Genomic DNA, 70,679 nt, shown 5'->3' on the forward strand with positions numbered 1-70,679 from the left:
ACGAAGACCCGGGTTCGATTCCTTGGTACCACATACATAGAAAAAAAAAAAGCTGGAAATGGTGCTGAGGCTCAAGTAGTAGAGCCCTAGCCTTGAGAAAGTCCAAGGACAGTGCTCAGGCCCTGAGCTCAAGCCCAGGACTGGCAAAAAAAAAAAAAAAAAGAAAGCTTCAGTCATTGATGGTATTTCTAGATTTGCCAAAACAAAATATGCAAAAAATGAGGAAAAAGTTAAACCCATAGACTAATGATCTGTTCTTTCCACTTCAGCAAGTATGAGTCTGATAGAGATACATTCAGCCCAAAATATAGCTTTGTGTGGTATTTGGGCTTAGAGAATCATTTTTCACCAAATCAGCAGAAACACAGGATTAGCATACTTCAAGTTCCTTCATAGCACATGCACTTTGCAAACTTGCCCAAAACATACTGGGACATGGCTGAATGGGGAGAAGACAAATACAGAGATAAATCAAATTCTTTTTTTTTTACAATGAAGAAATATTTAATATAAACAGAGGATAAATCAAATTCTTGCCTGTAATCCAAAACCCAACTTTTACTTTCTAATAGGGTCTTGCATTTCTTCCTAGCTGGCCTGGACCACAATCCTCCTATTTATGCTTTCTGAATACCATCGTACCCAGCTTTTATGAACTCTCCTCAACTTTTGGCCAGGGTTGGCCTTGAATTGCCATCCTCTTAACTTCTGCGTCCTGAATGGCTATGATTACAGATGTGAGCCACTGCCCAACTTCAATAGGAATGAACTGAGCTCCTCAGATCTCAGCCTCCTGAGCAGCTAGGATTACAGATGTGAGCCACACGGCCAGGCTAGGAATTTTTTTTTTTTTTTTTTTTTTTGCCAGTCCTGGGCTGGAGCTCAGGGCCTGAGCACTGTCCTTGGACTTTCTCAAGGTTAGAGCTCTACCACTTGAGCCTCAGCACAATTTCTGGCTTTTTTCTATGTATGTGGTACCGAGGAAATCGAACCTGGGCCTTCGTGCATGCTAGGCAAGCACTCAACCACTAGGCCAAACTCCCGGCCAGGCTAGGAATTTTTTTTTTCCCCTAAGCATGTGTGTTGATTTTTCCTTTCTGTGATAAAATGCCTGATTGGGCCGGGAGTGCTTGTCTAGCATGCACGAAGACCCAGGTTTGATTCTTGGTACCACATACACAAAAAACAAAACAAAACGAAACATTGCTTTGGGCATTAAAACAAGATGGTCTTTAGATTTAACGGGGCATCAGAAAAGAGCTGTCTGGGCAGGTGGCATTTAAGTTGCTCCATGAGAAGCTAATTCAAAAAGGTCTAGGAGACTATCTAAGCTCCATCTCTCCAACATGAAAGTCCACACCCTGTGGCTCCAGGTTTCCTTCTAATCGTGTTTAACATTTTGAACATTTCAAACCACACCCCAAACCACAATTCAGTGTCTTACTCACTTGGCTTTTTTGACCTAGTTGGTTTGTGTAGCTTTGGGCATAGCTTCCCAAATACCCAAGGAATAAGATGGGCTCCATGGCATGCCAGTAATGGTATGCACCAGGTGTATTTATTTTGTTAATTGACATTATACCTTTCTTTACTCAATTACAAAGAATATTTGAAATTGGGAGAAGGGGAAGGTGTGACAATGTCCAAAAATAAAGGTACTCTTGGCTAGGAATGTGGCCTATGAGCTGATTGCTTAAGAGTTGATTCTATAATTTTCTTTGGGATATAAGGAAGAGTCTAGAATGTCAGAAAACTTTTCCTGATACTTAGGTCAGGTTTCCTTTTTAACTTCTCTTTACATCTCTCTATTGTCTACTAAATACTTTTTATTTACAGTGCATAGAAAAATTATTCTAAGGTTTGTCTCCTTAAATTTTTTTTGCCAGTCCTGGGCTTGAGCTCAGAGCCTCAGCACTGTCTTTGGACTTTCTCAAGGCTAGAGCTCTACTACTTGAGCCTCAGCACCATTTGACTCCTTAATTTTTTTAATTTATTAACATTGATTTTTACATCATATTTCAAATGTCATGTTTAAAAAACAAGTATTCAAGAATGGAATCTCTATATACAATCACTGGCACTTAGGTTTTTGTCTTCTTAATTTTTAATTTGTGAGTCATGTGACTTGAACTCTGGGCCTGGCTGTTGTTCCTGAGGTCTTTAACTCAAGAATATCACCCCACCCTACCCCTTGAGCCATAGAGTCACTTGTGAAAATAATTTTTTTCTTTTGCCACTCCTGGGGCTTGAACTCAGGGCTTGGGCACTGCCCTTGAGCTTTCTCAAAGCTAGAGCTCTACAACTTGAGCCACAGCACCAGCTTTTTCTTTTTTTTTTTAATTAAAACATTTTATTAACATTGTTTTTCTTACATCATATTTCAAATGTCAAGTTTAACAAACAAGTATTCAAGAATGGAAATTCTATATGCAATCACTGGCACATAAGTTTTAAGAACAAAATTAATATTAAGATACATATCAATCTATAAAATATATCAGTATCTATAGAATATATATCCCGTCATAGACTTAGCTTTTTCTACGTATGTGGCACCAAGGAATCGAATCCAGGGCTTCGTGTATGCTAGGCAAGTACTCTACTACTAGGCCAATCCTGACCCTGGCTCCTTAGTTCTGACTTAATTATAATATACAGATAAGTCCCTTGATCCTGATCATAAAACAGTTGCTAAAGCTTAGTACTTGCTGTTGCTTTTTTTTTTTGTACTGCCATAAACTTAAGGACTTCCATTCACTAGCAATATTCCTAGGCTCTTTTTTTTTTTAATCTTTATTTCTTAAGATTTTTTATTAACATTGATTTTTACATCATATTTCAAATCTAATGTTTAACAAACAAGTATTCGGGCCGGGAGTTTGGCCTAGTGGTTAAAGTGCTTGCCTAGCATGCATGAAGACCCGGGTTCGATTCCTTGGTACCACATACACAGAAAAAAGCCGGAAGTGGTGCTGAGGCTCAAGTGGTAGAGCTCTAGCCTTGAGAAAGTCCAAGGACAGTGCTCAGGCCCTGAGCTCGAGCCCAGGACTGGCAAAAAAAACCAAAAAAAAAAAAAAACAAAACAAAAAAAACAAACAAGTATTCAAGAAGGGAGTCTCTATATACAATCACTGGCACATAGATTTTAGAACACAATTAAAATTAAGGTACTTATCAATCTATGGGCTCTTTTTGTTTCAGAGATTGTTTCCAGCAATGCTGGGATGCACTATCTCACTCAGGTTATTTTGTTGTGATGAGGTGTCACTTAAAACACCTCTCCTTCCCACATTCTTCCTGTGCTGAGATCTGGACTAATTGGGAATACAGCTGAGGCACCAAGTTTACTTGCCACTATGAGATGATTTTTTTTTTTTCTTTTTATGGTTGGTCTTGGGGGGGCTTGAATTCAGGGACTGGTGCTGTCGCTGAGCTCATTTGCTCAAAGCTGGGTCTCTACTATTTCAAGTCACAGCGTCATCGCCGAGTTTTTGGTAGTTAATTGGAGGTAAGTGTCTCATGAACTTTCCTTCCCAAGTTGGCTTTGAATGGCTTTAGTTAGGATTACAGGCATGAGCACCCAGCACAAGCACCTGGTTACTTTTTAACTTTCTTTTTTTTTTTGCGGGGGTGGGGAGGGGGCTGGGGCACTGTCCCTGAGCTCTTCAGCTCAAGGCTAAGGCCCCGCCCTTTGAGCCTGCACCACACTTCCTGTTTTCTAGAGGTTAACTGAAGATGAATCTCTCAGTCCTTAGTGTCATGGCTGGCTTTGAACTGCGACCTTCAGATTTCAGCCTCCAGAGTAGCTAGGATTACAGGCATGAGTCACAAAACCGGCTCTACTTTTTACTTTCTTAAAAAAAAAAAATCAGCTGGGCTCGGTGGCTCACGCCTGTAATCCTATCAACTCAGGAGGCTGAGATCTGAGGATCAAGGTTCAAAGTTAGCTGGGATATAAAAGAACCTGAGTCTCTTATCTCCAGTTAACCTCCAGAAAATGGGAAGTGGGGCTTGGCTCAAGAGCAGGGTGGTAGCCTTGAGCTGAAGGGCTAAGGGACAGCGCCCAAACCCAGGGGTAAGGAGGTAGTCTTGAGCTGAAGAGCTCAGGGACAGCGCCCAGGTGGAGCTCAAGCCACATGACCCACAACACAAAAACAAAAACAATCTTGTCTACTTTTTGGGAATAAGTTTATGCATCTAGAATGGTCCATGTAGGGGCTGGGAATGTGGCCTAGTGGTAGAGTGCCTAGCATGCACAAAGTCCTGGGTTTGATTCCTTGGTACCATATACACAGAAAAAGCCAAAAGTGATACTGTGGCTCAAGAGTAGAGTGCTAGCCTTGAGAAAAGCTCAAGGGCAGTGTCCAGGCCTAGAGTTCAAGTTTAGGATTAAAAAGTCCAAGTATTTTGATAAAGAGTTTTTATATTTTAAGGTTTGTATTTTTTTCTTAAAGAATTGGTCATCTTTTGGTTATACCTGCTTTTCAATTTTTGCCTCCTGTAAAGTGATATTGTTAAAAAAGGGAAAGTGGCCAAGCGCTGGTGACTCCCCCCTGTAAGCTATTCAGGAAGCTAAGATCTAAAGATCCAGGTTCAAAGCCAGCCAGTCCCATGAGAGTCTTGGCCTCAATCAGCAAAGAGCCACAAGTGGAGCTGTGGCTCAAGTGGTAGACCCAGCTCTGAGTGGAACAGCTAAAGGACAGCGCCCAGGCCTTGAGTTCAAGGCTCAGTACTGACCACTCCCCAATCTTCTTGACGTTCTTAATTTTATCAAAGGGTTTAAGAATTAATTCGTTCGAAACGGCCAGCTATAGTAATTAATCCAGAATCAATGTAATCAGCAATAAAACAGAGCCTGTTATGAATCCTCCCCCCACCAACGAAACGATCTCTTACATTGGTTTGTGACGTGTGCTGCAGGTAAGAGCAACAAGTGCAGTTTGAAACCAGCAGCCCCAACCCCACCCCGCGCGGGCTCCGCCCCCTCCGCGCGGGCTCCGCCCCCGTCACCCGCGCCCGCGTCTCCGCGTTCTCAGACAATCCTACGACATCGGCTTTATTTTACCCAAATACGAAATGACCCTTGTGTGCAGTCGCTCCTGGCGGCCCCCGCCGCGCATCTCCCGGGGCGGGTCACCGCGGGCCCCGGCGGGCAGCACGCGCCGGCCGTACCTGCTCTCCCGCTCGGCCCGGTCGGCGGACCGACGCAGGCCCAAGGCCTGACTGCGCACGAACCATGCTGACACGAGTGTGGTAGCCTACTGCCCTTTCCACTGCCGGAGGCTGACCACAAGCCCACTGTCCCCCACCCCGATCCTCGCTCCAGGAGTGCAGGCCTCAGATCAGCTCCCCTAACGTCCCCCGGCGCGCCCCAGAAAGACAAGAAGGCCCCACGCGCCACCCGCCCTCAGGGCGCACCGAGGACGACGCCGGCGCCGCCACGTCAGCCGACGCACGCGAAGCCAGCGCGCCTGCGCGCAGCGAGGGGCTGGGGCTTGGGTGGAGGTCCGCCCCTTTACATCCGGGGCTCGGGCGGCGGCCGCGCCGCCGCGCGGGGGATCACGTGGTCTCTTCCTTTCCGTCTCTGGCCGGCTGGGCGCGGGCGACTGCTGGCGAGGCGCGTGGAGCCTCGCGCTGGTTCCCTTTGGTCTCTTCTCCCCGCCCGGGCCACTAGGGAGTCGGCTGACGCCGGGTGAGCTGAGCCTACCGCCAAGATGCCGGCCTACTTCCAGAGGCCGGAAAATGCCCTCAAACGCGCCAACGGTAAGTAAGGGGAGCGGGGCGCGCCAGGCCGGGTCGGCCCGAGGCCTGGAGATCGAGGGCCAGGCCCTGCTGGCCGCCGCCCGGGCTGCGGTCCGTGTGAAACCTTTGGGTCTTCTGCCGCTTTCCCGGGGCCGGCCACTGCTTCCCGTCCCCCTCCCGCGCTGGGGTGGGAGGCGCGGGGTGGAAACCGTCTTCGGAGCCTGGTTTCCTTCGCTGCCTCCTGGTGGTTCTGTGGCACTGAGGCCTGGCAGACAGGCCCTCCCGGCCCCGAGTCCCTTCCCTTCCACCTCCAGCTGGCTCTCCAGGCCACTGGGCTTTGGTCTGCTTAGGCCTTGTGCCCCTGGCCGCCATCTGGGAGTGTCGAGGAGGAGGAAACATGGCTCCCTCCCGGGGACAATGCACGCGAGAACCTCCGCTCCACCTCCCGCCGGGATCCGGAGCTCGACAGGCCCACCCCTAGGCCTCCCGCCTGCAGGAACCTCTGCCCGCGGGGTTCCCTCCGTGCTTTGATCGGTCCGTGTTCACTTAACCCCTCCCCAGTTACTTCTCTGCACTCTGGAGCCCCCTTGACCCACTTAACCTGTTTTCTGGATTTTTGTCTCCTTTTGGTATCTGGGGTTAAAGGCCAGTTAGAAAGCTTGACTCCGAATGACAAGAAGTTGGAACAGAGCGAATTTTTAGTCTTTAGGAGTCCTTCCCAAACTAGGCCCAGAGAGATAATGATTTTCCCAAGGTCACTCGGGAAGTTTGTGGAGCCACGAGACTAAAACCAAGGTCTCTTGACGTACAGAGCAGTCTTTTTCACCACAACGCCGCTGCCTGCACCGGGCACTGGAGGAAAACTTGTGTGATCTCCCCAAGAGGCATTTGTAATATTAAGACATTTTAGGGGTGCAAAAAATGTCTGATGCAAGCCCATCTTCAGTTTTTTTAAAATTGCATTTGTTTTTAACCTAGATGTTCCATGAGTGTGTTTTATCCTTCATCCGAACGTAAGACTCATAATGTGAATGGATAAGCTACGTGAGGCACAGGTTTATTTTGGAGAGTTTATTTTATTCACTTGTTTGAAATGTCACTTTGAGAAAAGTCCATGAGTCCATACATAAAAATGAGCGCTCCTGATAATCAGTCAGATGTATTGGTCACATTAATAAAATGTGAGAGCAGTCTATAGTAATTGAAAAAGATTAGAACATGACTTGAGGTAAGAAAATAGATTGAGATGAAAGTTTATTACTATAAGTAGTCAAGATGTTTATTTTGATGTTTGAAACTTACAATTGCATTGTGGTGTAAGAGGTCACTTGTCCGATTACATAGCTGGAGATGCCTTTTAGTCATTTGTATGCCTCAACAGGTCTTTTTGTGTTGTTTAATCAGGCTAGTCTGAAGTATTGCAATCTGTATGGGTTAAACAGTATTTCTTTCTCAATTCGAATGCTTATGTGAGCTTTAGTGCTTCAGTTAGCTTTTTAGAAACAGGAAGGTAATGGATTGTGCTTCAAAAAAGTTTTTCAGTTTCTGAGTTAAAATGATTTGATTGATGAAGGAAAAGTTGGTAAAAGTAGCTTGAGGGTAAAATAGTCAAGACCAGAAAGAGATATTATAGGAAGAAAGTTAGATCTTGTTTACCCAGGTCTGTACTGGCTCCTGTTGCAGCCATGCAAACTGTTGTGGGGCTTTCCTATGGTAGAGATGCCTTATTTTCCAAGTATTAACTTGTATAACTGATCTTTTGAGTGAAGGATTTCTTCTCCGAGCAGATTGTGGATGGCACAGGGCACTATTTTCAAAGCATTAACTAGAGAATTAATAAAAGTACTTTTTATACTCTGTAGAAATCTCATTTTAGTTTTCTGTAACTTTTGTAATTTCAGATATTTTTATAGCTAATCCAGTGCTTTGTCTTAATAAAAATAAAAGGTAAATTTAAACAGTAAGACAGTCATTCTAAGAATCATACAAGGTTTTTTTTTTTTTTTTGCCAGTCCTGGGGCTTGAACTCAAGGCCTGAACCACAGAACCACTTCCTGGGTCTTTATGCAGGCTTGGCAAACACTACCACTAGGCCAAATTCCTGGCCCTAAGAAGTCTTTTTTTTTTTTTTTTAAATTATAATAACCATTTAGGGAGATAAACTTGGCCCAGCAGTCATTAGCAAGAAATTCTTATCACAGTCGTTTAGAGAAGGTCACTTTTTCTAGATTATGTTGTTACTGGTGTCAAAGTAGCTTTTAGTTTTACACTCTATAACTAATGTAAAAAAAATGGTTATGAAACCTGTAAGTTGAGTAATGCAGCTTATCTGTTTGGTCTGTTGTGCAAACTAGTAAAAATGAATGGCTGATGGAAACCTTTATTGATCGATACATAGTTTCCTATGTCCAAAAAGGTAAACTTAAAATGCCCACCTTCCTAGTGAATCATCAAAGTTCTGTTAATTTCTAGGATATTTCTAAGTTTTAATTTCTGGAAATTAGGAAATTACTGGACCAGAGTTTTCAGTGTATGATAGTTCTTTCCTTATTCTATTAGAATAGACACAAATACATCCTTTTGCTGTGACTTCATATCTCTTAATTTAATGTGACATATTAGAGGCTTTCATTTCGAAGTTAGTGTGATTTGAAAAATGCTTTTAGTTTCAATTCCTAAGTAAACACTTTTGGAACGGGGTTTGGCTAGTTATTTAGGCTAGTCTTCAAAGTTTGGCTTGGCAAGTGCTGAAATTATAGTTGTATGCCAAATCTTAACTCTAAAACAATACTTGAAAAATGACAGTAAGGAATCATATTCCTGCTTAAAAATTAGAGATTGGGAAAGAGTATTATTTCTAAACAGTTTGGTATTTTGTCATTCTCACATTGGGCTCAGCTCTAAACTTTTAACACTCCATTTGTCTCTATACCATGTTAAAAACTGATGGATCATACTTCATATGTAGTAGTTTAAGATTTTAAGTAGATTAAGATTAAGTAGTTTAAGATTTTAGTAGTTTAAGATTGAGAGCTGACCATAATAGATCATTTTAGAGTTACTTCTGTGCTTCTCTTATTGTAAAGGATAATTAAAGTCATTTACTTCTACAGTGCTCATTGGTGAGTGACTTAGTTAAATAGCTTGGAGAAACATCAGAAAAGTACACATGGCTCAAGACAGCTAACTTTATGTTCCTAGATGAGTAAAGATTTGATATTGCAAAAATATGAACTCAGAGCTTGGAGCTCTCGCTTGGCTTTTTCTGCTTAAGGCTGGTATTCTACCATTTGAGCCACACACTGTTACTCCCCCCCCCCCCTTTTTTTTTCTGGTTAGTTGGATACTCTTCTGCCTGGGCTGGTTTTGAACTGCAGTCCTTAGATCTCAACCTCTTGAGTAGCTAGGATTATAGATGAGAGCCACAGCTCCTCAGCATGATATTTTTTGTTACTCAGTTGAAGGACTAGGTGAAATGGTGAGGGTTTTTGTATTTATCCTGTGTCGTGACTGATTTGATATTAGAAGAAGTGAGGCTGGGAGTGGTAGAGATCTTGCCGAGAATGATTCAGGCACTGAGTTTATTTCCAGCACTGTTTTATTGGCAATAAGGGTAACAGGTATGTAAAGGTATTTAGTTTTTGGTATACTGTGTAATTTGTCTATTTGCAAGCTTTGGTGTTTTTTGAAGATTGTGGGACTCCAGCTGGAGGCCTGGGCAATATCCTTGAGCCTCTTTATATGTGTTCTACTACTTGAGCCACAGCTCTACTTTTGGTTTTTGAGTGGTTAGTTGGAGATAAGAATCTCACAGGGACTTTTCTGCCCTGGCTGGCTGGGAGCCATGATGCTCAGGTCTCAGCTTCTTGAGTAGGTAGGAATATAGGTATGAGCCACTGGCACATGGCTGTAAACTTTTTTTTTCTTTTTTTAAATTGGTCTGAACTCAGGGCTTGGATACTATCCCTGAACATTTTCACTCAAGGCTAGCACTCTACCGCTTTGAGCCACGGCTCCACTTCTGGTTTTCTGGTGGTTAATTGGAAATAAAGAGTTTCATGGACTTTTCTGCCTAGGCTGGCTTCAAACTGTAATCCTCATGCCTGTTGCTAGGATTACAGGCATGAACCATGAGTTGTTGGGCCAGACTTTAAAAATATATTGGAGAATTGGAGAGCCAGGTGCCAGTGGGTCACACCTGCAGTTTTACTGTTCAGGAGGATTCTGAGATCTGAGGATTGTGGTTCAAAGCCAGCCCAGGCAAGAAAGCCCTCAGTTTGATTCTTACCTCCAATTGACCACTCAAAACTTGGAAGTTGAGCTGTCACTAAAAGTGCTAGAGCAGCTAGCCTTGAGCAGAAGGGCTCAGGGACAGTCTAAGCTGAGTTAAATTTTTAGCCTCACAACACACACACACACACACACACAGAAGTGGTGGTCTTCATTGGAAGGACTTTTGGAACGCACCATTGCTAGAAGGAATAATTGAAAAAGGAAATAATAGAAATAATTACCAAACCTGTAGATACAGTAAAAGTCAAAAAAGGGATTTTTTTTATTGGACTTTTGTTTACCCACCACAGTTACTTGGTATATAAAATAATGTTATTATTATTTTTTTTAATGCTGGGCATTGGTGTCAGATTCTCCAGCTTGGTACCTTAGACCGTCACTCCTTCCCCCAGCCAGATTAACTGTCACAGAGCGAAAGGTTTTGTTGTTGGTTTATTAAGTTGGTCGTGGGACTTGAACTCTGGGCCTGGATTTTTTTCCCCAAGTCCTTCAACTCAAGGCTAGTGCTCTACTCTTTGAGCCACACTGCCACTTGCAGTTTTCTGGTGGTTAATTGGAGACAAGTTCCCAAGATTTTTCATGCTTCATCTGGCTTTGAACTGTGATCCTCAGACCTCAGCATACTGAGTAGCTAGGATTACAGATGTGAGCCACCAGCACCTGGCAGAACAAAAGTTTTTAGTGCAAGAAAACACATCAAAACAAAAACAAGTAAAACTTTAGTTGTTTTATGAGTTTCAGATTCACAGTGGGTTTTTTTTTGTTGTTGTTTTTTGTTTTTTTGTTAGTCCAGGGGGTGCACTCAGGTCTGTCCCTCTACCACTTGAGCCACAGTACCACTGCTGGCTTTTTTTTTTTTTTTTAATGTGGTACTGAGAAATCTAACTCAAGGGCTTTGTTCATGCTAGGCAAGCAACTCTAGCACCAAACCACATTCCCAGCCCAGTGAAAATTTTTGTGAGTTACTGAATTAACTACTTAGATTAAATAGCCTTCTTCCCAGTCTGTTAGGTGTTAGTGCAAAGGAAAAATAAAGGATGAAGTAAGGTAAGATAACTTTTAACTTGGAGCCATTTCCTTCTTTTCTTTCTTTCTTTCTTTTTTTTTTTTTTTTTATCGGTCGGTCATAGGAGTTTAACGCTGGGCCTGGGTATTGTCCCTGAGAGAGCCATTTCTTTTGACTGAATTTCAAAAGAAGCAGTATAAGATTGGAATTGGATTAGTTTGAAATTTACAGAATTATTTCAAAGGTGGTACAGTGTTCATACATTTATCACAGTTCTGAGAGATGCTATTATAACAAGATACTTCTACTTGTTACGTATCTTAACTTTTTTTTTTTTTTTTTTTTGCCAGTCCTGGGCTTGAGCTCAGGGCCTGAGCACTGCCCTTGGACTTTCTCAAGGCTAGAGCTCTACCACTTGAGCCTCAGCACCACTTCCGGCTTCTTTCTATGTATGTGGTACCAAGGAATCGAACCCTGGTCTTCATGCATGCTAGACAAGCACTTTAACCACTAGGCCAAACTCCCGGCCCCGTATCTTAACTTTTTTACTGACAGTTCCCAATTTTTACTTTTCACGACTGTGATCATTTTGGGAAGTATAGGTTTCAGTGCATTTGTGCTGCTCTATCAAATATCCTATCTTAGGTACTTTACCAACAACAGGAATTTATTTCTTACTCAGAAGCTGAGAAATCCAGACTCAAGACTTCAAAAGATTCAGGGTCTAGTGAGGTCTGGCTGGCTCTACTTTTGTACCTTAGAAATGGGAACTACTTCTGGATGGTGACTAATGTGTCTCTTGCTTGGTGGAAAGGATGGGAATGCAAAAAGGAGGTTAGCTAGTTTCCTTCTATAAAAGCCACTGAGACATTTATGAGAGTAGAGCCCTCATTCTAAGCTTCTCTTAAGGGCCTCACCCATTAATGCCATTGCATTAGGAACTAAGTGTCAACATGAATTTGGATATGTACTTCAACCATAGTATCTCCAGTTGGGACTTGCCTTGGTATTTTTCTCATGTTTGAACTGGAACAAATGTGTGGAGAGAGTCTGTTCATGAATTTTAAGACTCAGCATTGCTGTCAACTCCAACTGTAGATTCAGTGCAGTCTCAATCAAAATTGTAGACGCGTATAAACTGGTTATACATTTGTGTAGAAAGGCAAAAACCAGAACTGCCAATCCTGGGGCTTGAGCAATATCCTTAGGCTTTCTCAAGGCTAATGCTCTACCACTTGAGCCACAGCATCATTTCTGACTTTTTCTGTATATATGGGATGGAGGAATCCAACCCAGTTCTTCAGGCATGCTAAACAGGCACTCTACCACTAGGCCACTCTCCTGGCCCCCCAAGACTCAATTTAAAGTATAGTGAAGACTAATTAGTGTTTCTGTCTCATTGGAGCATAAAACAGCAGATGTTTCCTCAGCCAGATAAATGTGATAATGAGGTTATAGTTGAACTTTAGGCTTCAGCACTGACCAGAGCTGCTGCTGCTGCTGCTGCTGCTGCTGCTGCTTGTCTCCGCCCCCCCTCCAGCACTTTACCGCTTGAGCCCCAGCACCACTTCTGGCCTTTTCTGTTTATGTTGTACTGAAGAATTGAACTCAGGGCTTTGTGCGTGCTAGGCAAGCACTCTACCACTAAGGCACTGTTCCCAGCCCACTGTATGTTTGGCTTGCCTTTAGAAGTTCGAAATAAGCGGGACCTAAGAAATTGGTAGTGAGTTAAGTTAAAGCAACTAGTTCAATGGGTAAAGGTTGGTTTAATTACAGGTGTGTTTTTCTGTTATGGCCAGTCCCAGGGCTTGACAAATTCGGGGACCGAGCACTGTCTTTCGGCTTTCTCAAGGTTAGAGCCCTACCAGTTGAGCTGCAGCACCACTTCCAGCTTTTTCTATATATGTGATACAGAGGAATTGAATCTGAGTCTTCTTGCATGCTAAGCAAGCGCTCTACCACTAGGCCAAACTACTGGCCCCAAAACTTTTTTTTTTTTTTTTTTTTTTTTTTGCGCCAGTCCCAGGGCTTGAATTCAGGGCCGGAATACTGTCCTTGGGCTTTCTGAAGGCTAGCACTCTACCACTGAGCTATAGCACCACTTCCTAATTACACTGTTACATACTGATTTAATGCTGCTGAATTTTTTCTTTTTCCAGAATTTCTTGAGGTTGGCAAAAAGCAACCTGCCCTGGATGTTCTTTATGATGTTATGAAAAGTAAGAAACATAGAACATGGCAAAAGATACACGAGCCAATTATGTTGAAATACTTGGAACTCTGTGTGGATCTTCGTAAGAGCCACTTGGCTAAGGAAGGATTATATCAGTATAAAAACATTTGTCAACAGGTAATAAATAGAACTCAGTTTATCACAAATTCCTTTTTATGCATATTATATGGTTCTTTATTAAAAATGAGTTCCCTTTTTCCTGCCTGCTTAGGTGAACATTAAATCTTTAGAGGATGTTGTTAGGGCATATTTGAAACTAGCAGAGGAAAAAACTGAAGCTGCTAAAGAAGAATCCCAACAGATGGTGCTAGATATTGAAGATCTGGATAATATTCAAACTCCTGAGAGGTATGTGAATTACATTTTTACAAAATACTTGGACTGGTGTTTCTTACAAAGGCCTTCATTGTTCCCATTTGAAGTAATATTTATCAGAATACATATCTTTGTAGTTTTAAGTGTGTAGTACTGCAACAAGTAATTAAAATTTATAAAAGTAGACCATACGGGTTTAGACTAAAAAAGCATTAACTTAAAATAGTTGTAACAGATTGAGAGTTCAGTATGTATAGATAGATTTGAAGACATAGGAAAGTTTGTACCATTTCATGATAATCACTGTTGGTTTTGATTTTTGAGTCACATTAGAAAATAGAAAGTTGTCTTCAACATTTTTCTTTCCTTTGCAGTGTTCTCCTAAGTGCTGTGAGTGGGGAAGACACTCAGGATCGTACAGACAGATTACTTTTAACTCCCTGGGTTAAGTTCCTGTGGGAATCATATAGACAGTGTCTGGACCTCCTTCGAAACAACTCTAGAGTAGAGCGTCTTTACCATGACATTGCCCAGCAAGGTAAATTTCACTGAAAGCTCAATTAACTGATTTAGAAAGTTAATTTAAAATAGTTTTTTTTGCAAATTAATACTTTTCTAATACTTGAACTAATATAAGCCTTAACTGAAATATAATTGATGTTTGAATATTAAATAACCAAATAGGAGCCGGGAGTTTGGCCTAGTGGTTAAAGTGCTTGCCTAGCATGCATGAAGACCTGGGTTTGCTTCCTCGGTACCACATACATAGTAAAAAGCCAGAAGTGGTGCTGAGGCTCAAGTGGTAGAACTCTAGCCTTGAGAAAGCCCAAGGACAGTGCTCAGGCCCTGAGCCCAAGCCCAGGACTGGCAAAAAAAAAAAAAAAATAATAACCAAATAAAAAATTTGTATGTACTTGCATATAAAAGGTATTAGAGCCAGGTGCGGTGGCTCAGGCCTGTAATCCCAGCTTCTCAGGAAGCTGAGATCTGAGGATCACAGTTCAAAGCCAGCCCGGGCACTAAAGTCCGTGAGACTTATCCAGTTGACTACTAGAAAACCAGAAGTTGCACTATGGTGTGGTAGCCTTGAGCTGAAGAGCTCAGGGACAGTGCCCAGGCCCAGAATTCAAGCCCCATGACCAACCAAAATAAGTAAGAAAGAAAGGAAGGTAGGTATTGGAGAAGGTCCGGAGGACTTTTTAAGTCTTTGGAATTTTCCAAGTGACTGAAAGAAATGAATTTTTCATTGCTTTCTGGTAAGATTGATTTTTTTTTTTTCCTCTTTTGCTGGTCCTAGGCTTGAAATTACTCTGGCATTGTTTATGAGGGTTTTGTTTTGTTTTTGTTTTTGTTTTTTTGCCAGTCCTGGGCATGAACTGAGCACTGTCCTTGGCTTTTCTCAAGCCTACCACTTGAGCCACAGCATCACTTCTGGCTTTTTTGTGTATGTGTATATTGTACCAAGGAATTGAATCCCGGTCTTTTTGCATGCTAGGCAAACACTCTACTTCTCTAGGCCAAACTCTGAGCCACTGTCCCTGAGTTTTTTTGCTCAAGGCTAATGTTCTTCCACTTGAGTCACAAATAATAACAGTTACAACTTTATTCTCTTTAATTGGAGATAGAGTCTCACACGTTTTCCTGAATGTGTTGGCTTCAAACAGTCGTCTTTCAGGTCTCACCCTGAAAGCTAGGATTATAGGCAGAAGCCACTAGCACGTGACTTTGATTTTTTTTTTTTTATTCTATTGGGTAAAAGAATTCCAGGGCTGGGGCCTGGTTCAATTCCTCAGTTCCACATACACAGAAAAAAAAAGCCATAAGTGGTGCTGCGGCTCAGGTGGTAGAGCTCTAGCAAGAATTTCAGGGTTAAATTACATTTTTCCTTTCTTTTTTTCTTTTTTTGCCAGTTCCAGGGCTTGAACTCTGGGCCTGAACACTGTCTCTAAACTCAAGGATAGCACTCTACCATTTGAGCCACTTCTGAGTTTTTCTGTGTATGTGGTGGCAAGGAATCGAATCTAGGGCTTCATACATGTTAGGCAGCTGTTCTACCAGTAGGCTAACGCCTGGCCAGATTTGGGCTTTCTTGATAACTAAAAATCATATTAATATCCAATTGTTTTACTATGTAGGACTATACTGAAAATATTGTCACTTGTCATTCTTGGGGTAAATGCTTATTTGTTTGTTTTTTGCCAGTCCTGGGCTTAAGCTCAGGCCTGACCATTGTCCTTGGACTTTCTCAGGACCAGACAGAGCTCTACCTCTTGAGCCACTTATGGCTTTTTTTCTATGTATGTGGTACTGAGGAATTTAACCCCAGGTCTTTGTGCATGTTAGGCAAGCACAAAGCCAAGCACTAGGCCAAACTCCCGGTCCAATGCTTGTTTTTTTATCTGTTGGTCATGGGGCTTGAACTCTGGGCCTCGGAGCTGGTCCCTGAGCTCTTCAGCCTTTTTACAAAGACCTTCATTATCAGAATACATATCTTGGAAGTCTTCTGGTGGTTATTTGGAGATAAGAGTCTCATGGACTTTAGTGCACAGGTGGGCTGGCTGGCTATATGAACTTCTATCCTCAGATCTCAGGTTCTAGCTATGATTACAGGCAGGAGTTGGAGCCACATCCAGCCTTTTTTTTTTTAAATTGTATACCTGGGTAGCAACTTGAGCTCCGTTAGTTTTTGTTTTACTCTTTTAACATGTCTTTCATCGATTAGTAGCTTCTGCTGCTGCCACCACTTCCTCCTCCTCTCCCCCATCCTTCTCTCCTCTCCTTGCCAGTCCCTTGGTCTTGAACTCTCAGGGCCTGGACATTCTCCCTGAGCTCTTCAGCACAAGGCTAGGGCTCTACCACTTTGAGCCATAGTGCCACTTTGGTTTTTGTCTGTGTATGTAGTATGGAGGAATTGAACCTAGGGCTTCATGAATGCTAGGCAAGCACTCTTTTTTTTTTGCCAGTCCTGGGCTTGAGCTCAGGGCCTGAGCACTGTCCTTGGAATTTTCTCAAGGCTAGAGCTCTACTACTTGAGCCTCAGCACCACTTCCGGCTTTTTTCTATGTATGTGGTACCGAGGAATCGAACCCGGGTCTTCATGCATGCTAGGCAAGCACTTTAACCACTAGGCCAAACTCCCGGCCCTAGGCAAGCACTCTTATGCTAGGTCAAGTTCCAGACCCAGATATTGTTTTTTGAGACAGGATCTTACATAGTTCAGGCTATCCTTGAAATTGCGATCCTTCTTCCTTTTCCAGTGCTGGGATTATGGTGTGACTAAGCAGGCCTGGTTCCACATTTTAGTTTCAAGTAACTTCAGTAATGTTGTACTAGGAATATCACTCTGTTTTTATGTCTGTATGTGAATTTTCCTTAAAATAAATTGGGGCATCTTGGTAATTTAATTAATATAATGATTAACTTCAGTTAAAATTGTGTAATTTTGTTTTAGGTTTTGTAGAAATACTATTTGAAAGTAGTTGATCTATTTATGTAGTTGAAATTTGATTATTGCCAATCTCTAGTTTTGTTAGTGTGAAAGCATGTTATACTCTATATTAGATATGTAAATTCACTGTATTGCAGCTTAGAACCTTGTGCTTTTAGGCTTTGAAAACTTGTGAGTCTTTGCCAAATTTAAATTCCAATAATAGCCTCTTTTTAGACCACCAGAAACACACTTTGACCTTATTCCATGACCTCATCTGATTTTGTTAGGGTTCAAAATGATAATCAGGGCACATTACAGCTCTGTAACATTTAACGACTATGAGTTTGGTGAATGTTGTTTAAATATGACATTTTAATATTGAGTGGATAGTGGAAAGAATCTAGTAATATATTTAACAATTATGCTTACAGCGTTCAAATTTTGCCTCCAATATACCCGTAAGGCTGAATTCCGTAAGCTATGTGACAATTTGAGAATGCACTTATCACAGATTCAGCGCCACCATAACCAAAGTACAGCAATCAATCTTAATAATCCAGAGAGCCAATCTATGCATTTGGAAACAAGGCTTGTTCAACTGGATAGTGCTATCAGCATGGAACTATGGCAGGTATGTTGTGAACTGTTAGCTTTTCTTTCTTAATATCTTCATCTTGTTATGATCAGTTTCAGATAATTTTGGTCTAATCACTGAAATGTGTACCAAATTATTTCTGGCCTAGGGGATTTTTTTATTTTTTTATTTTTTTGGTATTGGGCTTTTAACTCTGGGCCTGGGCATTGTCCCTGAGCTCTTCATCTGATGGTTAGCATTTTATCATTTGAGCCACAACACCACTTCCAGTTTTCTGGTGGTTAATTGGAGAGTCTCTCAGACTTTTTCCTTCCTGGGCTAGGGCTAGGGTTGAATGGGCATCCTCAGTTCTCAGCCTCCCTCAGCCTCCCAAGTAGCTAAGATTATAGGCATGAGCCACTGGCTCCTGGCTTACATTTTGCCTTTTCTTTCTTTTTTAAGTGGGTCATGGGGCTTGAACTTTGCCTAGTCACTGTCCCTGAGCTCTTCAGCTCAAGGCTGCCTCCCTACCCTTGATCCAAGCCCCACTTCCATTTTCTGGAGGTTAATTGAGGTTGAGTCTCAGGTTCTTTTGTGCTCAGGCTGTAGTTTTTTTTTTTTTTTTTTTTTTTTTTTTTTTTTTTGCCAGTCCTGGGCTTGAGCTCAGGGCCTGAGCACTGTCCTTGGGCTTTTCTCAAGGCTAGCACTCTGCCACTTCAGCCTCAGCACCATTTCTGTCTTTTTTTCTACGTATGTGGTACTGAGGAATCGAACCCGGGTCTTCATGCATGCTAGGCAAGCACTCTACCACTAGGCCAAACTCCCAGCCCTGTGTTTTTTTTTTTAATTAAAGAATTTATTAACTGATTTTTTACATATTTCAAATGACTTGTTTAATAAACAAGTATTCACGAAGGGAATCTTTATACAATCACTGGCACTTAGATTTTAGAACATAATTAAAATCAGGCTGAGGGTTTGTATGTCATAGATACATATTAATGTATATAAAAAAATATGTCTGTAGGCTGATTTTGAACCGTGATCCTCAGATCTCAGCCTCCTGAGTAGCTAGGATTACATGCATGAGCCACTGCATTGGTCTTAAATTTTTCTTTTCTATAAGTATCCTCTTAAATTACTACCTGTAGAAGACAAGTAAACATGCTCCTATTAGGAAAAATGGATGAGCACAGAGAGAAAAATGTTCATATATCATGTGGTCACTCAGAAATCACTAGAATTTATTCTGTTGAATATCCTTTCAGATCTCAACTTTTTTTTTTTTTGCGTGTGTGTGTGTGTGTGTGTGTGTGTGTGTGTGTGTGTGTGTGTGTGTGTGTATACCTGTGCGCTCTGTCTCTGCTATCCCTGAGTTTTTGTTGGTTTGTGTTTAGATGGTCATGGGACTTGAACTCTGGGCCTGGGTGCTGTCCTTCAGTTTTCTGGTGGTAAATTAGAGATAATTTTCTTGCCCAGGCTATCTTTGAACCACGATCCTTAGATCTTGGCCTTCTGAGAAGCTGGGACTACATGGGCATGAGCCACATGTGCTGAGCACTGAAGAGCTTTTTTCTGTGTGTGTGTGTCAGTCCTGAGACATGTACTCAGGGCCTGGGTACTACTACCCCTTAGCTTTTTCACTCAAGGCTGGTACTACTGTTGTGCTACAATTCTACTTCTTTTGGAGATAAGTATAAGACTTTCAGGGTGTTTATTGACTGGGCTGGCTTTGAACCTGTAGTTCGTAGATCTTAGCCTCCTGAGTAAGATTCTAGATAAGAGCCACTAGCACCTGACTCCTAAATATTTTAAAAGTTTAAAATATTAGTAATTTTATAATTATAGAAGTTGATTTAAATATATTATCATTAACAATATGTGAAGGCATGCATATGTATGTTAATTTTATGTATATATTTTTTTTGGCCAGTCCTGAGACTTGTACTTAGGGCCTGAGCACTGTCCTTCGTCTTTCTCAAGGCTAGAGCTCTACCACTTGAGCCACAGAACCACTTCTTTTTTCTATGTATGTGGTAGTGAGGCATCGAACTCAGAGGCTTTGTGCATGCTAGGTGAGCACTATACCACTAGGTCAAACCCTTGGCGCGCGCGCGTGCGCGCGCGCGTGTGTGTGTGTGTGTGTGTGTGTGTGTGTGTGTATTCCTGGGTGCTGTTCCTGAGCTCTCAGCTCAAGGCTACTGCCACTTCTGGTACTCTAGTGGTTAATTGGAGATGAGTTTCAGCCTGGGCTGGCTTTGAACCTAATCCTCAGATTTCAATATTCTGAGTAGCTAGGATTACAGGTGTGAGCCACCATGCCAGTTCAGTTATTTTTTTGCCAGTCCTGGGGCTTGAACTCAGGGCCTGGGCACTGTCCTTGGACACATTTTACTCAAGGCTAGCACCCTGTCACTTGAGCCACCGGAATCAAACTCAGGAATTCGTGCATACTAGGTGAGTACTCTACCACCAGGCTACACTCCCAACCCCAAGGTTGTGTTAATTTTTTTTTGGCCAGACCTGTGCTTGAGCTCAGGGCCTGAGCACTGTCCTTGGACTTTCTCAAGGCTAGAGCTCTACCACTTGAGCCTCAGCACCACTTCTATGTATGTGGTACTGAGGAATTGAACCTGGGTCTTCGTGCATGCTAGGCAAGCACTCTTCTACTAGGCCAAACTCCCAGCCCCAAGGTTGTATTAATTTTTTTTTATGTTCAGGTTCATAGCAAAATCTGAACTAGAGATTCTTAGGGGTCGGAATGTAGTGACTAATTTATATTACTATTTTTAGGAAGCATTCAAAGCTGTGGAAGATATTCATGGGCTATTCTCCTTGTCAAAAAAGCCACCTAAACCTCAGCTGATGGCAAATTACTATAACAAAGTGTCGACAGTGTTTTGGAAATCTGGCAATGCTCTTTTTCATGCATCTACACTTCATCGTCTTTACCATCTCTCTAGAGAAATGAGAAAGAATCTTACACAAGAGGAGATGCAAAGGTAAGAAAGAATGGTTGGATAGAGTTGAGATCTTGAGTATCTTGTTTAAAATGATATACGCTTAACAGTGTCTTTTTACCCATTAGGCAGGCGTTGGGGAATGTGGGGGAGTGCATTATAGATTTGAACTCAGGGAATTAAGTTTGTTAGTGCCTGCTTAGTAATAAACTATCTCTGCACTTTGCTTTTGGATAATACTCTCCATCTTCAGGAGCTGTCTTCCAAGAAAATCCCAATGAGCCTGTCCATGTCCAGGTAGAGTCTATTCTTAGGACAAAGTAGACAGTTCATTATTTTTTTTTTTTTTGCTGATCCTGGGGCTTAACGTCAGGGCGTGGACTCTATCACTGAGCCTCTCTGTGCTCCAGACTAGCATTGTACCACTTGAGCCACAGTGCCCACTTCTGGAATTTCTGTTTATATGGTACTAAAGACTTAAACCCAGGGCTTCATGCATGCTAGGTAAGCATTCAGCCATGAAGCCACATTCCTAGCCCATATTTTTTTTTTTTTTTTGGCCAGTCCTGGAGCTTAAACTTAAGGCCTAAGCACTATCCTTGGGCTTTTTCCATAAGGCTAGCCATCTGTCACTTGAGCCACAGCACCACATCTGCCTTTTCTCTATGTATGTGATACCGAGGAATCACACCCAGGTCTTTGTGCATGCTAGGCAAGCAAACACTCTACTACTAGGCTAAACTCCCAGCCCCCCCCCCCCATTTTTTTTTTTTTTAAGATAGGTAGTGATACGTGAAACAAAATAAATGAGTTAACAGTATTTTGAAGTACCGTATCAGTTGTTATTTCCTGTAATATAGTTCACATGTATGGATCAAAAATATTCAGCCAAGTGTGGTGGCTCATGCCTGTAATCCTATCTACTCAGGAGGCTGAGATCTGAGGATCAAGGTTCAAAGCCAGCCTGGGCACAAAAGAGCCTGAGCCTCTTATCTCCAATTAAAAATGGGAAATGGGGCTTGGCTCCAGGGTAGGGTGGTAGCCTTGAGTTGAAGAGCTCAGGGACAGCGCCCATGCCCAGAGTTCAAGCCCCATGACTCCCCCCCCCCAAAAAAAAAAGCATTCATTTTAGAAATATATTATCCTTGCAGTGAGTATTGTGGTAGTAATGAACATAAGTTTATTTACCATGTATGTTGTTTGATGATGTCATTACAAAGGCCATTCAATTCATATCTTGCTAAAGGTCACAGACTTAGAAATAGTGAAGTAGGATTCTAACTTAATTATTGGGCTTCAGAGCCCATAATCCTTAATGATATACAGAGCTCTGCATTCAACTTGACCTTTATGTTTCTAGAATTTTTGGTTTTGGGTCATCCCCTCCATTCAAACTACCATAATTTTGTTCACTTGTAATTTTTTTACCCTTAGTATCATTTATTTACATAGCTTTTAAAGTGATTTTACTTTTTTTTTTTTCCAGTCCTTGGCTTGAGCTCAGAACCTGAGCACTGTCCTTGGGTTTTTCTCAAGGCTATTTGCTCTACTACTTGAGCTTCAGCACCTCTTCCCACTTTTATTTTCTATGTATGTGATACCAAGGAATAGAACCTGGATTTTTGTGCATGCTAGGCAAGTATTGTACCACTATGCCAAACTCCCTGCCCCATGAGGAACATAATTTTGTCATTGGCTTAGTGTGTGCAAGGTTAACGGGAAGTGTTTTGCTTATTAGGCACAGTTGCAAACCTAATAGGCTCAACTTTGTTTACCACAGAATGTCTACCAGAGTCCTTTTGGCTACTCTTTCCATCCCTATTACTCCTGAGAGAACTGATATTGCCCGACTTTTGGATATGGATGGCATTATTGTTGAGAAACAGCGTCGTCTTGCCACACTGCTTGGTCTTCAAGCCCCACCAACACGAATTGGCCTTATTAATGATATGGTTAGTATAATTTTGTGCACGACAAAAATTTACATGTTAACTAAAATTACGTATTTCTCCTCTGAATTACTTTCCAGCTATGGTTGGTTGACTGCATATCTGATACTTGAAAGCATAGAAGACCAATGGTTAAATAAAACAGTAGTATTTCTTTTGATGGGAGATGTTCATATGTGAAATCTTGCTAGTTTAAGCTTAATAAGTGTTGCTGTAGTAATCTTAACTATTCAGGATAATTTGCATAAAAATAACTTGTAAGCTCTGGTGTTTTACTTGTTACTGGGATTAAATTAATCTATTTGACCTTAGTAGTTTATTTGCAAATAGCCTACTGTGTTGGCTTAGAGTTTTTTTTTTTAAAGTTCTCGGGTCTTTTTGTATAGCCAAGTAACCTGATAGTGAGGTTAAGGCATAGATAATTGTTTTCCAAATTTCAAATCCTACAGTTTAATTTATATTCAGTTTAGAACTCAGTTGGAAAACTTCCCTCAACAATTAAATCTTTTGTTCCTACTAACTGCAGGTCAGGTTCAATGTACTACAGTATGTTGTTCCAGAAGTAAAGGACCTTTACAACTGGTTGGAAGTAGAATTTAACCCTCTAAAACTCTGTGAGAGAGTCACAAAGGTGAGCATTTGTTTTTGAAGTTTTAGTTATGTCATTGTGTAGCTGCCAATATAATTTTGCATTATATTTATTTACCCTTGTTAAAAGAGTATTGCCTTGATGGGCTGGGAGTTTGGCCTAGTGGTTAAAGTGCTTGCCTAGCATGCATGAAGACCCGGGTTTGATTCCTCAGTACCACATACATAGAAAAAAAAGCTGGAAGTGGTGCTGAGGCTCAGGTGGTAGAGCTCTAGCCTTGAGAAAGTCCAAGGACAGTGCTCAGGCTCTGAGCTCAAGCCCAGGACTGGCAAAAAAAAAAAAAAAAGAGTATTGCCTTGAATCTTTGAATCAGTGCACATTTCATTGTCTTTTGTCCTTCATGTTGGGAGAAAAGATATTTCTGGTGTGCTAAAGAAACCTGTGGAGGTAAATTAGCAGCATGACTTAAATTTAGCTATTGCTGTCAGTCACCTTCAAACATGTGTTAATAACTTCATAAGTTTTGTACTTATGCATTATATGATTTTTGCTTCATAAGTTTTGTTCTTATGCATTGTGTGATTTTATATTTTAGAAAAAATACAGTATTTACATAGAAAGCCTAATTCTCATTCTAATGAACTTTATAGGTTCTTAATTGGGTTAGGGAACAACCTGAAAAGGAACCTGAATTACAACAGTATGTTCCACAACTACAAAATAACACCATACTTCGTCTTCTGCAGCAGGTAAAAATACAATGAACTTGTTTAGAGAGCACACTAATTCATTCCTCTATAAAATTAGAACTGGACTGGGAAAATGTATGCATCCCTAGCAGATGAAAGTCTTTCCAAATCTTGTATACGAATTAGTCTCTGTCTCTGAATTATTTGCTTACCACTTTACGAGGATTTATTTACTTACTACTGCCTTTTTTAAGCTTTATACTATCTTTGTGCATTTGCTTTGGTGATAACTTTCTTTACCCATGTGGTTTTTCATAGTCAATGCCACTTTACTGACGATTGAAAAGTTGTATTTTTAGATTTTTTTTTTCCTGTTCAAAATATTGAAGAATTGAGCATCTTAAATTCATGTATTTTTGTATTCACAAAGGCATAAGAAATGGAATTGTAGGGGCCAGGAGTTTGGCGTAGTGGTACAGTGCTTGTCTAACATGCAGGAAGACACAGGTTTGATTCCTCGGTACCACATATTTAGGGGGAAAAAAGCCGGAAGTGGTGTTGTAGCTCCAGTGGTAGGGCCCTAGCCTTGAAAAACCCAAAGGACAGTGCTCAGGCCCTGAGTTCAAGCCCTAGGACTGGGAAAGAAATGGAATTAGACTCGCAGCTTACACAATAAAAGTGTTAGGTCCGGGCCGGAGCGAGCGGGGCCGGAGCGAGCAGGGCCGAGCGAGCGGGGCCTGAGCTAGAAAGGGGGCCTAGCCGGGCCGGAGCGAGCGGGGCCGGAGCGAGCAGGGCCAGAAAGAGAAAGGGGCCAAAAAAAAAAAAAAGTGTTAGGTCCTCAGAAGACCTAGTAAACTAACCCAGTAGTGAATGAGATATCCTTTTTTTTCCCCTTCTGCTAACACTTGATTTGAATGTCACTCTTTTTTTTTGGCCAATTCTAGTGCTTGAACTCCAGGCCTAGGCACTGCCCTTGAATACTCTTTGCTCAAGACTAACACTCTGCCACATGAACCACAGCACCACTTCCGACTTTTTCTGTGTTGTATGTGGTACAGAGGAAAATGCAAGGCTTCTTGCATGCTAGGCAAGTACTCTACCACTAGGCCATTCAGCTCCTGCCTGAATGTCACATTTTTTAGAGAGAATTCTTTAAATTGTTATATTAAAGATGCGTTGTCTGGTACTGGTGGCTCAGACTTGTAATCCTAGCTACTCAGGAGGCTGAGATCTGAGGATCAAGATTTGAAGCGAGACCCGGAACAAAAGTCCAATTAACCACCAGAAAACTGGAAGTGGTGCTGTGTCTGAAAGTGTTAATCTTGAGCTGAAGAGCCCTGGGAGAGTGCCCAGGCTCAGAGTTCAAGTACTGGGACTGACTGCCCTTTCCCCCCCCCCGCCTCCCCCCCTTCTAAAAATTTTGTTTTTTCATTTGGGGAAGAGATCTTTATTATATTTAGGGGTTTGCACATTTCATTGACCTGCTTTCTTTTGTATGTGAGCAGTGTTATTTCTTATGTGCTAGACAAATAGTTGATGGTTAATTAGCAGATTCACTATACATAGTAATTCTGCCAGTCTCCTTCAGACAAAACACTTCAATTTATTAGGTAAGTAAAAGGTCTGTAAATAATGTGACCATTTAGTTTTTGTTTCATGAAACTAAAATTTCAAAAGCATAATTTTGAGGAATTGTATGATGCTATGGTTCATAGAAAAGGAAGGAAGATGATATGGGATTCAAATTCCAGCAGTATCAACCTAATAAGTAGTGAAATTTGGTTGACTGATTAATGAGGTTTAGGATCATGATGCCTCCTAACATTGGGCATAATTTCTACATCCTGTGCTATCAGGAAATTGTCATTAAATTATAGCTAGTGTTATGATTAACCCTTTGTTTCTTATACAGGTGGCGCAGATTTATCAGAGCATTGAGTTTTCTCGTTTGACTTCTCTGGTTCCTTTTGTTGATGCTTTCCAACTGGAACGGGCTATAGTAGATGCAGCCAGGCACTGTGACCTCCAGGTATGTGCTGTAAGGGAACGATGATGTAGTCAGACTAGAAAGACATGTTCTATATTTCTAATCTTGGGTACAGTGGCAGCTGTTTAAAGCTCTATAGAGTTAAACTTAGAGCTTTGCATAATTTCAAATTTCAGTTGCATTTTAAATCTTTTAATTTCATATTTTTTTTACCCCCAAATCCAGTTGTTGAACAAGTGGAATATTTGCAGTCAAGGCATAGCTAGTTTTCTACAGGTGTTGAGGTCTTTAGATATATAATGGATTTTTTTTTTTTTTTTACCACTTTGGAAATTATTATGTCCAGCTGATCATTTCCCTCAACTATTAGTCTCCTGTTGATTTCTTTCTCTTGATACTCTTTTTTTTTTGTTGTTGTGGGTCTAGCACTCTGTGCCTTGGCACTGTCCCAGAGCTCTTCAGCTCAAGGCTACCACCCTATCTCTTGAACCACAGCACCACTTTGGTTTTCTAAAGGTTAATTGGGGATGAGAGTCTCAAAGACTTTAGTGTCAGTGGTCTGGGCTGGCTTTGAACCACAATCCTCCAATATCAACCTCCTGAGTAGCTAGTACTTTACCACTAGGCCAAACTCCTGGCCCAGAGTACAGGTTTTTAACCACTGACAATTTTCATAGGTTCGTATTGACCACACTTCTCGGACTCTGAGTTTTGGATCTGATTTAAATTATGCTACTCGAGAGGATGCACCAATTGGTCCTCATCTGCAGAGTATGCCTTCTGAACAGATAAGAAATCAACTCACAGCCATGTCTTCAGTGCTTGCTAAAGCACTTGAAGTCATCAAGCCAGCTCATATATTGGTAAGTGTTTTTAGAGGGGAAATTACTTATATTTACATATTCCTATTCAATTTTTTTTGAGGGAGGGGAAGAAAAAAGTCTTGCTATGTATGCATAGTGGCCTTGAACTCTTGTTCTGCCTCCATTTTCCCAAGTGCTGAAATATTATAGGTGTGAGCTGCCCTCCTGGATTAGTTTTGTTTTTACCAAATATCTTTATTAGATATACAAATTATTGGGTTGCCTTTCATAAAATATTATATTACACATGTAATAAAAATATATAATACTGCATATTCCGTGTTTCCCCAAAATAAAGGGCTTTTCTTTCCTGTTTAAGTTATTGTTTGTGACCTCCATTTGTATATCTGGCTTGAGCACAAGATATATTTGTTCCTAAGAAAGATTTACTTGAAATAGGGACATTTCTTTATGTGTGTCACTGTTACTCAAAAACCGACTAGGATTAGTGCCGCAGTATTTGGTACTAGAAACCAATAGTAGCTAAAGAACAAATGCATAGGACAGTGCATCAAAATTATTGATCCATAATATCTTTGTTTAAGTTGATTTTAATTTTTAATTTTAAAAATGAATTTGTTTTTGAAGCAAGAGAAAGAAGAACAACATCAGTTGGCAGTTACTGCATATCTTAAAAATTCACGAAAAGAACATCAGCGTATCTTGGCTCGCCGACAGACAATTGAGGAAAGGAAAGAACGACTTGAGAGTCTGAATATTCAGCGTGAGAAAGAAGAACTGGAACAGAGGGAAGCTGAACTCCAGAAAGTACGGAAGGCTGAAGAAGAGAGGCTGCGGCAGGAAGCAAAAGAGAGAGAGAAGGAACGGATTTTACAGGAACATGAGCAGATCAAAAAGAAAACTGTTCGAGAGCGTTTGGAGCAGATCAAGAAGACAGAGCTGGGTGCCAAAGCATTCAAAGATATTGACATTGAAGTATGTGACATGACATACATTAAGAACTTGGGTTTTATCTGAGATTTCTGTAGTATTAGAAACATAGTCTTTTACCCTTAGCTCGTCTATTTTGGTTCTGCATTTTGCTACAGTTGCCTCTGTGTAAGCATCTGGTTTTAATTAATGGCTTGAAGGTGTGAACTCAGCAGGAACTTGGGTAGACCCTGTACTACTTGGAGCCATTTGTATAGTTTTTAGCACAGTGTCTTTTATCACTGGAAGGAATTAATATAATCAAGAGGAGTGATAAGTGTAAAGATTATACATGTGCTTTCTCTATTGTACATAGTTTGTTCTGCAGTATACTTATAAATTAACATGTCAAAATTAAATCTGCAGGGAACTGGGCTGGTTGTAGGGCTTGAACTCTGGGCCTGGGCACCGTCCCTGAGTTCTTCATCTCATGACTAGTGCTCTATCACTTTTTGAGCCACAGTACCACTTCCAGAGTCTCATGGACTTTTGTGCCTGATCTGGCTTTGAACTTTGATCCTCAGATCCCAGCCTCCAGAGTAACTAGGATTATGGGCGAGGCACCCAGGTTTTTGTTTTTCTTTCTTCTTTTTTTTTTTTTTTTCTTCTTTCTTTTTTTTTTTTTTGGTCTATCATGGCGTTTGGACTCTGGGCCTGGGCCCTGTCCCTGAGCTCTTCAGCTCAAGGCTACCTACCCCACGAGCCACAGAGCCATGCCACGCCACTATCGTTCTCTTCCTGGTAATTGGAGATAAAGTCTCACAGAAAAGCCCCAGCTGGATTTGAACTGTGTTCCTCAGAGCTCAGCCTCATGAATAGCTAGAATTGCAGGAGTGAGCCATTATGCCTGGCTTTCCTTTTATTTATTTATTTATTTAGTCAGTCCTGGGGCTTGAGCCCTGTCCTTGGACTTTCTCAAGGCTAGAGCTCTACCACCTGAGCCACAGCACCATTTCTAGCTTTTTCTATGTATATGTTACCGAGGAGTCAAACCCAGGTCTTCCTATATGCTAGGCAAGCACTGTACCACTAGGCTAAACTCCCAGCCCTTTTCTGTATTTTTAACTGGTGCATTTGTATTACCTTTTAGGATCTTGAAGAATTGGATCCTGATTTTATCATGGCTAAACAGGTCGAACAGTTGGAAAAAGAAAAAAAGGAACTTCAAGAACGTCTAAAAAATCAGGAAAAGAAGGTAAGAAAGGATGATTGGTCACACTTGCTTTGCTGGGTCTCTACCATGAGAGCCATTCCTACACCCTGCTTTTTTGCTGGTAATTTTAGAGACGGAATGTAATGAGCATTTCTGTCCATGACACTTTAGATATTTACCTCCTAAGTAGCTAGGATTATAGACTGTCATCCAATAAGCATCAGTAAGCTTTGTAATTTTTTTTTTTGTACTGGGTATTGAACCCAGGACATTGCACTTGGTAAACAAGTGCTTTGCCATTGAGCTACATCCTAGCCTGGATCCATAAACTTCTAAAGTAAGTTAACCTAGATACGTTTAATAACCACATCTTTTTTCATGCCCTTCAGATTGACTATTTTGAAAGAGCTAAACGTTTGGAAGAAATTCCTTTGATAAAGAGTGCTTACGAAGAACAGAGGATTAAAGACATGGATCTGTGGGAACAACAAGAAGAAGAAAGAGTTAGTTTTTTTCATTCAATTGTGATATTTTCAACATTAAGCGAATAAGTAATAGGGCCAGAGAGTTTCAAATGATTTTCTATTCTTTTGCTAGAAATGAATGCTTAATAGATATATAAAATACATTGGTTAAAAAGATTAAAAATGTTAGTAAAAGATTAAGAATGGGCTGGGTGGAATAGGGGAAAAGATTAAAAATAGAACTTAACAGATTTGTATGTTCTTAAAGTATATATAATTTGTATCTTTATAAAATTTAGTTTATTATAGGAATGATATACAGTGGGTTACATTTACATGAGTCAGGTAATGAGTACATTTCTTTTCATACAGTATCATCTATCTGTTCCCTCATTCTGATTCCCTCCCTCCCATATCTGCCCACGAGTTGTAGAGTTTACATTCATCAGTGTCCATCCAGTGTATTCCACTGCTGCACTTTTTCACCCTTATCTTTATTCTTTGGGGACAATGTCTCTATTCTGTTTAGTATGTGTAACATTTATTTCACTTTACCTAATATATGTTAAATGTATCTAATTTGAAAAGTTTTATATCATGGTAAATAAAACTAGCCTCTTACTGTTAACTCAGAACTATATGATAAACCTCTTATACTTGATTGCTGCCTGTTAACATAGCCTTCAGGTTTTTCCTGTGCGTGTCCTTGGGCTTGAACTAAGAGCCCAGGTGCCGTTCTTTACCTTTTTCACTGAAGGCTGGCATTCTGCCCTTGAACCACACCTTCATTTTGGACTTTTTGGTAGTTAACTGGAGAATAGAATCTTGAATTGACTTTGAATTGTGATTGTCAGATCTTAGCTTCAGCTTCCTGAATAGGTAGGGTTACATGTGTGAGCCACTGGCACTAGGCTGGCGTGGCCCCTGTTTTTGTGTTTCTTCCCCCAAGAATACTTGGAGTGCTTGGGTAAGTTAGTAATCAGTATAAAATGTCTTGAAACTTAACCCTTATAATGTATACTTGCAGATTACTACTATGCAACTAGAAAGAGAAAAAGCTCTTGAACATAAGAATCGAATGTCACGAATGTTGGAAGACAGAGATTTATTTGTGACGCGACTCAAAGCTGCCCGACAGTCTGTTTATGAGGTGAAGTGGAATGTTTTCGACCAAGTTTGAGTTTTTGTTAAATTATTTAACAAAGTAGTACCTACTTTCTTTGACTTAGCATGTAACGATAACTCCAGTTGTTGTTGTAACTCCAGTTACATTTTTTTCCTATTGTGGGTTTGAATAAGGCTTTGAGTTCTCATTTGGCTCATTTTTTTTGCTTTTGGCTGGTGCCCTACTATCAGTCATATCTCCAGAATCACTACCCAGCCTGCTGAGTAGGATTGCAGGTGTGTGCCACCGCCATTGGGCTTCTAGGAGTATGTTGTTGTACTTACGCCAGAACATGCCCTTGAACTTAGGGACTGGGCACTGTTCTTGGCCTTGAGCTTTATTTTTTCTTCCTTTTCTATTCCTGAGGCTTGGATTTAGGCCTGGGCACTTTTTGCTCAAAGCTAGTACTCTCTGACTTGAGCCACAGCGCCACTTCTGGCATTTTCTGTTCATGTGGTACTGAGGAATTCATGCATGCTAGGCAAGCACTTTGCTACTAAGCCACATTCCCACATTGCTGTGAACTTTTGAGCTGAAGGCAAATAATACTCTGCTACTTGAGTCACAGCTCACTGTATGACTGGCTTTTTGCAGGTAAATTGGAAAAGAGAATCTTTCAGACTTTACTATGGCAGATGCCACTAAATCCCCCCCCCCCCCCCCCCCCCCCGCCTCTGCAGCTTGAACTCAGGGCCTGAATGCTATCCCTGAGCTTTTGTGCTTGAAGCTAGGGTTCTACCACTTGTGCTACAGCTCTGTTTCTGGGCTTTTAGATTTTTTTTCTGTTGGTTCAGTTTATTAGAGATGGGTCTCACACAGTCTTTCCTGCCTGGGATAGCTTTGAACATTTGAACTAAAATCTTGTGATCTCATCCTCCTGAGCTCTGGGCCTGGGTATAGTCCCTGAGCCCTTCAACTCAAGGCTTCTGCCCTACTGCTGGAGCCACAGTGCCACTTCCTTGTTTTTTTTTTTGTTTTTTTTGGCCTGTCCTGGGGCTTTAACTCATGGCCTGAGCACTGTTCTTGGGCTTCCTTAAGGCTAGAGCTCTACCATATGAGCCATAGCACCACTTACTGTGTATGTGGTACTGAGGAATTAAACTGTGGTCTTCGTGTATGCGAAACTCGTGGCCCAAGAATTACTTTTATTTATTTATTTTTTTGTTGTTGTTGTTTTGTGTTTTTTTTTTTTTGCCAGTCCTGGGCTTGAGCTCAAGGCCTGAGCACTGTCCTTGGACTTTCTCAAGGCTAGAGCTCTACCACTTGAGCCTCAGCACCACTTCCGGCTTTTTTTTGTATGTATGTGGTACCAAGGAATTGAACCCAGGTCTTTGTGCATGCTAGGCAAGCACTTTAACCACTAGGCCAAACTCCCGGCCCCAAGAATTACTTTTTAAAACAAAAAATTTAATCTTCTGAACAGAATTTTCACAAGTTGCCAGTTGACTGTGTGGCCTCTAAAGCAGCAGTTTTTGCTCCTCCCTCCTCCCCCCATTCCCCACCTCTTCCCCCATTAGGGTTTGAACTTGGTCTCAGGCTTGTTAGGCCTATGCTTGCTCTACCACCTGAGCCACACCTCTAGTTCTTCTTTTGTTCTTTCAGACAGGGGCAAGATGCATTTTGTTGTCAATAATAGAGAAAATATTATAGTGATAAAACTAGTACCTTTTTTTTTTTTTTTTTTTTTTTGCCAGCCCTGGGGCTTGAACTCAGGGCCTGGGTGCTGTCCTTGAACATTTTTTGCCCAAGGCTAACACTCTGCCGCTTCTGGCTTTTTTGGTGTATGTGGTTCCAGGGAATCGAGCCCAGGGCTTCATGTATGCTAGGTAATCACACCACCACTAGACCATGTTCTCTGCCCTTATGTTTATATTTGATGGCTACTTTTTGGGTTCCAAAGAACTGCGGATTCATTCATTCCTTCCTTCCTTTCTTCCGTCCTTCTTTCCTTCCTCCTTTTCTTTTTTGCCAGTCTTGGGGCTTGAATTGAGCCTAGGGCTTTGCATGCTAGGCAAACACCTCTACCACTAGGCCATGCTTCCAGCCCCCTTTTGTAGTCTTAAGTTTGTCTGAAAGAAATTGATCTTCTTGTAACTGTTCAATCTCAGGAAAAACTTAAACAGTTTGAGGAGAGATTAGCAGAAGAAAGGCATAATCGATTGGAAGAAAGGAAGAGGGAACGTAAAGAAGAACGCAGAATAACTTACTATAGAGAAAAGGAGGAGGAGGAGCAGAGGAGGGCAGAAGAGCAAATGCTGAAAGGTACGGTGAGACACTTGGAGTTAAGAGTCCATGTTAGTGGTCATCCATAACCTCATTAAATGGGAAGGTGCTCTGTCCCCTTAGCATTTTTATCACTGCAAGTGTTAATGTTTATTGAGAAACACATGGTCTTGTGTCTGAAATCCTAGATGCATAGGAACGGAGTAGGGATTCTGGTTTTATTCTAAGCCATTACAAAACTCAGTGGCGAATGGCATAATACTGTTTTCTGTAATTGACCTGATTGTTACCTATTTTAAAGTTCTCAGATTTACTTTTCTTTTTTTTTCCTGGTCCTGGGCTTGAACTCAGGGCTTGGGTGCTGTCCATGAGGCTCTCTGTGCTCAAGGCTAGAGTTCTACCACTGAGCCACAGCACCATTTCTGGCTTTTTCTCAGTAGTTTATTGGAGATCAGAGTCTCATGGACTTTCCCGCACAGGCTGGCTTTGAACCATGTTCATCAAATCTCAGCCTCCTGAGTAACTAGATTGTGAGCTACCAGCGCCTGGCACTTTGATTTTCTTTTTTAATGCTTCCTGTATTAGGAAAGTGCAGTTCTAGAGCACTAAGGGAAAGATGTTAAATAAGAGACTCACTTGGTGACCCAATACAATTACGTAGAGCGAGAAGAGAGAGAACGTGCTGAACGGGCCAAACGAGAGGAAGAGCTTCGAGAGTACCAAGAACGAGTCAAGAAACTAGAAGAAGTAGAAAGGAAAAAACGCCAGAGGGAGTTAGAAATTGAGGAAAGAGAACGGCGTAGAGAAGAAGAGAGAAGACTTGGTGATGATCCACTTTCTAGGAAGGTAAATAAAGAAATTACCAAATTCATTTTGTTTTATGGAATGCATGTTTATCTGAAAATTTTCTTACACAATAATTGATTCTCTAACATGGACACTCAAAGGTGTATTGAAGCAGCAGTGTAGATACTATCTGAGAGCTTACCAGCAGTTCAGTCTTAAGCATTTTTAGATTTAATGATTTTTAAAAAAAAATCCGTCGTGGGATTTTAAACTCTGGGCCTGTGCACTGTCCCTGAACTCTTCACCTCAAGGTTAGCGCTTTACCCATTGAGCCACAGTGCTACTTCTGGCTTTCTGGTGGTCAATTAGAGATAAAAGTCTCCCAGACTTTAGTGCCACAAATGGCTTTGGACCTGGATCCTCAGACCTTAGCCTCCTGCGTATCTAGAGTTACAGGCATGAGCCACTGCAACTGGCTATCTAATTCCCTGTGGATACAACTGCTTTTTTCTATGTATGTGGAACCAAGGAATCGAACACCGGTCTTTGTGCATGCTAGGCAAGCACTTTACCCCTAGGCCAAACTCCCAGCCTCTTATGTTCCCTCATCTTTGGAACTCTTTCCTAATTGGTTTGTTGCCCATTTGATTACTTGAACTTTGATTCTATGCCCATACATTATAACTTAACTGAATTTTTGTGGTTTCTTTCTCCTTTTCTTTTTTGCCTTGGAAGTCTCTTTATAGTTTATTACTACTAGTTTGATACCTTCTGTTAGATTTTTTTTTTTTTTTTTGGCCATTCCTGGTTCTTGAACTTGGGTCTGGGCACTGTCCTTGGACACTTTTTGCTCAAAACTAGTGCTCTGCCATTTGAGCCACCGGTTTTTTGGTGTATGTGGTACCAAAGAATCAAACCCAGGACTTCATGTATGTTAGGTGAGTGAGCATGTGACTACTAGGCTACGTGCCCAGCTCAGCCTTTTAATTTTTAGATAGCTAGCTAGAGCTGTCCTTCAAATCTCAATTTCTTCTACTTCCACCATCAGAGCAGCTGGGCGATTACAGTGTGCGCCCCCCACAACAGGACCAAGAATGAAAAATGTTTGTGTGGCAATTATGGTAGTTGTGGTGCCTCTTGTTCCCATTGTAGGACTCTCGTTGGGGGGATAGAGACTCTGAAAGCACGTGGAGAAAAGGACCTGAAGCTGACTCTGAATGGAGGAGAGGCCCACCAGAGAAGTAAGTGGACTTACAGAGGAGTTCCCCTAGTTCTCATTTTAAAAATGAGAATTCATTTTGTTGGGATGAGAAGAGACTTGTGCTTCCATTTATAAAATGTTTTATAGTTCAGCATTACTTTGATGATGGACTTTAAAACATTTTGAGAAATAAGTACTTCAGGTTTCTTAATTCCATAACCTGAGTATTGGGTTTAAGGAGTAAGTAGGAATATGTTTTTTTTTTGTTTGTTTTGTTTTGTTTTGTTTTGTGTGTGTGTGTGTGTGTGTGTGTGTGTGTGTGTGTGTGTGTGTGTGTGTGTGTGCGTGTGCTTGGGGCATGAACTCTGGGCCTTGGTGCTCCCCCGAGCTCTTCAGCTTAAGGCTAGCACTCTAGCCCTTGAGCCACAGTGTCACTTCTGGTTTTCTGTTTAGAGAAATATAGTCTCACAGAGGAGCTTGGAATGTAGCCTAGTGGTAGAGTGCTTGGCTAGCATGCACAAAGACCTAGGTTTGATTCCTTGGTACCACATACACAGAAAAGGCTGGAAGTGGTGCTGTGGATCAAGTGGTAGAGCTCTGGCCTTGGGAAAGCCCCAGTACTGGCCAAAAAAACCATAGTCTCACAGACTTTTGTGCTTTGAACTTGAACTGCAATCCTTAGATCTCAGCCTGAATAGGTGTGAGCTACCAGTACCCAGCCAAGTATCAATAGTTCCGTGACATATTACTTTTCCTTTAAATTTAAACTATGAATGGTAGGCAGTAATGGAGGTTTTAATTCCTGAAGAGTTAAGTTTAGAAAGCCTATTATTGGAATGCTAGCCCAGGCTGGTTTATTGGAATGTGATCCTCAGGTCTTACCCTCCTGTACAGTTAGGATTCCAGGTATGAGCCGTTGCCTGAGGGAGAACATTTTTTAAAGGACCAGGATTAAAATAAGTGATATTTAAAAGTCAGTGAAATAATGTAATTTCTCAAAGAATCATATGCTTTTTTTCTTTTTTCTTTCTTTTTTTTTTTTGCCAGTCCTGGGCTTGAGCTCAGGGCCTGAGCACTGTCCTTGGACTTTCTCAAGGCTAGAGCTCTACCACTTGAGCCTCAGCACCACTTCCGGCTTCTTTCTATATGTGGTACCAAGGAATCGAACCTGGGTCTTCATGCATGCTAGGCAAGCACTTTAACCACTAGGCCAAACTCCCGGCCCCTGCTTTTTTTCTTTTTTTCTTTTTTTTTTTTTTTGCCAGTCCTGCGCTTGAGCTCAGGGCCTGAGCACTGTCCTTGGACTTTCTCAAGGTTAGAGCTCTACCACTAGAGCCTCAGCACCATTTCTGGCTTTTTTCTATGTATGTGGTACCGAGGAATTGAACCCGGGTCTTTGTGCATGCTGGGCAAGCACTTTAACCACTAGGCCAAACTCCTGGCCATTATATGCTTTCTTACAAAGAAAATTTGCTCTGAAAGTATGGTCTGTTGCTCTCTAGGGATTGGAGACGTGGAGAAGGGCGGGAGGAAGAGAGGCCTCATAGAAGAGATGAAGATCGGCCAAGGCGTTTGGGGGATGATGAAGACAGAGAATCTTCTCTCAGGCCTGATGATGATCGTGTACCCAGGCGTGGCCCGGATGATGACAGAGGCCCTAGACGCGGTCCTGATGAAGACCGCTTCTCTCGACGTGGGGCAGATGATGACCGTCCTTCCTGGCGTAATACAGATGATGACAGGCCTCCAAGAAGAATTGGTGATGATGACAGGGGAAGCTGGAGGCATGGGGATGATGACAGGCCACTTCGACGAGGACTGGATGATGACAGGCCACCTCGACGAGGACTGGATGATGACAGAGGAAGCTGGCGAGCAGCTGATGAGGACAGAGGACCGAGACGGGGCATGGATGATGACCGAGGTCCAAGGCGAGGAGGTGCTGATGATGAGCGATCATCTTGGCGTAATGCTGATGATGACCGGGGCCCCAGACGGAACATGGATGATGACCGAGGTCCCCGGAGAGGATTGGATGATGACAGAGGACCCTGGAGGAATGCTGATGATGATAGAATTTCCAGGCGTGGTGCAGATGATGACAGGGGGCCTTGGAGAAACATGGATGATGATCGCATTCCCAGACGCGGTGAAGACTCAAGGCCTGGTCCCTGGAGACCATTTGTTAAACCAGGTAAAATTCTGATATTCAAAAGACTAGTTGATGCTTTATGGAATTTTGTGTATTTATATGTACAAACTGAAAGGACAGATTAGCATATGCAATGACTTTCATGTCAAAAGTGTGCCTTTGCTGCAGCATACTTTTTTGGGGGGCTTAAACTCAGGGCCTGGGTGCTGTTCCTAATCACCTTTTTCTCAAGGCTAGCACTCTACCACTTGAGCCACAGTGCCACTTTTGGCCTTGTCTGTTTTTGTGTAATTGAGGAATGGAACCCAGGGCTTAATGCATGCCAGCCAAGCACTCTCTCTACCATTTAAACCATTTCTCAAGTCCTGCTATAGCATAATTTTCAGACCAACTAAACAGCCTTAGCCTCTTCTGTAATGATACTCTTGTCCTTTTTTTCTTTTTCTTTTGATGTATTTTTTAAATGTTTTAGTACAGACACTGGGGTTTGAACTCTGGGTCTGGTGCTTTTTAAAGTTTTTTAGGAGTTAATTTTTAAATTTAATTTATTATAATGGTAATGAACAGAGGGATTACAACTGTATGAGTAAGACAATGGGTATGTTTCCTTTTTTTTTTTTTTTTTGCCAGTCCTGGGCTTGGACTCAGGGCCTGAGCGCTGTCCTTGGACTTTCTCAAGGCTTAGCACCCTACCACTTGAGCTATTCTTTTCCAGTCACTCATTCTTGTCTCCACCTATGGGTTGTATAGTTCACTTACATCAATGTCATAGTAAGCTCCATTGCCATACTTTTTTGCCTGTGTCCTCCCCCATCCTCCCAAAGATATAGGCGCTTAACAGTCCCTCAGCTTTTTCCCCTCCATTTTATTTTGTTATTACTCTTAAGGTTGTCGGTAGGGTCTCACTTTATATTCCAGGCTGGCTTCAAGCTCAGATCCTCATTCATGTCTGTGACTTCTGAGTGTTTGGATTAAAGGTGTGTGTTTTTTGTTTTGTTTTGTTTCATTTTGTTTTTTAATTTGTTTGTGGAGGGTGTTGGTCATGGAACTTTGATTCTGGGCCTGGAGGCTGTCCCTGAGCTCTTCAGATCAAGGCTACCACCTCTACCCCTTGAGCCACAGGGTCACTTCTGTTTTTGTTTTTGTTTTTGTTTTTTGCCAGTGCTCAGGGCTTGAGCACTGTCCTTGGACTTTCTCAAGGCTAGAGCTCTACCACTTGCCTCAGCACCACTTCCGGCTTTTTTCTATGTATGTGGTACTGAGGAATCAAACCCGGGTCTTCATGCATGCTAGGCAAGCACTTTAACCACTAGGCCAAACTCCCGGCCCTGTCCTTGGACTTTTTTAAGGCTAGCACTCTACCACTTGAGCTTCAGCACTACTTCGGGCTTTCTATGTTTGTGGTACCGAGGAATCTAACCCAGGTCTTCATGCATGCTAGGCAAGCACTCTACCACTAGGCCAAACTCCCAGCTCCATTCACTTCTGTTTTTTTAGTGGTTAATTGGAGGTAAGAATCTCATGGTCTTTAGTGCCAAAGGCCCGGGCTAGCTTTGAACCACGATCCTCAGATCTTAGCCTCCTGAGTAGTTAGGATTACAGGTGTGAGCATTAAAGGTCTTTATTAGTACACCAAGCTCTGTTTTATTATTTAGTCCTTATACCCATAAGATTTTGTCTTCCCCTGGTCATATTTGAGTGTTTCCAGCTTTCAAACTCTTGTTTTCATTTTTTTTTTTTTTTTTTTTTTTTGCTAGTTCTAGAGCTGGTACTCAGGAGCTAAGCACTATCCTTGCGTTTTCTCAAGGCTAGAGTTCTATCACTTATGCCACAGCACCACTTCTGGCTTTTTTCTTTGGATGTGGTATCGTGGAATTGAACTCCGGTCTTCATACATGCCAAACTTCCAGCCCTCAGGTCATTTTAAATAGTAAATTTTGCAGCAAAAATTACAATGATGTGAGGAACAAACATGGCGCACTAAGTAAGCAGGTCTTGAAAAGGATGCTTTATAATAGCTGCAACTAGAAGATAGAGTGATGCTGATTTTGCATGATATTGTGTGTCAGGCATCTCAAATTTTCACAAGGTCAAAAATCTGCCAATAGTGAAGATGACTCAATTATGGTGAATAAGTTGATTTAAACAGATAGTTTAGACTAATGCTTTGGTACATGTTTAATATAAATGTTTACAGTAATTGTTAATTTTGCAGCTGTAATATACATCCACTGAAATAGTTGCTTATTTTAGGCTCTTTGTGCTTTATATAATATACTTATATATATCCTGAAGCAGTGTCAAAGCATTTAACCAAGTCATGAATAGATACCAGGGAAAGCTGGAGGACAGGAATAGGAAAGGAAAGGAAAAAGTCTGTTATGGTAAAAGACTCTGAAAATGTTACAGGTTATAAGTCCATAATTGGGACTTTAACACAGAAAATTAATGTTTTCTACTTATAATTAGAACAGGTTTTGTACCTGAAATGAATGCATGCAATGGGGAAAACTCAACAGTAACCTTAAGTTTTCTGAAACATTTAATTCAGACTTGTCTATAGAGATAAGTGCTGCAAGAACTATTAATAACTATTAATAATAGGTAGTCTGTGTAGTTATGTACAAAGCTTCAGCCTTTATTTCTTTCATTGAAAAAACTCATTAGTGTTTAGAATCTCTGTTTAGATCACTCTTATGAGTGCTTGAGGTGTGGCTTAGTGGTAGCTATGGATTCCACCCCTCACCCTGGAAATTAGTCTGTCTTAAGGGGGAAATAATACTTCTTTTAAAAATACAGGTGGATGGAGAGAAAAAGAAAAAGCCAGAGAAGAAAGTTGGGGTCCACCTCGGGAATCAAGAGCATCAGAAGACCGAGAATGGGATAGAGACAAGGAAAGGGACAGAGACAATCAAGAACGTGAGGAAAATGACAAGGATCCTGAGCGAGAAAGGGATAGAGAAAGAGAAAGAGATGGGGATCGTGAGGATCGTTTCAGAAGACCCCCTCCCAGGTTGGCCATTCTTATGTATAGAATTATGTGTCTTTCCATTTGTGTGTTTGTGAGTTTATGTTTAGGGTATGGTATTGGGACTTGAACTCAGGGCTTCTTACTGGCTGCTAAAGTAAGTGTGGCTTTACTTGAACACCCATAGCCCTTTTTGCTTTGGTCTTTTTTGGGGGTACCGGGGGTCAGTCGTTGGGGACTCGAACTCTGGGCCTGGGCACTATCCCTGAGCTCTTCAGCTCAAGGCCACTGCCCTACTCCTTGAGTCACAGTGCCACTTCTGGTTTTCTGGTGATTAATTGGAGATAAGAGTCTCAACTGACGTGAGTCTTAGGGGTGGCTCTGAACCTCGATCCTCAGATATCAGCCTTCTGCGTAGCTAGGACTAGAGGTATGAGCCACTGCGCCTACCTGGCTTGCTTTAGTCATTTTTGAGATGGATCTTACATGCTGTATTTGGAATGATGCCCAGTTATTGGCTGAATTAGGAATTCAGGAATCTCCAGTTTTTGTTGATGCTGTCTCCCAGACTAGCTAGGTTAGCAGATGTGAGCCTACCAGTGCCCAGTCAGTCCTTGCTTTTCTTTTTTTCCTCTTTTTTTTATTAAATAATTTTATTGACATTGAGTTTTACATCATATTTCAAATGTCATGTTTAACAAGCAAGTATTCAAGAAGGGAATCTATAGACAATCACTGGCACTTAGGTTTTAGAATATAATTAAAATTAAGCTGAGGGTTTGTATGTCATAGATACATATTAATCTATGTAATAAAACGTTATGTCTATAGAGTATATAGCCCATCATAGATTTTTATGTCTATGTAAGTATGTATACATCTCTAAGACCATGACCATAACCTTGGGTACCCAAATATTGAGTTATCACTCTTGTGCTGTTTCGATCTAATATCAACATATTAAGGATACCATGCAGTCCTTTGCTTAAATAAATAACAATCCAACACCTCTTTCCTTTTTAGAAAATTAATAGTAAAAATTCTAGTTTCTTTACCAAAGCAGCTGCTGATAAATTGAGATTGCACTTCTCAGTATAATTCTCTATAAGGATGGAAAATCCTGCATATACATTGTCTGCCTCGTCAGTCAACAGCCACCTGTGGCTATTGAGCACTTGGGATGTTAAGTAGTGTTGCTTAGCTGCCCTGGATTTATGTAGCCACTTGAATAGTGGGAATTATGTGGGAGAAAGTGTGTATGTTTTGATATATCTTCATTTTCTCTCTATACCTGAATATGTTTGATTTAGTAGATACCAAGTAAGCAAGAATTTTGTTCTTTCAAATGGCTCTAGGGATGAAGGTGGCTGGAGAAGAGGACCAGCTGAAGAGTCTTCAAGCTGGAGAGATGCAAGAAGCCGTGATGATAGGGATGACCGTCGGCGTGAGCGAGATGACAGGCGTGATCTAAGAGAAAGACGTGATCTAAGAGATGACCGAGATCGGAGAGGACCTCCCCTCAGATCAGAGCGAGAAGAAGGTATGGATAGTACAGCTGCTGGTACATGGAAAACCGGAGGGTTTAATTAACTTGTAGATTTCTGTGGAACTCAACTAAACAGTTGACGTTTTATTCTACTTCATGATTAAATTGTATAAACTGAGCTCATTTCTAAAGTAAGTACATGACGGACTAAATTTGATAATGAACTACATATATTAAAAAAAACTAATGAAAACGAATCCTCAGTTATTTAGAAATTAGGTTCTAATGTATTAATATAGCTGCTTTCTAAAATTGGAGTAGCTGAAACTTTAGTAAGCAATACTTTTTTTTGGTCCATTGTGGGGCTTGAACTCTGGGCCTGGGAGCTACCCCCGAACTCTAGCTCAAGGCTACCGTCCCACCTTTTGAGCCACAGCCCCACTTCCCCTTTTCTAGTGGATAATTGGAGATAAAAGTGTCAAGGACTTTTAGTGCCTGGGATGACAGGATGGCTTTGAACTGTGATCCCCAGATCTCACCTTGCTGAGTAGCTTGGATTATAGGCGTGAGCCACCAGAACCCAGCTTAAACTTTTTTTTAATACTGGGCCTGGGTGCTGTTTCTGGGTTTCTTTTGCTCATGGTTACCACTGGAGCCACAGCTCTACTTCCTAGTGTTTTAGTAGTTTAATGGAGATAAGAGTTTTCACAAACTTTTCCACCCAGGCTGGTTTTGAGCTATTCTCAGATCATAGCCTCCTGAGTAGCTAGGATTGCTGCTGTGAGCCAGAGCTTGGTTGAACTCTCATATTTTATGACTAATTTGCTGTTAAATTCTTCAAGGGCCTTGGGGATGTGGGTGTGCATACATGTACCAGCTAGTACTGTGGCTTGAATTCAGGACCTGAGAGCTGCTCCTTAGCTTTTTTCACTCAAGGCTATCACTGCTATTTGAACCACAGCTCCACCTCCAGCCTTTTGGTGGCTAATTGGAACTGAGCTTTCAGTTTTCCTGCCTGAACTGGCTTTGAACTGTGATCCTCAGATTTCAGCATCTACACTTTCAGTAGCTACAGAAGTCCTTAACACAGGGCCTGGGAGTTTGGCCTAGTAGTAATAGAGTGCTTGCCTAGCATGCTTGAAGACCTGGATTCGATTCCTCAGTACCACATACATAGAAAAAAGCCAGATGTGGTGCTGTGGCTCAAATGGTAGAGCTCTAGCCTTGAGAAAGTCCAAAGACAGTGCTCAGGCCCTGAGTTCAAGCTCCACGACTGGCAAAAAAAAAAATCCCCAAACAAACAAAAAACCAAAATAGGACTGAATAAAACTGTTAAGTCTCCAGGCTTTGTAGTGCCCGGGATGGCTTTGAACCTTGATCCTCAGATCTCAGCCTCCCGAGTAGCTAGGATTACAGGTGGGAGCCACCTCTCCTGACACTTCTGGCTCACTTTGGGAGAGAAGAGTATCGTTGACTTTCTTGCCATGGCTGGCTTTGAACTGCAATCCTCAGATTTCAGCCTCCAGGTGTGAGCCATGGGTGCTGGGCTCTACTTTTAATTTTATGTAGTGCTGGGGATTGCTTTTTCTTAGAGAGTATCTTGCTTTTAACTGGACTATTACTTTTTTTTAATCTTTTTAGTAAGCTCTTGGAGACGTGCTGATGACAGGAAAGATGACCGGGGAGAAGAGCGAGATCCACCCCGACGTATTCCTCCTCCAGCTCTCTCTCGAGATCGGGAAAGAGACCGAGAAAGAGACCGAGATCGTGAAAGGGAAGGTGACAAAGAAAAGGTCTCCTGGAGAGCTGAGAAAGATAAGGAGTCTCTTCGTCGTACTAAAAATGAGACTGATGAAGATGGATGGACCACAGTACGACGTTAAGTCTCAAGATGATGGATTCAAACTTGTGTTTTACATAGGCTTAACCACATTCAAGGATTATTATACTTGTGATTCAACCAGTCTAAATTGGATTCCTTAATGTTGTCTCACCATAACACAAAAAAGCATGAACTTGTATTAACCCTATATAACAGATTGATCATGCACCGTATCCACAGAGGGTTGGGAAACCATGCCATTTTCTGGAATTTAAGGTGTTGCATTATCTCATCAATCATTTGTTTACAAAAAAGAAAAGGCTAAAAAAAAATAAAAAAGATGAACCCTTCAGGTATTGAGTAATACCTGTTATCTTGGTATATAATTGATCTTTTTATTTTCTTTTGATTTTGAAATATCTGGTACTAATTTGGAATATAAGGTAAGGTTCTGTTAAGATGTGTTTTTAAACCCTTTAAGCCAGTAGATCTGGAAGTTGTCACATGGTTTACTGGTTGGGACATGTACTTCTAGACATTTGAGGTACTGTTTTTAGGATCAGAGAAATGCAGTAAACATGCATGGCTACAGTGGGGTTTCTGTAGCTTTGATTGAGGAGGTGAGTATGAGGTAATTTGCGGTTGTCAATGCTGTGACATGACAGACTGCTGCTTGGTGGGAATCCAATGTGTAGTATGGCTTTTCAGTTCTATAAACATTTGCTAAATGTCGCTGAGGTTTTTTCCCCCCCTGTTGCCAATAGCAAACTGCTTTTCCATTAATGGAGAATTCATGCCTTTTAAGCATTTAAAATATGACAATATTTATAAATGTGTGGTTTGGAGGAATTGTTTAAATTCTGTTTCCTATTTTCTTTCTCTTCAGGATAGATTCAACAAGTAATTTGTAGTAATGACTGTGTTGCCTTCAATTTTGGAGTGCAGTAGTGATGTTAAAGATTAACTATTTGGTCTTATTGAAGCCAACACAGAACTTGCTGCTGTGTTTTTTTTTTTTTCTCCTTCAAATGATAAATAAAATACTTACAGAATTTGTTTTAGTGTTGGTTTATGAATATGGATGTATTTTCCTTATGGTTAGTGAGTTTGTATCAAGCTGACCTTATTTTGCTAGGTTTTTTTTTTTTTTTTTAAATCATTGTTATTTATGCCTCTTTGGTATGGAGAAATGGAAAGTAACCCAAACACAACACAGAAAACAACTAGACAATCCACTCCAGTAGGTTATTTCCTCTGACTATAAGTGAAGCTCCTTAGTTTTATTTATGTATTTTTTTATTTGAGACCTGGGGCTTGAACCCAGCTGTTCAGTGCTGTCCCTGAGCTCTTTTTAGTGTTCTGCCATTAGAGGTACAGCTCCACGTCTGGCATTTTGGTGGTTAGTTGGAGATATGAGTCCCTTGATCCTCCTATCTCAGCCTCCTGTGTAGCTAAGATTACACATAATGTGCACTGTGGTATGTTAAATTATGCCATCTTTAGAGTTTTTGAACATAGAAATAGGAGAATGGTAGTGGCTATAGGCACTAAACTTAGGAAGTATTAATGAGAATTGCTGTTGGTTGGTACAGCTGTAAGGTGAGAAGAAGGGGAGTGTGGATGCTTCTGTTTGGCTTCTTTGTGTGGGGGTGGGGTAGGGTGGTATGCTGGTCCTGGAGCTTTAATCTCAGGGCTTGGGCACCTTAAGCTTTTCACCCTCTACCATTTAAGCCACATCTTCACATCTGGCCTTTTTGGGGGGAGTTGATTGAAGAAAAGATCTTATACCGCGATCTCAGATCTCAGCCTAATGAATAGCTAGGATGATAAGGTGAACCACCAGAACATCTTTTGTTTAGTACTACAAATGATGGAACTCACTTTGGAAAGACTTGGTGATATCTGATATTTCAGTATGTGAAAAGTTGGTATTTTTTTTGGATGGTGCTGGAATTTGAACTCTGGGCTCTGTACTTTGATAGGTACTTTATACCATTGAGCCATGCCTCCACCCTCACATGAAAGGCTTAAAAATAAGACTTTTGTCAGGGGAGGACTTTGCTTTCTAAACTTAAAGGTGGGGACTGTATGGGGCTGGGAGTTTGATCTAGTGGTTAAAGTGTTTGCCTAGCATGCATGAAGACCCTGGTTCGATTCCTTGGTACCACATACATACAAAAAAGCCGGAAGTGGTGCTGAGGCTCAAGTGGTAGAGCTCTAGCCTTGAGAAAAATCCAAGGACAGTGCTCAGGCCGAGCTTAAGCCCAGGACTGGCAAAAAAAATAGTCATTCTGATAGAAAAGTTGAAAAATGAATGTATTAAATTAAAAAAAAAGGTGGGGACTGTATCAGGACCTGAGTTTGCACCTAGGTGGTAGGACATTGCAGAATCTCCATACAATTAGTTTAAGATGCAAAGTGTTAGGCATCTCAAAACAATGCCACTATCACTTTATAACTATATTCACATATAATGATTATAGTACATGACATCACATGACCATATTATACATTAGGAAGTCGAGACTAACTTCTTTCCCACAAAGTATGTATAAATGAGTGATAGGCTGGAAATGTGTGGTTCCATTTTAATATCTGTTAGAAGGAAAATGATGGAAATATAAGTAGGAACAGAAAAGAGCAAGTTAAGGCAATCTATGTCTCTTCCCCTGGTGAGAGCTCTTTTGGGGATTCACATACATTTATTGTTTAGCTAAATACAGCATCTTCTCAGGAAGAATGTAATTGTGTCACTTTAAACTGGATTTTTCTACCCATAACAGTCAAGAGACATTCAGTTTTAGATTGAGTTTCAAAGATGACAATGGTTATTATTTTGTCAGTCTTGGGTTTTGAACTCTGGGCCTGAGTGTTCTTAAGCTTTTGTGCTCAAGGCTAGCACTCTACCATTTGAGCCATAGCTCCCAGCTTTTAGTGGAAATAATTGGAGATAAATCTTGAGGACTTTTCTATAGTGCTAGCTTTCAACTGTGATCCTAGGATCTCAGCCACCTGGGTATCTAGGATTACAGGTGTGAGGCACTGATGCCTAGCTCAAATAATTGTACTCAAGGTATTACAGTAACAATATCATGAACTTATTACAGTGTTGGGAAAATTGAGGCAAATTTGACATGGTGGTGATAGGGCACTTTTGGATTTTTTTGTTTTTGATTTTTGGCCAGTTCTGGGACTGAACTCAGGGACTGAGCACTGTCCTTGGACTTTCCTCAAGGCTTGGAGCTCTACCAATTGAGCCACAGCACCACTAATGACTTTTCTATGTATGCGGTACCAAGGAATCGAGCCTGCATCTTTGTGCATGCTAGGCAAGCACTCTACTAGTAGGCCAAGCTCCTGTGCGTGCTTCCCCCCCCCCCTTTGTTTTTTTTATTGCCAGTCCTGAGACTTAAGGTCAGGGCCTGGACACTGTCCTTGAGCTTTCTCAAGGCTAGTGTTCTGCCACTTGAGCTACGACGGCTTTCTCTGTGCATGTGGTACTGAGAAATCGAACTCAGGGCTTTTGTATTCTAGGTGAGCTATTTACCACCATACTCCAGGGTGGCCTGAGACATTAATGTACTACCTCAGTAATGTACTTAATCCAGGACTTCGTAGGAACTGCTCCAGTTCAGGTAAAGTAGCAATACCAGAATAGCAAATAGCCATTAGATGCGTCCCATTACATCAGTATGCACTCCAGTACTGAGGCTATTAGAGCCAAAACCACAAGACCTTAGGAAGTCTTAAAACTTCCAAAGGAGCTGAATTGATCTGCCATCGCCAGTCCTTTGTCCAGAGTATAGTGTTCATAGTAATCTCATAAGGTAGACTAGTGGGAGGTAATGGGGTTCACATTGATGTGAAAATTTTAACACCCTCAAAAAAAAACCCTGAAGTATGCTTTTAGCAAAAAAAATTTTTTTTTTACATAATTTTATTAATCTACTTGAGCTGAGCCCCAGACAACATGCAATTCTCTAGTTGGGCTAGAATTAGCAGGGATGGGTGTTTTCCCTCCCTAGGAAAGTATCCTACCATTGCTCCTGCATTTGAAGCATCTCCCTTTGTCCCAAACAGCTCTCAGCCACCTAGTATTTCTACCCCAGTCTAAATTCTCATAGTGTGTTTCACATCAGGTCAGGTCAGTAATTTGTGGATGTAGCCTAAGACTGGAAGCTTTATAGACAGACATAAATCCCTTACTGGTGTTTCCAGATAGTGGTTTGTGCATTTCTGATGTGTTCCTCATAACTTTTTTTTTTTTTTTTTTTTTTTGGTCATGGGGCTTGAACTCGGCCTGGGCGCTGTCCCTGATTTCTTCAGCCCAAAGATTCTGCCCTACCCTTGTGCTAAGTCCCACTTCCTGTTTTCTAGAGGTTAATAGATGAGTCTCCTGTCCTTTTGTGCCCTGGCAGGCTTTGAACCTTGATCCTCAGATCTCATCCTCCTGAGTAGCTAGGATTACAACAGGCGTGAGCCACTGTGCCAGGCTTCATAACTCACTCTTTGTCTTATACATCTTAATAGTCTGAAGGTACAAGTCAGTGTGTGACATTTGACATGGTACGTTTAAAAACAAACATTGAAAATAAAGTGTTAGGAACCTCTGCTTAAGGGTAAACTGGTGGGGTGCCAGAGCACATAAGGGTCTCTTTCCACTAAGAATGAGAACACGAGGGAGGCCCCCTTTTCCAACTATTCCTTAAATTGGGTTTATCCTGGTGTACTCTGGGATGTCAGAAGTCAAAACAGCCCAGAGAGAAACCTTCCTGAGCTCAGCTTATTACATTAGGTTCCCAACTTGAATTTTCCTCCATCACTTAGGAACCCTCAAACTGAGCAATCAAGTGAGTAAACACCATGTTCACAGAGTTGGAAATGAGGGGGAGGGGGTTGTATGGAGAAAATGCCAAGTAGAAGCTATAGATAAGAGGAATCCATATTCTGTTACTGTATATAAATACACAAGTCCTTTAAACAGCACCATTTCCAAGTGTATACACAATATGATTATGACTTGGCACAAGTTTTAGGAAGTTGCTAGTCCAATAATAAAAAGCTCTGGTACATAAAATAAGGAGCTGTATTCTACCTGCTACAGATTGTGCATTTAAACTCCAGCTAGAACAAACAAGCCACAAGAGGGGAACCCTCCCAAATGAATACTGGATGGGGTATTAAACCTTCACTTTTCAGTACTGAAGCTACCAGGGACTTGCCTCACCTGGAATTAGAGTAACTGACTAGGGACCAAACCAGAACAAACGCATCAAGCAATTTCATTTTGTTAACATTCCATAAAATCGTTAGTTTAAGGCTCAGTTCAGACGCTAATTAAAAAAATATTCTAGACCTAGTAAAGTGTCTATTCATAAAACGAAACATCCAAGATTAGAGACAATTTCATACGGATGCGCATCTAAAATAGGTGGACGTGTACAGTAAATAAACGGTGCCTCTTAGTTGCCATATTTCGGTTAGTAAAATACACCCGGCCCCCGCCGTTCTGGATGTGCGCAACCTGCAAACTGCAGACAAAACTCAGGATTGTAGCGCAGGTCCCAGCCGCTCCCCAGCAAAGCATTCCGCACGGCTGGCTTCTCCCCACCGACCACGGGACAAGCTGGACGGAGCTCCGAGCCGCCCGACCCTGCTCCGTCGCGGCGGCGGGGCGGCGGCACTGGCGACCCCGCCGCCCGGTGGCCTCGGTGGAGCGCAGCCGTCACTCAGCGCAGCTTCTTGCCGGCCAGGCTGTCCCGGGCGCCGCGCGGCGGCAGGCGGCAGGCGGACGGCGGCGGCACTTTGGAGAGCGGGCAGTACTTGATGGTGTGCGCGTTGTCGCCGCTGGCGCCGCACAGGGGACAAGTGTAGCGGCGCAGCACCGGACACAGCACTCGCCCGTCGGGGCCCTTCAGGATGTGGGTGGTGTAGAGCGCCACTGCCTCCTTGTTGTTCCGGCAAAACACGCACACCTGCAGCTCGGGCTTGAGCAGCCGGGCGGCGGCGGCGGCCGCCCCGGGGGCCGCGTGCCCGCGAGGCTCGGCTACCCACGCCGGAGCCCGCTCCTCGCGCGGCGCCACCTCGGCCGGGGCGGGAGCGGCGGGCGCGCAGCCCAGCAGCACGGCGGCGGCGCGACCCGCGAACGGGCTCAGCTCGGCGAAGCGCTCCTCCAGCAGCCCGGCCTCGGCGGGGCCCGCGCACAGCTCCAGAGCGCGCAGCTCCAAGTAGCGGCTCCGGGACCCCGGGTCGTCGCTGTCGTCGTCGTCGTCCTCGTCGTCGTCGTAGTCAGGCGACCCCAGCGTCGGACCCAGCGCCCCGGGCCCCGTCCCCGCGTGGGGGGAGCAGCAGGACGATGAGGAAGAGGAGGGCGGGGAGCCGCCGGAGCCGCCGCCGCCGCTGCTGCCGCCACCACCGCCACCGTCGCCGCCGCCGCCGCCGCCGTCCCCGCCTCGAGTGCAGCCGAAACGCGACTCGTCGTCCACCGCCTTGGTGATGAGCGTGGCGAGCCCCAGGTAGTCGTTCCACGAGCTGAAGGGCTGCGGGTGAGCTGGGCCCTGGGCGCTCACGTAGCGGGCGCTGGGCACGAGCGCCATGGGCGCGGGGGCGCGGCCGCGGCGGGGTGAGCGGGGCGCCCAGGGGAAAGCCTCCATGGGCGGGCTGCGGGCTGCGCGCCGCCTCCCCGCCGCCGGCGCGGGCCGGACGGACTGACGGACGGAAGGAACGTACCAAACCCGTCCGCTCGCCTCGCCGGCCTGCCTGCCGCGGGGTGGGGCCGCTTCGCTCGCCTTTTATCGGATCCGCTCCTCCCCGAACCCCTCCTCGCCGCCGCGGCCCTGCCCCCTGCGCTCTCCCGCTCGGGCTACCTCGCCCCGCGACCCGGACGGAGGCGGAGCGCAGGCGGTCGCACCAGGGTCGGGCGGGCGGTGCACGCGCTCCGCTCCGGCCCGCGCGGTTCCCGCGAGTCCCGGGCGCAGCGCCGGCCTCGCCAGCTTCGGGGCGCCTTTCATCCTGCGAGGGGGCGGGCGAGGCGCCGCCTCGGGCCGCGACGCTAACTGGCTGCGGATCACAGCCCTGGCTGCTCAGGCGCCGCTCCGGACGCTGATTGGTGGAAGCTGGGGAGGGGGCGTGAGCGGCGCGCGCAGCTGGGTAGGGGTGCGAGGCGAAAGTAAGGGAGAGTGGCTGGACCGCGGCCTGCCGGAGCAGCGGACAGTGCCCGCCCTCGTTCCTGCTCTGGACCTGGGGTGTGGAACAGATGATTAGGTCTGGGGCTCCTTTCGCCGGAGGGAGAGGCAAGGCTTGCAGAGGACTGGATGGGGATGGCCACCCGGGGATGCATGCGCCCACTTTTAGCCTTGTATTTACGACTCCAGACTCAGCCTGGGACGCCTTTTCACCTTTGCACTCACTTGTCACCAGCGGCGGCGAGCAAATCTGCGGGAGGCAGGACTGGGCGCGATCCCTGGAGGCCTCTCTTACATCCGAGCTACCCAAAGACCCAGTCATTTCCATTGGCACAGCGCTCTGGGGTGCTTTCTGCTGGCTGAAATCTTCGCACGAATCTCCCAGCTCAGGGAGCTAGGAGTTTGCTGTGTTAAGTAGCAGAGGAATGCAGGACAGCAGCGTTCTGACAGGTGTTTAGAGACTGGGGACCTTTAGCAGGATAGTTAGATGACAGTGGGGGAGTGGGCCAGAAACTCTTCCCTCTGAGCCACAAAGCCTAGGACAACAAAGGTGGCTGGGTGTATGTGAAGCCACTCCCCACTCGGAGGCAGGGGAGCTAGATGGAAATCTAGGGTGCACGTGCAATTTGAAGGACAGAAACCTATCCAACGCTTGTTGGTTGAGTACTAAGTCTTTCTTGTTGCCCATGCTGGACTGGGACATCTGCCTTAACTCCTCAAGCATTGGCATTGTACCAGCATATGTTATCACATCGGGAAGTCGACGTCACAATTTAATTAATTAATTAATTAATTAATTGTTTTTTGCCAGTCCTGGCTCAGGGCCTGAGCACTGTCCTTGGACTTTCTCAAGGCTAGAGCTCTATCACTTGAGCCTCAGCACCACTTTCGGCGTTTTTCTATGTATGTGGTACCAAGGAATCGAACCCGAGTCTTCATGCATGCAAGGCAAGCACTGTACCACTAGGCCAAACTCCCGGCCCATAATTTAATATTTTAAAATAAAAAATACTCCTTTTCCTCTGTAAAAAAAAAACATCGAAAATAAAAGATGATTTTTGATGAGGAAGGTGGTCTTGCCCTTCCCAGAAAGAGAAGCTTTTTTTTTTTCCTTTTTAAATAAAAGTAGGAAAGGTTTTAGTTGCTGAGAGGTCTTTTGGAGACAAGAAAATGCCTGCTCCACTGAGCTGGGCTTTTCTTCCCCACTTAAATCCATTGAAACAAAAAGGTGGGGTGCCTGGGGCTGGTAGCTCTCATTAGAACCCACTTGGGTTTAACTGTGCCCAGTAGGGGAGACCCAGATTCTGGTGCTGGCATGGGTTAATGTTAGAATGAATGAGTGGGTGAATGAGTTCTGTAGAAGGGAGACAGAGACAGTCCAGAGACAAGAGAAAATGAGACTCAAGAGACAAGAATGTTGCATAGTCACTATGTGACTGTCACAATTAGGATTTGGGCCTCATCACTCTTAACCAGGTGACTTTCTCATCAGCCTGGTGGAAAATTGCAGCTGGAATGGATACATTATGTGCTTTGGGCTAGGGCTGTAGAAGAGCCTGTTGGCAGACACAGGTAAGGACTGCAGGCGGTGCAGTGATCACCTGTTGTGATCACCCGTGGTTTTAAGGCTTGAAGATCATTATGTCAGTTGCTTCTCCACTTCCCAGTGGTTGATAGAAGACTTGAAACCAGGCCCATCACATTCTGCCATTGTCAATGCAGTTTCTTTTTGAAATTTGTGTTGACACTTGAGTTAAAAAGTCATCTTTCATTTTCCACCAGTCTCCCACCAAAAATAAAGAGTCTGAGTGCTGTGGGGTTCCTGCAGAAGCCTGGCAGGTTTGCTGACACTGAACTTGAGCTCTTACGTGAGAATACTGGCCCCGAGTGTGGTCTGAAGATGATTGTTCTATAAATGGAAAATTCCACTTTATATATACAGCTCTGCAGCTCACAAACTTTCAAGGTATGAAGACGTTTCAAGCTCTGAAAAGTGGTAATCACTGTTCTAAGAAAAACCTCAGCAAGAAAGTTTAAAGCTGTCAGCTGCTGTGTCTGTCCACCCCAGGGTCCACCAGAGGGTGGACGAAAAATAAACTTTGGCCTTCTCCCCTGTCCTCCAAGGTTGCTAGCCCCTATCGTTGATTGAGAACAATGACAAATTTTAGGGGCACTTGACTGGGACCTGCAGCAGGGAGAGTGGGCAGTAGTGATGGTTCAGAGATATGCTGGGAGGATATGGAAGGAACAAGACTATCTTTTTTGTTGTTTTTTCCTTCTTTCATGAGTGTGTGTGTGCATGTATGTATGCACGCACACTAGTATTGAACTTGAACTCAGGGCCTGGTCTCTGTCCCTCAGATTTGTCTTTTCAAGGCTGCTCCATTCTGGCTTTTGGTGGTTAACTAGAAGATTATGGACTTTCCTGCATGGGCTGGTCTCCACACTCCTCAGACCTCAGCCTTCTGTGTAGTTAGGATTACAGGCATGGGCCATCGGTGCCCAGAAACAAGGGTACCTTGGGATCTGGCCATGTGGGATGCTGCTCATGTTGCCTTATATCAAGTGTGAGGTAGGTGTTTGGCAGAAAAGCTTGGAAGTAGTGCTAAGGCGCATGAAGGCTTTTGCTGGGCTGCAGAATACTAGTTGTTGCCATTAGTGAGCATGGAAAGGCCAGAGTGGGCAGCTGTGCCAGCTGTGCATTAAATATAGTTGCTTTTGTCAGTAAACACAGGTCTGAGCCTTGAGGCCACTGAGCTGCCTCCAGAGATGTTCTTAGTGCCTGCCATGAAGTCTGGCTGTCTTCAGTTCACTTTCCAGGAGTCTGGGATGGAAACAGGAAGAGAATGAGGTATCTGTGCAGGTCACCCTAGGGCCATCGGAGAAAGGAAAACAAATGACATGGGCTTCCAGTCGGTTTTCTTCTGGAGTGTGCCTGCCACGCTGGGCAGAAGGCTCTGGCGGGCAGGGTGACTGAGCAAAGGGTTCCTTGAGTTCAGCATTCCCACCTCTCTGCAGGCCCCCAGCCTGGTCATTTCCTTCGCTGGCAGCAGAACTGACCAGTGAGAAGCTGTGCACAGACTGTTGGCAGCTTGAGCTCTTCAAAGCATGAGGTCAGCCTCAGGGAATGAGGCAGCCTGGCTGGGAGCCAGGCAGCTACAAAGTGCTCTTGTTAGGCTCTGGGCCCCTGCTGGCCTGCCGGCAAAACTTTTGCCAGGCCTGGGAAGTGATTTCCCCCCCTCCCCCAGCTATGGGTCTCTGTAGACAAGCAAGGTGCAGTTGGGCACAGAGGAGCTGTCAGAAAGATGTTGTCTTTGTCCTTGTCATGACTAGTCAAGCTCTGAGCCCTGGTGACAAGGCTCCTGCTCCATAGGGGCTTAGAGTCAGCCATAATGGAGCCACTAGCCCCTCCCCCAGGGTGAGATGAGTGGCATGCTGGACCCTGCTGTGGGTTGGCAAAGGCACTCAAGGCCTTGAAGGAAGGACATCTTCTCAGGACATAGCTCCTTCTTCAGGTGAGGGAAGGTACTCCTCAGGAAAGGTTGACAACCATTCTCCCTTTCCTTCTTGAGTCCTTTCAGCTTCAGGTTTAAGGCTAGTAGAAACATTCTGTTTCCCTGGTCCCCAGTAAGGAAAAAAAAAAAGCCTGCTAACCCAGGGTGTGTGTGTGTGTGTGTGTGTGTGTGTGTGTGTGTGTTGATCTTAGGGCTTGAACTCAGGGCCTGGGTGCTGTCTCTAAGCTTTTGTGCTAAAAGCTAGTAGTTATTAATTTAGTGCTTGGCCACAGCTCAATTTCTGGTATTTTGGTATTTAATTGGAGGTAAGAGTCACAAACTTTTCTGTCCAGGCTGGCTTTGAATGGCAATCCTCAGATCTATCTCCAGAGTAGCTAGGATTATAGGCATGAGCCAGTCCTAGGACTTGAACTCAGGGCCTGGGCACTGTCCTTGAACATCTTTTGCTCAAGGCTTGCACTCTACCACTTGAGCCACGGTGCTACTTTTGGCTTTTTCTGCTTATGTGGTTTTAAGGAATTGAACCCAGGGCTTCATGCAAACTAGGTAAAAACTCTACCACTAAACCACATCCCAAGCCCGGAAACTTTCCTTTAAAATGCTAAACGTCATGCAAAAAACATTTTTTTTTTTCAGTCATGGGGTTTGAACTCTGGGCCTTGGCACTGTCCCTAAGCTCTTCAGCTCAAGGCTACTGCCCTATCCTTAAGCCACGGAGCCACTTCTGGTTTTCTAGTGCTTAACTAAAGATAAGAGACTCTTGGACTTTAGTGCCTGGGCTAGCTTTGAACTGTAATCCTCAGATCTCAGCCTCCTGAGTAACTAGGATTATAGGTGTGAGCCACTGCGTCTAACCACAAAATATTTTTTTTTTTGATGGGTCATGGGGCTTGAACTTGGCCTGAACGCTGTTCTTGAGCTCTTCAGCTCAAGGCTAACTCCTTACCCTGGAGCTAAGCCCCACTTCTGGTTTTTTAGAAGTTAATTGGAGATAATGGTCTCAGGTCCTTTTATGCCCAGGCTGGCTTTAACCTTGATCCTCAGATCTCAGCTTCCTTAGTAGCATTACAGGTGTGAGCCACTGAGCCTAGCCACAAAATATTCTTTAACAAACACATATGGTACAACTGTTGAAAGGATCAAATGAGTGACTATAAAATTAAGCAAAATGGTTCTCTGGGTAGTCTGGATGGTAGGAGGGAGATTTAAACATGATGGTAGAAGAATGGTGAACACATAGGTGCCCCTTTCTGTTATTCAGTATACTTACTCTTGTGTTTATGATAAATATTTTTTTTGTTTTTGTTTTTGTTTTCCGGTCATGGGCCTTGAACTATGGGCCTGAGCACTGTCCCTAAGCTCTTCAGCTCAAGACTACTACCCTACCCCTTGAGCCACAGCACCAGTTTTCTAGTAGTTAATTGGAGATAAGAGTCTCACAGACTTTGGTGCCCAGGCTGACTTTGAACCAGGATCCTCAGATCCAGCCTCCTGAATAGCTAGGATTATAGGCGTGAGCCACTGGCGCTGGGATATGTGATAATCTTTTGTAACTACTTAAGAATAAAAACAAAAGGTTTTTGGGCCAGGAGTGTGACCTAGTGGTAGAGTGCTTGCCTAGCATGCATGAAGCCCTGGGTTGGATTCCTTGGTACCATACCATATATACCACATATACCCTAAGTGGTGTTGTGGCTCAATTGGTAGAGTACTAGCTTTGAGAAAGCCCAGGGACAGTGCCCAAGCCCTGAGTTCAAGCCCCAGGATTGGAAAACTTAAAAAAAAGTTTTTTGTCTAATGTGGTGGTGTGTACCTGTAATCCCAGCTACTTGAAAGGCAGAGGCAGGAGCATCACTAGAGGCTATGAGTACGAGAACCATTTGGGCAACCTGGTGGGACCACTATCTCTTAAGATGTGTGTTGTTTTCTTTGTCCTATGTTATTGTGAGATAATGCTGAGGACTGGATTCAGAGCTGGCCGGAATTGTAGTTGAGAATTGCTGCCCTCAGAGTTCCACTGTAGCTCAGTGGTAGTGTGCCTAGTGTAGGAAAGATCCTCAGTAAGATAGATAGAGCAGGGGAGCTGGGGAGCCCCAGGCAAGAGCCCTTTTGCTTCTTTCACTGGAGATGGCATTGTGGATGAGAGATCTCGTATGTGGGTCCACTTATAGGGAGGGGGTGCTGTTTTGGGCTCCCATGTAAGCTAGTCCCGCCGTTTGTTGGACCACAGTAAGGATGGTGTGAATTAGTGTCACATTGGGGTGTGTTTTGGGTTGTTTTTCTCTTGGGGCTGTGATATGAATTTTCCATGTGTTTACAAGGCTATAGGAACTTTGCCTCCATGGTCAGCATTTAATGGCTATCATGAAGTTGTAAGTTAAAAAGTTAAGTAAATATAGGAAATGGAACTGTCCACACAAGCTAGAAGGAAATGTATGGCCATATTTATTCCTGTGATTAATGGGGATGTCTTTCAAACTGCTTAGATGCTGGATAAAATTACAACGAGGGAGACCACAGATTTGACAACAGAGAAAACATGTCAGACACGAACACCAAAGTACTGAAGGGAACAACTCTCACCTTTTAGTGAAAATATTTTCCTGAAATAAAACAAATGTGCATGCAAATTATTTTCCACAAGTATATTTTTGAAAATGTATTTGATGTGTATATGAGAATAGGAAGCTAATATCTTTGTGTGTGTGTGTGTGGGGGGGGTCATTGGGCTTGAACTTGGCCTGGGTGCTGTCCTTGAGCTCTTCAGCTTAAGGCTACCCCCCTACTCCTGGGCCTGGGCATTGTCCCTGAGCTCTTCAGCTCAGGGCTACTGGCCTACTCTAGAGCCAAGCCCCACTTCCCATTCTCTAGAGGTTAATTGGAGATAAGAATCTCAGGTTCTTTGGTGCAGGGCTGGCTTTGAACCTGGATCCTCAGATCTCAGCCTCCTGAGTAGATAGGATTACAGGAGTGAACCACCAACCGGCTCACAATTATACTTCTGAATGACGGGGTATGGCCTGCGAAAAGTGCCATTAGGTGATTCAGGTTTTGAGAGAAGTATACAAATTAAGATAGCCCAGCTGAGCCGGTACTGGTGGCTCACCCCTGTAATCCTAGCTACTCAGGAGGCTGAGATCTGACGATCAAGGTTCAAAGCCAGCCAGGCACTAAAGTCTATGAGACTTATCTCCAATTAACCACCAGAAAACTGAAGTGGTGCTGTGTCTCCAAGGGTAGGGCATTAGCCTTGAGCTGAAGACCTCAGGCACAATGCCCAGGCTCAGAGTTCAAGTCCCATGACTGACAATAACAACAAAAAAGATAGCCCAGCTGGACACAGAAGTACATATTTACAATCCTAGAATTTGGGAGGCAGAGGCAGCAGGATTGCGAATTTAAGGCCAGTTTGACCCGGAGTCAAAAGAAAAATAAAACACAAAACAAAACAACCACCATAATGTCACTACACCATATACTCTTACTGGACTTCCATCACGTAAGCAATCCATTCCCAACCAAAATGTCATTATATCCAAGAGTGTAATCCAAGATGCAGTCAGAGATTATGACCAAAATGGGGATGTAGGATGTGGGTAATTGTGCAGAAATGAGAACAATGTAATGATCTAATTAAAGGCGCAAAATGATGGCACTACTTCTGGTGTGCTATTACATGGTCAATGAAAATTGTGTTTCCTACTACTAGTTAATGGCGTAGACAAGTGCTCACAATATAAGTCTAACTATGGTGTAGTTCCAAAATATAACATTATTTCTGCATGGTCTGAGCAATTATAGGCTCCCTTCTCCCACTTCTACTGCAGTAGGGTTTGGGGTCAAGGCCAGAGGTGGGGGATGTGATTCTCCCTCAGTGCCCCTTTTACTAATAAGGGTGGGGTATGTTCTCATGTTGGCATGGTGTGCCTGGATGACCTAGGCTCCTCTGCACTTTTGGATCACCCCAGTATTAACCTTAATCTCATTTCCAAGTTCACTTCTCCTTTGCCACAGAAAGTGATGTGTTCACGGTCATTTTTTTCTTCTTCTGTCAGTGGGGGGCCTGGACGTTGTCCCTGAGAAATTTTGTTCAAGACTAGCATCCTACTGTCTGGTGCTTAACTAACAGACTTTCCTGCCTAGGTTGTCTTTGAACCACAATCCTCCGATCTCAGCCTCCAGAAGATTAGACGTGTGAGCCACCAGTGCCCACCAAAAGGTATGGTTTAATTCTGGCCCACCATATGAGCTATGTGACTCGGGGCAAGTTGCACTCTAGAACTTTCTTTATCCGTCACAGAGTTTGGTACCTCAGCACTCAAATGTTTTTGCGGTTTTTGGTTGTGTTCTAGCCCAGCTATCCTATACATGGCTGAGCTTAGCTGCCTCCCTACTGCTGTAAAGATGAGCCATGGCAGAATGCAGTGGCCATGTCAGATTATCCATCTCTTCGTACATACGGCCAGTGCTCAGTGAGCAAACCTTTCTTGCCGATACAGCAAAGGGCCCTTCAAGCTGGAGGAGCTGATTGATGTTTTAGTTTTTCTCCTTTGTGCCAGTTGTGGAGTCTTTTGGCTTGAATGTGTCAGAGTCTGGAGACTATTTTTAGCCTGTTTGGCCAGGGGCTGTGCTCTCTGCAGAAATAATCGTGTACTAGGACAGTTGCTTGTGATCAAGCAGCATCTAAGCCTGTGGCAGGTGCAGCTTCCAGAAGCTCTGCAAGTTAAGATAAGCCTGCTCCTTGGGTGGCTCTGGGGAAACTCAAGTTCCTGAATCTTAAAGCAGGACCCAGGGTCTCTTGAGTCAACTCCAGCCACGAAGTAAGGGACTAGGGAATTCCTGGCTCCTTTTCTTTTTTCCTTTTTCTTTCTTTCTTTCTTCCTTTTTTTTTTTTTTTTTTTTTTTTGCCAGTCCTGGGCTTGAGCTCAGGGCCTGAGCACTGTCCTTGGACTTTCTCAAGGCTAGAGCTCTACCACTTGAGCCTCAGCACCACTTCTGGCTTTTTTCTATGTATGTGGTACCGAGGAATCGAACCCGGGTCTTCATGCATGCTAGGCAAGCACTTTAACCACTAGGCCAAACTCCCGGCCCCATCTTCCTTTTTTTTTTTGGCCAGTCCTGGGCTTGAGCTCAGGGCCTGAGTGCTGCCTTGGATTTTCTCAAGGCTACAGCTCTACCACTTGAGCCTCAGCACCACTTCCAGCTTTTTGTCTATATACGTGGTACCGAGGAATCGAACCCAGGTCTCAGGGCCTCATTTGCTCACTTAGCTTGCTTGCTTGGCTGGCACTCTATTATTTGATCCACTCATCCAGCCTGTCTTTCTTTTCATGCATGTTCTGGGACTTGAACTCAGGACTGGAACTCTGTCTCTGAGATTTATTGTTGTTGTAGCTGTTGTTGTTGAAGGCTAGTGCTCTACCACTTGAGTCCTAGTTCTACTTCTGGATTTTTTTTTGGTGGTTAATTGGAGATTAAGAATCTCACATGATCCTCAGATCTCAGTCTTTTGTATAAGTAGCCACTAGTACCTAGATAGAAAAGGCAGTTTTGAAAAAAAAAAGATAGAAATGAGAAAAAGCCACTGAAATAGATACTTGGTAGATAGACTATACAGCAGGTTAGACATGAAGAAAAAATTAGAGATGCAAGTCAGAAGCAGTACTGAATGATAGAAAGGTAGGCAATAGAAAAGGGATATAAGATACATGGACAAGAGAATGAGAAGGTCCAACACCTGTCGAATAGGCATCCCTAGAGCACAAGTATAGGGAGAATCATAGAGAGGTAATATTTAAGAGCTAATGCTGGCTGAGCTGAAATCTGAGGATTTTCAAACTCCAAAGCCATGTTGGGCAGACAAGTCCCTGTGAGACTCTTATCTCCAATTAACCTCTCAAAAACCAGAAGTGGAGTGGTGACTAAAAGTGTTAGGGAGAGTGTCCAGGCCCAGAGTTCAAGTCCCATGACCACCACCACCACCAACAATAAAGAAAAACAAGAGAGGGGCCGGGAGTTTGGCCTAGTGGTAGAGTGCTTGCTTAACATGCATGAAGACTCAGATTTGATACACATACATAGAAAAAAAGCTGGAAGTGATGCTAAGGCTTAAGTGGTAGAGCTGTAGCCTTGAGAAAGTCCAAGGACAGTGCTCAGGCCTGAGCTCAAGCCCAGGACTGGCAAAAAACAAAAAAAAAACCCCAAAAACAAGAGAGAAAGAGAGAGAGAGAGAGAGAGAGAGAGAGAGAGAGAGAGAGAGAGAGAGAGAGAGAGAAAGGGATAGAGAGAGAGAAAGAGGAGAGGGGGGAGGGAGGGAGGGAGGGAGGGAGGGAGGGAGGGAGAGAGAGAGAGAGAGAGAGAGAGAGAGAGAGAGAGAGAAAGAGAGAGAGAGAGAGAGAGAGAGAGAGATGTGTTCAAGCGGCCAGAAGTTTGGCCTAGTGGTAGAGTGCTTGCCTAGCATACACAAAGACCCAGGTTCGATTCCTTGGTACAACATACATAGAAAAAAGACAGCAGTGGTACAGTGGCTCAAGTGGTAGAGCTCTAGCCTTGAGAAAGTCCAAGGACAGTGCTCAGGCCCTGAGCTCAAGGCCCAGGACTGGCAAAAAACAAAAAAAAGGACTAACAGGTTCTAGTACTTTTGGACCCTTGCCTGAGAGATCACCCATTATTCATTTAATAAGATGGAACTTAAGCTGAGGGGGGAAATGTAGGATGTAAGGAGAAACTGTAAAAGTGAGAATTTAATCAGTTATGTGCATAAGTCTAAATAATGATTCAATATGTAAAAGCAACAATTAAATAGCAACCAGGAAATAGAAATCTAGTATTAAATGTAACAACTTGAGAAATAGGATGAGATTCCAGGTGATGGTTCTCAGGCCTTGTGTTCCTGGAGGGGAGGGCAGTGACACTGTGGGGCTTGGAGCCTCATTAGGTATTCATGCAAAACTATGAATATTTAAGAGGCTCTATAACCTTAAGCAGGTCACCACTGTCCCCATTCCTAGTAGGTAGAATGTGTAACTTTGTAATCACTAGAGAAGAAAAACTTTAAAAATGTCCTGTTTACCCTCAAAGAAAGCAGAAGAAGAAGAGGAAGAAGAGGAAGAAGAGGAAGAAGAAGAAGAAGAAGAAGAAGAAGAAGAAGAAGAAGAAGAAGAAGAAGAGTAAATAGAAAACACAGAATCAGGGGCTGGAAGTTTGGCTTAGTTGTAGAGTGCTTGCCTAGAATGTATGAAGACAGGCAGGGTTTGATTTCTTGGTACCACATACATAGAAAAAGCCAGAAGGGGTGCCGTGGCTCAAGTGGTAAAGCACTAGCCTTGAGAAAGCCCAAGGACAGTGCCCGGGCTCTGAGTTCAAGCTCCAGGACTGGCAAAAAAAGAAAAGAAAAGAAAGAAAACAAAATCAGTTCCAGAAATCTTCATGCTTCAGCTATTACACAGGTAAGTAGATTGTGCTTGACATATAAAATATCAACATTCTCATATTGGATTAAAATCTTCACTAATGTAAATACAGCTGTGTGCAGTTAACAGATGCACCAAAAAACCTTCTCTTGGCTGAGTGCTGGTGGCTCATGTCTGTAATCCTAGCTACTTAGGAGGCAGAGATCTGAGGATCAAGCTTTGAATCAAGCCAGGATGGAAAATCTGTGACTCTTTTTTTAGATTAACCACCAAAGTCAGAAATGAAGATGTGGCTCAAGTAGTAGAGTGCCTGAGTGAATATGGAAAGAAGTATGGACATAGCTGCAGATCTGATTATTAGGAGTGCATAGCCTTCAAGGTCCCCTTGAGGAGCCTGGGCTCGCATGTCTAAATATGGAACTATAATAACCATACTTGATGTAATCCTCTATCTCTGTCTGCAAAGAGAAAATTAGTCTTGGTGTTTGCAATTTTACAGTTATTAGGGGACCAGTGCAAACAACATAGCCTCCTGAGTTGGAGGGTCTGAGGTGGCAGAGCCTGTGTGCGTGCACACATGTGTGCCTGTGCCCAAGAGAGCCCCTAAGGCCAATGTCCAGGGTGGTGCTGAACCTCGGCTATCCAGACTTTAGGTGAGGAAGTTCTCCCAATCACATGTCCCCAGCCTGAGTAAGGCACTAATCAACACCACAGCTTGCAGGGCTGGATCCAGACGGCAGAATCAAAGCATAGGTAAGATAAGCCAGCCATAAGAGCCTATAAGGTAGCTTCCTCGTGAGTGCTAAGCTGGCCACCCAGAATTGCTGCTAGGACAAAGGTCTGGGTCTCCAGTGAGAGAGCTCCAAATGAGCCCGGGATCAAGTCCACCATCACTGTTGATGGTGCTGTGGGTGGGCTTCCAATATCCTCGCAGACTCGATGATTCAATAGGAGGACTCAAAGGGCTTAACCAACAGTCATATGTATGACGACTAGTCTTTATTATAGCAAAGACCACAGGGAAAAAGAGCAAATAGAGAAAGCACCTTGGATCAAGTCCAGAGGAACCCAGGTGTAAACTTAGCCATCACACAGGATGTAACTAATTTCTTTAGCAACAGATGGTGACAACAGGTGAGCATCAGTCACCAGGGGCGTTTGCCTGTTCAAATACTTTTTTTATTTATTGAAACAAGCGTTTGTTGTTAAATTTGGGTTCTCTGTAATTTAAATATTCATCCTTGTTAGACAAATGATTTGTACATATTTTCTCCATCATGTGGGTCACCATTTCACTCTGCTGATATTGTCTGTTTTTCTTTTTCCTTTTTGCCAATACTGGGGCTTGAAATCAGGGCTTGGGGACTGTCCCTGAGCCTCTTTGCTCAAGGCTAACACTCTACCACTTGAGCCACAGTGCCACTCCCAGCCTTTTCCTGTTTATGTGGTACTGAGGAATAGATCCTAGGGCTTCATGAATTCCAGGCAAGCACTTTACCATTAAACCGTATTCCCAACCCCTTGACTTTAGTTTTTGATTTTTGTAGGCTGTTGGTGACAGTGGTCAGCTTGAGGTGTAACAACAAGGCCTTCTCAGATATTTTCTAAATCTGCACATTTTCTTGAGCATATGAAGCTACTTTCTAAGTTTCCCCAAATATGTGGTCACTTTTGAATGTTCTACTTCTTATTTTATGGGTCCAAAAAGAGAAAAAAGATCTTGGAGCCAGTGGCTCATGCCTGTAATCCTAGCTACTCAGGAGGCTGAGGTCTGAGGATCACAGTTCAAAGCCATCTTGGGCAAAAAAAGCCCATGAGACTCTTATCTCCAATTAACCACCAGAAAACTGGGAGTGGTGCTGTAGGTCAAGTGGTATAGCACTAGGCATGAGCTGAAGAGCTCAGGGACAACACCTAGGCCTAGAGTTCAAACTCTATGATAGAAGAAGAAGGAGAAGGGGAAGGAGAAGGAGGAGGAGAAGGAGGAGGAGAAGAAGAGGAAGAGAAGAAAGAAGAGAGAGAAGAAGAAGAAAAAAAAGAGGAAGAGAGGGAGGAGGAGGAGGAAGAGGAATAAAAGAAGGAGGAGGAGGAGGAAGAGGAAGAGAGAGAGACAGAGAGAGAGAGAGAGAGAGAGAGAGAGAGAGAGAGAGAGAGAGAGAGAGAGAGAGAGAGAGAGACAGACAGACAGACAGACAGACAGACAGGCCCCTGAAATCTTCTGATAGTCACCGTTAGCTAGAAGGGATTTTCCATGAGAGAACAGCCACACTATGGCTGTTTGCCTTGTAGCATGTCACTCTTGGTCAGCGTAGCCATGAGGCCATTAGAGCATAGATCCCTGAGATTCAGAGAACAGCATCCACTGTTTTCCCCTGTGTCCTACAAATTTCCTGCAGGTGACTTCAGGGATAAGTACACAGCTGCTTGCCGTATTGTTGGGGGTTATCCAAACTTGTGCATCTTGGTGACGAGGCTGTGGCTAAGGGCAACAGGCTCAGGGCCACTCTTTGGCCTGGGCTTCCACCCCAGTGGAAGCCCAAGGGTTTCTCCTGCTCTGTATAGGAACCAAAAGAGCACCTTGGTCTGGGCCTGGGAAGTAGCCCCATGCAGTGGGAGTTAACATGTTCCTGGGGTCCTTGGAGCGGTCTCATGGTCATCAGGTTACAATATGGATGATGGCTTATCTTCCTCTCTGTTCTGGCCAGCTAGGATGATCCCTCACCATTTGGCCAGGCTCCACCAGCAGAGTACATCAGTGCCCCTCCCATGTCCATCCATTTATCCCCACGGTTCTGCAAATGCTTTCAATACTCCCAAATCCTGGTCAGCTTGAAGGCAGTGTCCAGAATAAGTGAAGTGCAGCAGGCCTCGCCCTGGCCTCCCATGAGCTATTCTGCATCTCAAGCCACCATCAGTGGCTTGGATGGTGGGAGCTTCCCCCAGGTGGGCCGAGTATGGAATGAGAGTGAAGGTGTGGAACAGCAGGTGGCCAGTGCAGTGCCCTGACTGGCCTTTGCTTCTCCTTATAGCCGTGCAGTGAGTTCTCGTCCTTGGTTGGCCAGGCTTCCAAGAGATGGGCAGGGGCAGGCTCAGGGGAGCTGGAGCTGTGGGCAGGAGCAGGCGCCCCCTGGTGCCCATCACCCAGATCCTCAGACCTTGTGGGGCATTGACAGGGTGACATGTTCTCCCTTGCCAGAGGCAGCTGGTGTCTCCTCTTCTCCAAATACAGTCCAGACTGAGCTGGAGGGAGGCTTGCATGCTGATGAAATCCTGGGGTGCAGCTCTTCTGCTCTTCTGTGTCCACATTAGGAAAGATTTACTTAACCCAGCATCATAAAGTTGTTTCCTTGCAGGACTTCCTACTTCCCATGGCTTATACTTAAGCAGGAAAACCCATGAGAGTTTGTTTTCAGATTGGAGAGTAGTCTCTTGTGGAGTTAAAACCAATTTGCTGGAAACAACAACAAAATAACCCCCCAAAACACCCAAGTAATATCTCTTAAGCTCTGGTTTCCTTAGCTGGGAAATGAGGTACTTGTTATCCCTCCTTTTTTTTTGTGCGTCACTGGGCTTGAACTTGGCCTGGGCACTGTCCCTGAGCTCTTCAGCTCAAGGCTACTGCCCTACCCTTGAGCCAAGCCCCACTTCCCTGTTTTCTAGAAGTTAATTGAACAGTCTCAGGTCCTTTTGTGCCCGAGCTGGCTTTGAACCTTGATCCTTAGATCTCAGCCTCCTGACTAGCTAGGATTACAAATGTGAGCCATTGAGCCCAGCTCGTTGTCCCTCCTTCACACAGAGGAAGGGCAGGCATATAGTAAGTCTCAGTGTAGGCCCTACTTTTTTCTTTTTAAATTGAGGGGTGTGTATTGGAAGTACTAGGGTTTGAGTCAGGGCCTTGTACTTGCATTCCCCTACTGCATTCTCTCATGTGAGTCATATTTTGCTGTAGTTATTTTTTTAGGTAATCTTTTGAGTTTTTAGACAGGATCTCCTCCCTGGGGTCTTCATCAAAGCTGCTGCCATAGGATTGCACACCATCACACTCAGCTTTATTGGCTGAGATGGATGTTTCTCTAACTTTTTGCTGGGGCTGTCCTTAGAACTCAGTCCTCCTGATTTCCAGTACCTGGATGATCAGCATGCATACCCCTAGACTCTCATTTCTCTTGTTTGGCTCCTTTTGAGTGTTTTTTTTTTTATGACTATCAGGCATTCTGGTGCATTGCTGGTCATTTTCATTTTTCTTCTCTTAGAGTCTAGGATGTATAAACTTACTCATGAGCACAGCACTTGGGAGTTTCTTCTTCAGGACAGGCGGTGTCTGTTTGGGTGATTCTTTGTGTGGCCATCAAATGTTCCCTTGGAAGTGAATGGAGTAACACTGTGAGGACCCCCCCCAGGCCCTTCCATGCTGGGGTGCTGTCACCTGAGAAGCCTCAGAGGAAGACAGGGAAGAGAGGACAAATCAGGGTCCCCTCAGAAGTGGGCTGAAACCCAGCTGCAGGTGTGGAAGGAGAGTGATTGCAACATATCAAGAAGAATGGCCATGGGAGCCTTGGTTCCTTGGAGAGATAATTGTCTTTGATGAGTTGTTAATAGGAGTCATTATGTGGTTATTGAGAAGGGAATGTGCAAGCCCAGCTCTGCTGCTAGACTCAGGGGTCTCCTGTGGGAATATTGTTTTTGCCTCTGATGATACAGAGCCAGACCCTTCTCAGGGGCTCACAGGAACAGGTCCCAGCTTCTACCTCTTAGCACAGATATGGGAGCCAAGGAACTCCTGGGGTAGTGAATGAGACAGCAAGGGAGAGGAGAAAGACAAGGAAAAGCTGGAGAGGGAGAGGACAGGTAGAGATGGAGGGCTGGAGACAGATGAGATAAAAAAGAGAAGGGAGGGGGCCGAGAGTTTGGCCTAGTGGTAGAGTGCTTGCCTAGCATGCACGAAGACCCAGGTTCGATTCCTCGGCACCACATACATGGGAAAAAGTCAGAAATGGTGCTGTGGCTCAAGTGGCAGAATGCTAGCCTTGAGGAAAAAGCCCAAGGACAGTTCTCAGGTCCTGAGTTCAAACCCTAGGACTGGTGCAAAAAAAAAAAAGAGAAGGGAGGGAGAGCAAGAAGGAAAAATATGGGTGAGAAAGGGGAAGACAGAAAAGGAAAAAGAAAATGAGAAGGGGGAGGAAAAGACTGGGGAGGCCAGAGAGCAGAGGGAGGAGTAAGCATATGGAAATATAACTGGGTCTCAGGATCAAATTCTAGAGCCCAAGTTTTGGCACAAACCAAAGACTCACCTGAAAACTCATTCACAATGCTGGTTCTCAGGCCTGTGCAGCCCTCCTGATTTAATTGTAGATTTAACAAAACCCCTGAGTAATGATTACTCTGCAGGTGCAAGCGTGGTAAGTGCTGGTTCGATGCTCACTAAGGCCAATGTTTGGGCTTAGAGTAGCACCTTCCGAGGCCAGAGTTTGATCTGCAGATCTCTCCTGGACATGTGCCCGCCCCAAGGTCCAATTCTTCTCAAAGCCAAGGGCCCCTTGTACTTTGTCTATGAGGGTGGCTATGTGCTGTCAGTTAGGGGAGGCCGGGGGCTCGGGGGAAGATGAATGAGAGCCAGGAGGACTGCTAAAGACCTCGTTCATCTCCACTTTTCACAGCGTAATGCTGGCCAGGACAGTGACCTGCACTGGGTCACAGCGGGATAAACCAGGGCCTGCTGCTACATGGCCCTCTAGCCAAAGAATCAAGTATCTGGAAATGTGGACCTCCTTAGCTGTATAAGCACACAAGTAGCTAGGATGATTGCACGTGGTTTGGCAGTACCACTTTAGGGGACTACTCTTGGATGTACAGTTGTGCTACAAGGTTGCTACACAATTGTACTTAGGAATTCATTCCTGAATATCTGCTCACACTGTGTTGCAGAACTAGAATACTCTCTGTTTGGAAGAGGAACTTGTCACAGTCTGTTTTCCAGTTCCAGGTTCTTCAGGTGGCAGAAGACTCAGACTTGGACTGAGGTTGAAGAAATCAAGGATGCCCGTCTGTCCACTGCTGCTGTCCCAACAGGCTAGACACCTTCCTGTCCACCTTTTCCTGAAAGTGCTTTTCTAATGACATTGCTTCATGAGGAAGGAGTCTCAGGTGTTTGAAGTGGAAGTCATGTCACGTGTTCATACTCCAGCTGCTCAGGAGGCAGGCAGAGCTCTTCATTCCACTGGACCAGGCGCTGTTTAGATCTGCTGCTCACAGCTCATCTGAGGCCTCCTTTCCACACCATCCTGGATGTTTTCCTTGGCCTCTTGCCTGTGCTGGACCCATTTCCTGGATTTCCCTTCACCTTGGGGGAATATGTCCTGTGACTTGCACAATAGAGATAATGTTTGGATTTCTTAAGTCCAGAAATGCCTAGTCTACTTTTATAATGAATAGTCGATGGTGTAGCAGTTAGCCTAGGTACAGGGTTCTGAATGGAAATCAAAATAATCTAAAATTTTAGATTGTTCTCTCAACTCTCTGGCTTCTCCTGGGGAGAAATTCCATGGTTCAAGTTAATCATCTGTCGTGTAGGTCAGCTTCCTTTGATGGTGCTGATGCGTCATGCAAACCTTTTAACCTGGGTACTCATGGCCGTCATCTTTAATCACTTTATCGATGGTTTATCCTGCCGTTTCCTGTTTTTTCTTTCTTTCTGTTATTTTGGTGGTAGACTTCTCAAGGTCACCATCCCATTTTCTCTTCTAGTTTGCTTTCTTTACTTTTTCATCATTTTGAATGCATTTGATTTTTTTTTTTTGAGACAAGATCTCATCATGTAGTCTAAGCCAGTCTTGAATTTGTGATTCTGTGCGCTGGGATTACAGGTGTAAGCCACCAGGAACAGCTGGTTTATTCATCTTCTACACTTTCCATTGAGTTGGTTATTTCTGCTATCTTAAAAGTTATTTTTGGTTCTTTAAATGTTTCTCTTTTTTTTTTTTTTGTAAAAAACAGCCTCTTGTTCTGATTTCATGGATTAATATAGTTTCTAATCTCTTTATAAGATGATCTAACTAAGAAGTTAATGATATCTCTGCTCACCCGAAGATTTTCTCTTCCTGCTCGGTTTGTTTCCTCCAAGTTGATTATTTTGGTCTTTCATGCGAACAGTTTTTCTTTATCTGGACATCTTGCGTGCACAATCTTTTAAAAAATTTATTGTGTTGTACAGGTGATGTACAGAGAGATTACAGTTACATAGTCATGAGTACATTTTGAACAGTGTTAGCCCCTCTCCCATTTTCACCTATTTGCTTGTTCAATCTTATTTAAATATATTTGAGAGCATTTGAGCATTGGTGGCTCATGCAAGTAATCCTAGTTACTTACTAGGCTGAGCTCTGAAGATCATGGTTCAAAGCCAGCCTGGGCAAGAAAGTTTATGAGATTCTTATCTCCAATTAACCACCAAAAAGCTAGAAGCAGAGTTGTGGTTTAAGTGATAGAGGGTTATCCTTGAATCATAAAGCTCAGGGTCTGAGTTCAAGTCCCAGGACTGGCACAAAACAAAAGTATCTGAGAGGTGATTGGAGGTTCAGTGCACCATCGGTGCTATCCACTACATGCTTCATCAAATGCAGAGCTTTCCAAACTTGCTGTACATTGAAGTCATCTGGGGGGCGGTGTTATTTACAACTAGGATGTCTCAGTCTCTGGAGCTGGGACTCTGGGACTGGTGGTTTAGAAGTAACCCAGATGGTTCTAATTGGAGAGTAGAATGCTCAGGTCTGGGATAATTCAGTTCAGCTGTGTTCAGAAACAATCCTAACAGTAAAAACATAAGTAGATTCTGGAAAATTTGTAATCTGATGTGTCAAATACAGTGTTCTATTTCCCCTCCTTTGAATGAGAAACACTGGGAGATAATACAAGTTTGTATATGAAGTTGTGTTTTCTCTTGGACAGAAGTTAAGTGAATTTAACTAAACTATTTCTTGAAGGTAAAATGGAGACAAGTTTTTTGTCATGCTTGTTACCTTTCCTCAGGGGACACAGAAAAATCCCATTTTGGTGCCCTTACCTTTGTTCTCTGGAGCTGGTCAGGTTGCCCTGGGAAGAATTTTCCAACCTCTGGATTTTGTTTTTGTCAAAATTCGGAATTCTCAGTGGGAGAATAGTATAGTTTGATATACAATATTTAGGTTTTAATTGAGTTTCCTGTGTTTGGTACAGCTCTTCTGTCCCCATAAAAAGGGGAAGCCTCGGTGTCCCCTGGCCTAGAATTTGACTTTCTGTAAGGACCAGTGTCCAAATCTTTTACTAAAGCAAGAGGGGTGCCTGGCTAAGTGTACAGATAGAAGATGTCATTTGGGTCTGAATTAGGTCTCTGGTCTAAACCCCACTTTCATCCCTTGCACTAGGGGGTTCCTGGTGTGCAGTCCCTCCAGATTGGGGGTATTCCTTCATGTGGATGAGATTGGGTCTCAACTTTTTCAGCATTTGTGGGTCATCAGCTACTACTTCCAAAGTCTGTTCCTATGTGTTAATTTCTTAGAAGGGTCCCTTTTGGAGGTTGCTGGGTAAAGCTCATTAGTAGGAATAGGCCTAGCATGTGCAAGGCTCTGGATTCAGTTTCAAGCACCTAAAAGCAGTGAGAAGAAAAATCCCTTTATGAGAGAGAGAGAGAGTGTGTGTGTGTGTGTATGTGTGTATACTTATATCAGTATAGGGCCACAAAAAGTTTAAAGAAAAAATACTCTAAGCCTTCACACTCTCAATCAATTGCCTTTTTCTACTCAAAACTAGTGGCTCTACCTCTTTGGCACATTTCCACTTCTGGCTTTTTGCTGGTTAATTGGAAATACGAGAATGCCAGAATTGGCTTTGACCAGATCTCAACTTCCTAAGTAGCTAGTATTATAGGCGTGAGCTATTGGCACTTGGCTCCGTTATGATTTTAGTGGGCTTTGTAGAGGAGTCACAGGGAACATGCTCATACCCAGTATTTTTCATAGGATGTGCTCACATTGCCAGGAAGAGTTGTCCTGTCACTTTGTGTGGACATGTGACTTCAATTTTAGGAAAGGGCTCACTTGGCAATTTTAACAGGTGTCATTCCTCAGGTGTCATTTATAGTCTACCCTGACCACTGATTTCATTTTAAACAAAAGAAAACAGTTTTTAAGAGCCTTCCAGGCGGTAGGCTGAGAGAAGATTCTGTTGTTTGTTGATGAAACAAAGTCATCCATTTGAGACCACCATGGTCCTCCCTCAGTGCGGAAGGAGGCGAAGTTCTTCTAGATGCTGCTGAGTGGTGAGCCCTGGTTTATGCACAGGCTGCGCGTGGGTTCCATTCCCAGTGGTTGCTGGAAAGTTTTATGGATAGTCTTTCCAGGGAGAGCTACACTTATGTACTTGATTCCTTTTGGCCTAAACATTGAGTCTCCTGTGGTCCAATGCCAAGCTTTTAAAGTTGAACTCTGAGTCATGGGCTGAGAAATGTATTTAGTGGAAATAAAAGCTGAACATATCTGGGGAGTTCCTAGAGGATATGTATGGTTTTGCTTTTGACCAAGGGGTTCAAGTGGGACTCTGGTGGAGGATGGGCCA

General features: G+C 43.4%; 2 protein-coding genes and 2 non-coding genes across 4 annotated transcripts; 3 read left to right on the forward strand and 1 right to left on the reverse strand.

The window, feature by feature from the left end:
- The first annotated feature begins 5,609 nt into the window (after nucleotides 1–5,609).
- Nucleotides 5,610–44,036, forward strand: Eif3a (eukaryotic translation initiation factor 3 subunit A). The gene is made up of 22 exons (XM_090345767.1): nucleotides 5,610–5,763; nucleotides 13,201–13,391; nucleotides 13,486–13,622; nucleotides 13,964–14,127; nucleotides 17,451–17,650; nucleotides 20,387–20,595; nucleotides 22,334–22,505; nucleotides 23,029–23,133; nucleotides 23,742–23,840; nucleotides 25,693–25,809; nucleotides 26,445–26,630; nucleotides 27,219–27,566; nucleotides 28,651–28,755; nucleotides 29,103–29,216; nucleotides 30,205–30,327; nucleotides 32,451–32,604; nucleotides 33,227–33,411; nucleotides 34,504–34,592; nucleotides 36,055–36,746; nucleotides 39,504–39,717; nucleotides 41,028–41,212; nucleotides 42,800–44,036. The coding sequence occupies exons 1-22, from the start codon at nucleotides 5,715–5,717 to the stop codon at nucleotides 43,039–43,041; spliced, it is 4,080 nt and encodes a 1,359-aa protein (XP_090201893.1). The 5' UTR covers nucleotides 5,610–5,714; the 3' UTR covers nucleotides 43,042–44,036.
- Nucleotides 23,464–23,595, forward strand: LOC150053771 (small nucleolar RNA SNORA19). Its single transcript, XR_016537944.1, has one exon. It is a non-coding gene; the product is annotated as a small nucleolar RNA SNORA19 (small nucleolar RNA).
- Nucleotides 25,245–25,374, forward strand: LOC150053772 (small nucleolar RNA SNORA19). The gene has a single exon (XR_016537943.1). It is a non-coding gene; the product is annotated as a small nucleolar RNA SNORA19 (small nucleolar RNA).
- Nucleotides 44,037–48,664: 4,628 nt separating the features above from the next.
- Nucleotides 48,665–49,808, reverse strand: Nanos1 (nanos C2HC-type zinc finger 1). The gene has a single exon (XM_090345768.1). It carries the CDS (start codon nucleotides 49,631–49,633, stop codon nucleotides 48,710–48,712), a length of 924 nt encoding a protein of 307 aa, XP_090201894.1. The 5' UTR covers nucleotides 49,634–49,808; the 3' UTR covers nucleotides 48,665–48,709.
- Nucleotides 49,809–70,679: the final 20,871 nt, after the last annotated feature.

This window comes from Megascapheus bottae, chromosome 15 (genome assembly GCF_031878675.1).
Source record: "Megascapheus bottae isolate mThoBot1 chromosome 15, mThoBot2.hap1, whole genome shotgun sequence".
Taxonomy (NCBI): domain Eukaryota; kingdom Metazoa; phylum Chordata; class Mammalia; order Rodentia; family Geomyidae; genus Megascapheus; species Megascapheus bottae.

Coding starts and splice junctions, on each gene's coding strand:
- Eif3a (XM_090345767.1), top strand. CDS start 5,715: ATGCCGGCCTACTTCCAGAGGCCGGAAAATGCCCTCAAACGCGCCAAC. Junction 22,506..23,028: donor TTGGCCTTATTAATGATATG/GTTAGTATAATT, acceptor TACTAACTGCAG/GTCAGGTTCAATGTACTACA. Junction 32,605..33,226: donor AGAAGAGCAAATGCTGAAAG/GTACGGTGAGAC, acceptor ACAATTACGTAG/AGCGAGAAGAGAGAGAACGT.
- Nanos1 (XM_090345768.1), bottom strand. CDS start 49,633: ATGGAGGCTTTCCCCTGGGCGCCCCGCTCACCCCGCCGCGGCCGCGCC.